A 72,089-nucleotide genomic window follows, 5' to 3' on the forward strand; every position below is an offset into this window, starting at 1 on the left:
GGTAGATGAGGTACACGAGTACTGGATGGAAGGGGTACACGAGGCCGTGGTAGAGATCAAGAAAGTGCTAGAGCTGGGTCTTCGACGTCAGGCCACATGCCTAATGTTGAGGCTAAGGAGGCACCAGCTTCACCGGTGACTGAGTCAGGATCATACGATCGAGCGACTGGGGATGATGCACTATCCCAAGCTATGCTTCGTTTCTGGAAAGGGTCGCAGGGACTAGTATAGGTGCTGTGGGCCATGGGTCAATTTCAGAATGACTTCGACCGAATGGAAAAAAAAATTTAGGTGTATTTCTGGAGTAGCCCCTAATGTGGCTGAATACTGGTTGGAAGCCACGGAAAGAATAATGGATGACCTTGACTGCACTTCTGAGCAAAAGTTAAAAGGTGCAGTGTCTTTACTGCGAGATGAAGCCTTTCAGTGGTGGCTTACTGTAAGAGAAGGTACTCAGGCAGATTGGTTAACATGGGATTTCTTTAAGTCGGCATTTCAAGGAAAGTATGTGGGGGCAACTTATGTGGACGCCCGAAGAAAGGAATTTTTGAGTTTGGTCCAGGGGAATAAAACTGTGGCTGAATATGGGGCAGAGTTTCTGTGATTGAGCCTTCTTTCTCATGGAATAGTGGCAAATAGGTATGAACGCTATGTGCGATTGAGGACGGCCTCCGAGATGAGTTGCGAGTACTGATAGCTTCGTAGAGGGAGCGAGATTTTGCTCCCCTAGTTGAAGTGGAAAAAATCACCAAGGATGTGAAGCGCTCTGAGCGCCAGAACCATGAGAAATGTAGGGGTAGGTTTAGGAAGGATCTAGAGCCCTTAAGTTCTTTTGGAAGGCCTAAAAAAAGGCCAGGTTTGATGGGCCAGTCTGAGCTGTGGTTTCTGTGGCAAGACCACAGTCTTGGGCTGATTGTCGGAGACATTGTAACACCCCGAATTTTGGGCCTAGAAGAAATATGTTTTGAACAAGGGAAGAGTTAGAAGACTGCACATAAATATTTAATTATGCAGGGAAGTGACATAAGTGAATGTCTGCTTCAATGGTTAAGTGATTTAGGAGTGTTTGGAAGTGTCCGAGAAGTGAGGGGTTCCAGCCTTGGCTTATGCAAAAATTTTATTTTAAGTGAATAAAATCCTTGGATCTAGATAGTAAGTTCTTAAATTATTGTGGTTAAAATATGATATAAAGAAGTTGTTGGTCTAGTGGTAAGGGGCGTGTGGAGTGTACATTGGGTCTAAGGTTTGAGTGGTGGCACATCAAAAAGGGATTATTTATTTTGCTGCCTAATTCGTGTGGGTGGTAGAGTTGGATTGAAATACTGCTAAATGGAGTTTGAATTGGTCATAGAGAGAATTGAGGAGGGATATTTGGAGAGATTTGAGGAGAGAATATTGGGATTTTGGAAGGTTGTTGTTGTCAAAAAGATATATATCATCTTATTTGTTCCTTGTTCTCGATGGGAGATCAGCGAGGTTTTCAAGGTTTTCGTTGCTTTCTCCAACCTGCATTGCTTCCATTCCTAACTGGTGGTGGTCGAGGTTGATTGGCACATTGCCTAGGAACCAAAGGTGTGATGATCATTGATTTCTGGAATAAGAGTGTAACCACCGCACTGTAACTGTAAAACAGAAAAAGCTGAAAAGCTAAAATATGGCGTTGAGAACACACGAGTGTGCGATCGCTCATGTGGAAACCCAAACTTGCGAATCATGGGTGATAAACTATTGAGGCTGCATGAGCATTTCCCTGGGCTTAGGCCGTAATGGGCCACGTTGGGCCGAAATGGGCCGTGTCGGCTCATTGGGCTTGTGGGCCCCACACAGATGAAATCCACGATTTGTGCAAAATACTGGATGGGGCTAAGTAGATATCATAGCCGTGGTAAAATTTGGACTGAACGGGCTGCACAAGCGTGTGGGTTTGTGCAACCCCACTTGGGCCGAGTACTAGGCCTTGGGCGCATTTACACTGTTATGACCATTTAGCTTACCTGAGTCTATCGAGGCGACTAGGGACCTTTTGAGAGGTTAATAAATGACTGAATTACCCCCATAGGGTATAATAACCGAATTACCCCCACAGGGTAAAATGACCGAATTACCCTTATAGGGTAAAATGACTGAATTACCCCTATAGGGTAAAATGACTCTTATACCCCTAGCAGATGAAATGACTATTATGACCTTATGTTATGACTGATTTGATCTATGATATGTATGACTCTGATTGAGGATGACATTTTGCATACACGTACGATATTATGTCACGACATATTGCATGAGGATGCGTTGTTATATTTGAAGGAAGTGTACCGTACTGATAAGGTTGCACGGGTCGCCCAAGATGACTATGGACCTACTGATGGCTATATGCTATTTATTTTACTGGCATCATTGCTGCGATATTGGTGTGTTGGCTGGGTAGGTCAATTTTATCCCCACATGGTGTGTTGGTGGTATGGAGTGGTGTGTTGGCTAGATTGGGATGGGTTGCATTATTGCACTGTACTGATACTATATTGGGCTTAGGCCCACATTGTTACTGTATTGGGCTAAGGCCCACATTGTTACTGTATTGGGCAAAGGCCCACATTATTACTGTATTGGGCTACTGTTACTGCTTGTTGCATACTGATCAACTGATAGGGGATTACACATTGAGTTTTGTAAACTCACCCCTCTATTTAACTGTATAGGTAATCCCCAGTTGTAGGCGAATTCGGTCTTTGCGAGGGACTCGAGGTGGCTCTGAGCAATGACGATGCTACACTTACTTTTATTAAAATTTAAAGTTTATATTGGGTTTTGTCTATGTAATAAGTCCTTTAATTTTGTTTAAATTTTTAATTGGGTTTTTACTTACTTATTTGAAACTGCTAGTTTAGGAGAGGATGAACTTTCAAAATAATTACTATTTCAAAGACACAAAATTTAATCATTAGAGTTTTCAAAAGATATCACCATTTTAGATCAACCTTTTATAACAATAGCAGATAACAAGGTAAACATTTTTGACTAGATGATTGTTAATTAGTAATAAAGGGGTTTTCAAACCTAGAAATGAATTTTTACCAACGAGTCCAATCTTTCGAAAGACACTTCAATGTGACACGCCAGATCCGACCGTAATGTCTAGGTCGGGTTTAGGGTGTTACAGACATCATCTGGGTGAGTGTTTGAAGAAGATTGGGGCATGTTTCAGATGTGGGTCAAAAGAGCATCAAGTTAAGGATTGTCCTCAGAGGCCTACTCAGATGCAAGTTGCAGGTCAGGGTTTTGTTCAACCAATGAGAGGTGGTTAGCCTCCACCAAGGGGCCGTGGGCCAGTTATAGGTGGAAATGGTGTGGGTTGAGGTCGTGGAACATATGGTAGAGGGGTTGGTAACAATGAGGCAAGACCGCCAGCACTAGTCTATGCTGCTCGTCGCCATGAGGATGGTGACACTCCATATGTTATAACTGGTACGTTCCTAATTCATAATGTACCTTACACTGCTTTAATTGATATAGGGTCTACACATTCATACATTTCATGCACTATGATTGGCACATTGGGTATCATGTGTGAGAGTACTGGTAATGAGATAACTGTGTTAAGTCCACTAGGACAATCAGTAATAGTAGACAAGTTTTTGAAATATGTGCCCCTAGAGGTTCAAAGAGTTATATTTTTAGCAGATTTGAGGGAGCTACCATTTCGTGAATTTGACCTAATCTTGAGGATGGATTGGTTGGTTAAACACCGTGCAAATCTGGTTGTGCTGCTAAGCGGATGGTATTAAAGACTAATGGGGATAAGGAGGTGGCTGTGATTGGGGAGCGAAGGGATTTTCTTTCTAATGTGATCTCTGCTTTAAGGGCCGAAAAACTGGTTCGCAAGGGTTGTGAGGCGTTTCTAGCCTATATTAGTGTATCTGATTCTTGGGGTCCTTCTATTGGAGATATCAAAACAGTTAGGGATTTTTCGGATGTATTTCCTGATGAGCTCCCTGGGTTGCCTCCGAGCCGCGAAGTTGAATTTGGAATTGAGCTTTTGCCAGGAACGGCTCCAGTGTCCATCGCCCCTTATAGGATGACATCGAATGAGTTGGTGGAGTTAAAAGCTCAAATCCACGAACTGTTGGATAGAGGATTCATTCAACCTAGTGTGTCTCCGTGGGGAGCACCAGTGTTGTTCATAAAGAAAAAGGATGGGACCATGCGCATGTGTATCGATTATCGACAATTGAATAAACTGGCTATCAAGAATAAGTATCCCTTACCGAGAATAGATGATTTATTTTATCAGTTGCAAGGAGCTTTGGTTTTCTCCAAAATAGATCTTCATTCTGAGTACCATCAGTTGAGAGTTAAGGAGGCTGATGTGTATAAGACTGCATTTAGGACTCGTTATGGTCATTATGAGTTCCTAGTGATGCCATTTGGGCTGACTCATGCACCAGCTGCCTTCATGAACTTAATGAACCGAGTATTCCAACCTTACTTGTATCGGTTCGTAGTGGTATTCATAGATGATATCTTGGTGTATTCGAGAACCGAAGACGAACATGATGCACATCTCTGAACTATTCTACAGATTTTAAGGGAGAAACAACTATATGCTAAGTTTAGCAAGTGTGAGTTATGGCTACGAGAAGTGACTTTTCTAGGTCACGTGGTGTTAGCCGAGGGGATTAGGGTTGATCCTCGAAAAATTGAAACTGTATTGGATTGGAAACCACCTAAGACCGTATTTGAGATTCGAAGCTTTCTGGGTCTGGTAGGGTATTACAGACGTTTTGTTGAGGGTTTTCCTTAATTGCTGCAGTTCTGACTAAGTTGTTGCGTAAAGGGGTAATGTTTAACTGGACTGATAGGAAGCAAGAAAGTTTTGAGAAACTGAAGAAAGTTTTAACTGAGGCCCCTATCTTAATACAGCGAGAGTCTGGAAAGGAATTCACTATATATAGCAATGCATCACACGTTATGTTTTGGGTTGTGTGCTGATGCAGGAAGATAAGGTGGTTGCTTATGTATCTCGTTAGCATAAGCCACACGAGGTGAATTATCCTATGCATGACTTGGAGTTAACGGCAGTGATATTCGCACTTAAAATTTGGAGGCACTATCTCTATGGTGAAAAGTGTACTATCTACATAGATCACAAGAGTCTTAGGTACCTCCTCACTTAGAAGAAGTTGAATCATAGGCAGCAAACATAGATAGAGTTGCTTAAGGATTATGATTGCTCGATTGAATACCGTCCTGGTAAGGCTAACGTGGTAGCTGACGCTTTGAACGGTAGGCCTGTATCTAAATTGAGAGTGATGTTTGCTCGTCTCAGCCTATTTGATGATGGTACCTTGTTGGCTGAGTTGCAAGTTAGACCGACGTGGACTGAACAGATTAAGGGTAAATAGTTGATGGATGAGTCACTGGTTTCTCATTTTCGATAGGTTGAGAATGGGGAAACCTCAGATTTTGGGTTGAATAATGAAGGAGTGTTGTGTTTCCGTGGAAGAATCTATGTTCCGATGGATAATGATTTGAGATAGTCTATACTGCGAGAGGCGCATAGTAGTCCTTATGCTATGCATCCAGGCGGCAATAAAATGTATCGAGATTTTCGTGAGTTATACTAGTGGCTAGGTTTGAAACGTGAAGTAACTGATTTTGTGGTTAAGTGTTTAACTTGTCAGCAGGTGAAGGTTGAACATTAGTTATCTTCAGGGTTACTATGGCCAGTTAAGATTCCACTTTGGAAGTGGGAGGGAGTGACCGTGGATTTTGTGAGTGGGCTGCCCTTAACGCCTACCAAGAAAGATTTGGCATGGGTTATTTTAGATCGACAGACTAAATCTGCCCATTTCATACCAGTCCGTACTGATTACTCTTTGCAGAAGTTGGCTAAGTTGTATGTGGCTGAGATCGTAAAACCGCATAGGGTACCGATTTCTAGAATATTGGATAGAGATCCTTGCTTTACGTCTCAATTTTGGAAGAAATTACACGAGGCTTTAGGTTCTAAACTAGACTTTAGTACTATATTTCATCCCCAGATAGATGGTTAGTCTGAGAGGGCAATTCAAATTTTAGAGGACATGTTGAGGTGTTCTGTAATGGTTTTTCGAGGCAGTTGGGAAGACTATTTGCCGTTAGCAGAGTCTAAGTATAATAATAGCTACCTGTCTAGTATCCAAATGGCACCGTACGAGGCATTATATGGTCGTAGCTGTCGTACTCCTACCTGTTGGACTGAGCTAGGCGAGCGGTGAGTTCTGGGGCTAGAGTTAGTATTTGTTACCGAAGAGAAGGTGAAATTGATTTGAGACTGGTTGAAGGAAGCATCTGATAGGCAAAAGTCCTATGCGAATCTTAAACACCGAGAGATTGAGTATTCTATAGGGGACTATGTATTTCTCAAAGTTTCTCCATGGAAAAAGATACTAAGGTTTGGATGGAAGGGTAAGCTTAGCCCTAGGTTCATTGGGCTTTACCGGATACTAAAGCGTGTGGGACCGACTGCATATCAGCTTGAGTTGCCTTCAGACCTGGATTGAATTCATGATGTATTCCATGTCTCCATGCTAAGACATTATCGCTCCGATCCTACTCACATAGGGTCAGTTGAGGAGATAGAGGCTAGGCTGGATTTGACCTTCGAGGAGGAGCCAGTACAAATTTTGGATCATGAGGTTAAAGTACTAAGGAAGAAGTCCATTCCTCTATTTAAAGTGCTTTGGTGTAATCACAGTTCAGAAGAAGCCACGTGGGAACCCGAGGAGGCAATGCGACAACAATACCCTCATCTTTTCTGACCAGGTAAATTTCGAGGCCAAAATTTTTTTTAGGGGGTAGAGTTGTAACCTCCCAAAAATTCAAGTTTTAATTTTTGCATGTTTTGTCGCAATTGCTTGTTTGCTTCAATGGTTACGTGATGTGGGTGTGTATGGGGGTGTTTGAGAAGCCTGGGTTCAAGTCTAGGCTTTTGCACAATTTTTAATTTTTTCTCTTAAATGAACCTGGATGCTAGTAGATAGGTTTTAAAAATAATAGTGTTTGTTTTATGACACAAAATGAGCCTTTGGTCTAGTGGTAGGTGGCGTGTGAAGTATTCTTGAGGTCTCAGGTTCTAGTCCTGGGGTACGCAATGAATTGTTATTTTGCTGCTTGAGTCATGTAAGTGGCAGAGTTGGAGTGGAATACTGTCGAAGGAAGTTTGAATTGGTCATGGAGGAAGTTGAGGAGAAAACAGTGGAGTGATAAGGGGAGAGAATTGTGGAGAAAATCGAGGGGTGGTTAAGAGGGAGAGTTGTCCCAATTTGGGGAACTTGTACTCAAGGTTTTGGCTAGGCTTGTGCCGAATTAGTCACTGGGCAGTAGAAGCTTTCGATTCAGTGAAACTTTTCGCCAACTTCGGGTTACTTTCTTTTCGCGTTAAGTGTACATTTCGGCAAGTATCGAACTTGTTTCTACTCATCTTTTTTTTCTTTGTTTTGGCTAAAACCCTCCTCTCTTTTCTCTTCTTCTGCTGCCAAAAGCTCCTCTCCTCCTCCCCATTTCATTTAGTTGTTCTTCTTCTCTCATCCTTTCTTCCTAACCTGATTCTTTCTTCCCTTTTTGGTAGAACCCTTCTCTCTCCTTGTGGCCAAATTTCACAACTATCCTCCCCCACCTTTCTTTTTCTTTTTCCTCCTCACCTGTTCGGTTTCTCCCCAATCAACTCCTCCCCCTCTTATTTCCTCTGATCGCCAAATTCCCCTTCCTTTTTGGGGCGAATCATCGAGCTACTTCTCGTCGTCGTATTCTCGTTCGCTGGGTAAGTATAGAAAATTAAGTGATTCCCCCTAAACAAATCAACTTAAGTGCTTGCCAATTACAGTTGGTGCCTAAGAATCTCGTGAAGGGACGAGGGTTGGCGAATACCTGAGCAAGCGAACTGTTCTTCTTCGCTCAATCGAAGTTGGGTAAGTCAGCGATCGTAACAACTTAAGTTTAATTAATTTTATAACTGTGTAATCGATTAACGAAGTTTGATTGCCAAATATAGGTTCGACATCCATGGATTTTACGCGTCTTCATAATTAGGAGTGTATCCACACCCCCTCTACCGCGAATTGTAAAAGTCAAAAATTCGAAGCACGATAATCGAGGTCACATAGGGTAAGATCGCTCGTACGGAAACTGAGCCCACGAAACTAGATGTTGGACTGTAGAGGCCTCCATGGGCTTGGGGTGAAAAATTACTAAAATACCCTCGAAGGGTAAAATTACTGAAATACCCTCGAAGGGTAAAATTACTGAAATACCCTCGAAGGGTAAAATTACTGAAATACCCCTGAAGGGTAAAATTATCGAAATACCCTCAAAGGATAAAATTACCAAAATACCCTTGAAAGGTAAAATGACCGAAATACCCCTATGGGTTGAAATGACCGTTATACCCTAGGAGATGAAGTGATTATTTTGGCCTTATGCTATGTATGATCGATTTGCTTTATGGTATATGTGACTATTATTAAGTATGACATACTGCATACACGTATGATTTATGACATGACATACTGCATGGGGTTGGGATTCCAATATAGGGGAAGTGTACTGAACTGATGGCTATGCCACATATACTGATACTGGCAACTATATTACGATACTGTTATTAGCAGCCTTGCTGCAGTTGCTATATGCTGGCAGCTTTGTTGCGATATTGGTGTGTTGGCTAGGTCGGTCGATTTTATCCCCACATGCTGTGTTGGTGGTACGGAGTGGTGTGTTGGCTGGATTGGGATGGGTTGCATTACTACATTTGTACTAATTAACATTTTGGGCTAAGGCCCACACTGTTATTGTATGGGACTATGGCCCACACTATACTGATGTTGTATAGGGCTCAAGCCCAAACTGATTTTGCATGTTGCATAGTGATTGTTTAGAAGGGGATTACACACTCAGATTCATAAACTCACCATCTCCTTTAACTGTGCAGGTAATCCTCAACCATAGATGATTCCGGGCTCCGAGGGACTCGGAGGTGGCCACACAACTATTACTGATGTTTACATTTCCCTTTATTTTAATTTTAATAATTTGTTGGGTTTTTTTTTGTAATAAAGCCTTTAATTGGGTTTTTAACTTTAATTGGGCTTTGCTTATGAAAACAAATTTTTAAAATAATTATGATTTTCAAAGACACGAACTTTAAATGTTAGAGTTTTCAAATGCTTCTGCATTTTAAATCAACTTAATATAATAATAGCAGTTAATACGATAAACAGTTGGTTAAGTGTTCCGTTAAACATTACTAAAGAGGTTTCCAAACTTAATAAACGAGTTTGATCAACAAGTCTAAGATTTGGGAGTTACTTCAATGTGACACACCAAATACGACCATAACGTCTAGGCCGCGTTTGGGTGTTACATGGAGCCCAAACTGGACTGGGGATCCGTTGCAGAGAGGCTCCAATCGAATGGGATAGAAATGTTCAAAGGTGTTGTTGTAAGAATCCAACGGTGGCTGAGTACTGGATGGAGTCGACAGAGAGAATTGTGAAGGATTTAGACTGTACTCCGGAGCAGAAGTTGAAGAGCACTATGTCCTCGCTAAGAGAGGAGGCATATCGTTGGTGGTAGTTTGTCGTAAGAGGTATACAAGTTGACTGCATAAATTGAGAACATTTACAAGAGGCCTTCCAGAAAAAAGTATGTGATGAAAGGGCAGAGAAAGACTGCCAAATTATATGTTTTGCAGGGTTTTACTATTCGAGCTTTGCTTGGTATTATGGCCATGCATGATTTGGATCTTGAGCAGTTAGATGTAAAAACTACATTTTTGCATGGAGAACTTGAGGAGGATATTTACATGCAACAACTAGAGGGTTTTACAGTCTCAAAAAAATAGGACTATGTTTGCTTGCTAAAATAGTCCCTTTACGGTTTGAAGCAGTCACCAAGACAATGGTACAAGAGGTTTGATTCTTTTATGACTTCTTATGATTTCAAATGAAGTAGCTTTGACAGTTGTGTGTACATTAAGAAAAACAGTGATGGTTCTTTTGTGTATCTACTCCTTTATGTTGATGACATGTTGATAGCAGCGAAAGATAAAGGAGAGATAAGAAAGGTAAAAGCCCAACTAAGTAAAGAATTTGAGATGAATGATTTGGGAGCTACAAAGAATATACTTTTTATGGAGATTCTCAAAGATAGAAAAACAAGTAAATTGTATCTAATTGAGAAGGGGTACATTGAGAAAGTTCTTTATAGGTTCAATATGCAGAGTGCTAAGCCTGTTAGTACTCCTTTAGCAGCCCATTTCAGACTTTCATCGACTTTGTCCCCACAAGCAGATGATGAGATTGAGTACAAGTCATATGCAGTCAGTTCAGTTAGCAGATACATGGCAAATCTTAGTAAAGAACATTGGAAAGCAGTTCAGTGGATTTTAGGATACTTACAGTTTGGAAGAACTAGAGATGGAGTCATTGGGTATGTTGATGCTGATTTTACTGGAGACCTTGATAGAAGAAGATCTCTTACAGGTTATGTCTTTACAATTGGAGGTTGTGTAATCAGTTGGAAAGCCACTTTGTAAACTACAATCGCTTTGTCTACCACTAAAGCTGAGTACATGGCAATTACTGAGGCTTGTAAAGAAGCTATTTGGTTGAAGGGGCTTTTTAATGAACTCAATGAAGGCCTTCAAATCAATATAGTATTTTGGGACAGTCAGAGTGCCATTTTCCTTACAAAAGATCAAATGTTTCATGAGAGAACAAAACACATTGATGTTCAGAATCAATTTGTTCATGATATTATTGCTCGTGGTGATATTGTTTGGAGTAATATTAGTACTCATGAAAATCTTACAGATATGATGACTAAGTCACTTCCTATAACCAAGTTTATGCATTGCTTATACTTGGTTTGTGTACATTGTTGAAGTTAAACCCTTAAGGGGTTTTTGGGAAGAGGTGGAGAACTTGTTCGTTGAGAGTTCGGGATGAAGAACTTGTTCATTGAGAATTCGTTTCAAGGTGAAGATTATTAGAATTAAGTGACCTGAATCCTTATTTAAATAAAATACAGTGGTAAAATAAAATAAAAGTAAAATCCCTATAGAACTACAGTTCTTTTATTTTATTTTAGAATAAGGTTTTTTAAACCTTATTAAACTCCATATATTTGATATTGATTAGAATTAGGTGTTTCAATCTTACTACACTCCTATTAGAATATGGTTTTAAAAACCTATAAATAGACATAGTCTACTCCTCTTGTAATCATTTAAATTGGGCATAGTGAATTTTCTTCTCCTCTGCTCGTGGTTTTTTCCCGAAAGGGTTTCTACGTAAAAATTTGTGTGTTCTTTATTTTTTATTTCTCTTTTTTTTGCGATATATTGTCATTACCGACATTTTTTTTCACAGCATGATTGTTCAAATATATATATAAAAATATCGAGCGTATCAATGTTGGACATATACCAAATATAGAGAAAAACATTATGAAGCCAGCAGTTATCTGATCAACTCGGTGACTTCCAACCTGGGTCAATCCTAGGAGTCTGACGTTTTCCCTGAAACATAACTATGATATTGGCAATGAGGAGTTGGTCCTTATTATAAGGCCAACGAGGCCTTAAGTTGGAGTTTCATAATATTTGAGTTTAATCTAGGGAGGATTTTCTTCGGTTATACAATGGTTTTTAGGTAACTTGTTCTCGATTTTTCCTTGAGAAGTGCTTGTTTGATTGACAGTTATGTTAAACTGTTGCACCTACCAGCCAATGCCACGGCTTAGTACGTAAGCCGAAGGAGGAGTCACTAATTCATTGTAATGATGGGTCATTTTTTATATAGGCTATTGGGATAAAATAAGCATAAGACCCTCCAATAACTACTGGCAACCTTGTTCAAAAAAGTGCTTGGAGAATCGTGGTGTCATTTAAAAATTTGGCTATTAGGTTTATTCTTTTATCCACTTCGTCACTTAAATCTGACAATTAAATTCTTTTTTGTCTTTGAATTTAGGGTATTATCATTTAAAATTTAAAAATTTTATATAAATTTTCAACCTATGATTACATTCAGTGTTAATAATGGAACAAGTGGTTCAACATGTTAAACCATCGATTTTTGATTCAACCAGTTTGATGGATTGCATCGCCAAACATTTTATAAAACTTTGACAGCTTTTAATATTGACATAATAGTAATTTTAGCTCTAATCGTTTATACATTATGTTAGTTTAATCTTGATTCTAAAAATTCAACCCCTAATATTTATATAGTGCAATTTTGTATTTTTTACAGTTTTGCTTTTATTTGTAACATTCAAGGTTAAATTCAAAAGCAGAAGAAAAGATAAAATTATTATATTAAATTTTAGATTTTCAATTTTAATATATTTTGGGTCAAATTTAATTAATAAATTTATTTTTAGCTTTTAAGGTGAAGGAGTCATAAAAAAAACCGAACTATAAAAATATCAAATTATACATGGTGTCAAAGTTAAAGGTTATTTTAGAATCAAAACTAAATTGATACAATGTATAAATATTGGTTATTAAAATTTTATTATGCTAATTTATAAATAAAAACAAAATAATTAAATAGTATACGGTTCAATAGTATTTTAAAATAATTATATCATAAGCCTAAATGCATAAAATGTTATCACATTGCAATATTTTTGTTGAAGTCTATTTTAAAAATAATTAAGTTTAAGAAAATATTCTTAATAACATAGAATGTAAAACAAAACAAAATTTATTTGCAAAATAAATATAATTATAAGAGTTACAACCTCATCAAAAAATTTATACCTATGCTATTGATTAAGCAGTCGGGGTAGGTTTTGCTGGGATAGGGGCGGACCATGGAGCTGGATTTTGTTTGCCACTAACTTTAGGCTTCACATTCGAACATTGTGATACTGCAGGTCCAGTCGGTCCACTGTGCGTAATTTCAATGTCGGCATGTTCCACATTTTCACACGGTAAAGTAGCGCTGCAAATAATCTTGACAGCTTCTGGAAGCGCAGAAGTGCCGTGAATGTTTTTGAAACTAATGTTTCTTAGTTTAACTTTTGATTCTTCCTGCATCAACAAAATAATGATTCAATGACCAATTAACTATTTTTGCTCTCCTACGGTTTTGGTAAATATGTACATACATTTATTTTGCATTTGTTCCATGGGCAATATTTCTGATCAATTATAATAGGAGAACTGACATTGGTCACGGTAATATCCTCAAAGTGAATGTTCGAACAAGTGCCGGGTTCAGCACCTGGCCAAGTTTTGATTCTAACACCGTTGGAAGTGTTAGTGAAGGTGCAGTTTTTTACTGTAACTCCATCAACGGGTTCTTCATTTTTAAATAATTCGAGACTTCCAATACTGATACCATGTCCTGGTCCACAAGTTACTCCATTGATAACCAAATTTTTGGAACCATCCCCAATTGAAACACAATCATCACCAGTTTTTATCTCTGAGTTAAGAACATTGACCCCATCTGATCTCCCGATGTGAATCCCATCTGTGTTTGGGCTTTCATCACGTGCAGATACGGTGAAATGTTCGAAAGTAATGTTTTTGCATCCTAGAACATTAACGTGGAACTGCTTGCTGTCTTTGGTAGTTATATCTTGTATCATTGCGTTGGTTAAAAAATCAAACCTTAGGTTCTGTTTAATTCCAGAATGAAACAAAAAATTATTATTACTTAATTCTATTTATAAAAACAAAAGTCATAACTTCTCAATAAGAAAATAACTTACAATAGGAAGTGAACCACAATAATCATGGTTTTTGCAGCCTTCCCTTTTATAAGCAGTGGTTCCCTGGCCGTCGAAAAGACCTCCGCCAGACAATTTGAAATTTTCAATTCTATTGAAGGTAATCCATTTAGGCTCCTTGAAAGAACCAGGGTCTGCCGGAGCCTTCACAGTGCCTTCAACTTGAATCTCAATAGGAGCCTTGCAAGGACCATCTAAGGTAGCTGTTCATAAAAAATATATCCCTTAAGGAATAACAATTTTTGCTGGAGATGTCGAGGCACATGCTTCTTTCCAAGCATCTAACAATGGCTAAAAAAAATAAAAAAATTAGAAAAGATACATATAAAGATAAGAGATTTGAAAAATAGTTATGCATACTTTTATCTGCTAACTATAAAATTATATGATATTTTGCTTACCTTACTCAAATCTGTTTTCTCGTTTGCCTTTGCACCAAACTTTGCAACAACATCAATAACACCACCACCTCCTCCTCCTTAACCTTCAACAGATGATATGGATAAAAGTACTAGTATTAACATGGATGAAACACAATTAAATTGAATAGCCATACTTTATTTTTATTTACTTCAAAGAGAGAATGATTTATGTCTTTTCTTTTGTTTCAAACCGTCTTATATAGAGATAGTAAGGCCGAATTACAACCAAATAAACATTTTCTATTTTAACTAGCGTGGATAAATAATATGACCAAGTTTTACTTACTATAATTAGCACTTCTTTTTCTTTTTGGAAGGGAATTTGCTCGTTCATTTGCCAACAAACTTGATATAGTAAAAATAATTAACTAACACGTGACTTAATATATATATTTAAGGTTTCTATATATAAATGAAAATGACAAATAAAGTTGTCGACTTAGCTCGATTGGCATCGACGTTGTTGCACATGCAGGAGACCGTGGGTTCGAGCATGTTGAAGGGCATTAATGCTCTCCTATATTAAGGGTTGGGGAGGAGTTATGAGTAGTTTTAGGCATTGTATAAAAAAACGATGAATAAAATTATCCATTATTAATTTATTTTCTATATTATATTAATAATTTATTACATGGTTAGAAATAGATAATTAAATATGTATGTTTAATAATATTGAAAATTATAATATTTTATTAATTTTAAAAAGAAAAATTTATTAATAATATAATAATATTAAGCTTGACTTAAGTTAATTTTTATATAAAAATAAAATCACTCGTAAAGGGTAGGTTACTCTAGAGGAAAAGAGGGCTTATTTTTCGTTGACTTCTAAGTTATTTTCAATTGACCAAACTGTTTTCCATGAAACAAACACAGGAAAATGTAGAAAATATTTTTCTGAAACCATTTTCAATGAAACGAAAGTGTCACAAGCCAAGAGGCACCAACTCTGTTGGATAGATTACTTGAATTCAAAGTCTCATTGCCATTTCATATAATTATTTCATGTACCCGCAATGGTCTACAAGTGTAGTTATAATGCTACTAAGTACCTTTGTTTTTCTTTTTTAAAGAATAAACATAATATGCAAGTATGCTTTTATTTTATTTCAATTCAATGGTAAGGTTTTTTTTTTTAAAAATCCATTCAACGAAATAAATTACAAGTGAGGATGAAATCTCGGATAAATGTACAAAATAAGATGTAAATAAAAAATGAATTACAAAAGAAAATCATACTCTGTTTGAATCGAGTTGAAAACTCTATCACATGTTGGTGTTTAGCCATTAGGGCTGAGAAGGTTAGACCTTGATGTGGAGAGTTTTGTCATGCCCTCATTGCTGTTACAATGGACACAACTCAAGCACCCAATAAATGTGAAAATCTTGAGCAAAAATAAGCAAACTAAAGATGCCCAAAAGCTCCAAAAAATGGGAAATCGAACCCTTAGCAGAGGAGCCAAGCAATGCATTATTATGTCAGAAAAGAGGATGCTCATTCGCGTCTCATTGGCATCCACAGGCTGGTACTATGTCGGCTAATATAAAATTTAATGAGAAGGAAGATAAATCAAGAAGAGAGGGTTGATTTTTAGCCATATAATTGTCAACAACCACACTGCCAGCCGAAAGGTTAAGGCCTTACTTTAATACCAATGTTGACAACTTTAAAAATTCATATTTAAATTACTCTTGCCACTAAGACAAAAATATTTATAAAAAGAAAATTTGAATAATATAAATTAATAAATAAATTATTTTGAAAAATTACACGAATTGTCGTCTACTGCTACCCATATTTATCAAAGGAAAAACTAGTAAAATATATGCATTTACCAAGCCTAATTTTGGAAAATTTAGGTTGGTGGAAAAAACCTATTAAGATTAAAAGGCAAAGTATAAAATTATTAAATCATATTATCTCCTCTAAATGATCTAAACTTAACCCACCATGGCATCCCTCTATCTTTCTTCGATTTCTCCACTTCTATTGTGTTGTCTAAGATCACCGCCACTATAAATCCCACCATTATCAGTGATGAGAACACGGTGTTCACGACTGCATTGAACTGTAAAAATCATTCACTTTGTTTTACCCTCTTTTATCATTGAAGATTATGGGATTGGAGTTTTCTTTAAATAAAAACACTTACTCAGGATGCATTGGTGTGAGCGAGGCCATGATGGGATAGTTTCCAATATTGGTTGAAGAATTGACGGATAGAAATCCCTAAGAAGAGTGATAATCCTGTTATGATAAGGTTTCTTATGCAATTTATGTTTCTGAATTGTAGACACGATAATCTAACGGAACCTGCAATCAACAAAGCAACAATATTTTCATTAAGTTTACTAAAATGGGATAAACCGATATTTCGTCCTAAATGAAATAAATTTTCTTCATCTTGGTCCAGATTTGTCTTTGACAAAATTGGGAAATTTTGTCAGGAACTTGGATTCGAATGATGTAACACTTTTAATCTATGATGCCATCACCTAAAATTTTAAAATCTTAAAAATACAATAAATATATTAAAATATTAATTAAAAAATTAGGTGATGGCATAGAAGAATTTAATAATATCATTTTAGTATACTTTAATGGAATCTAAATTTAAGGATTAGATTGAGAAAAGTTATTTCTTAAACTAATACGACCTTTTATGGTAAAAAAAAGTTAACTCGGGCTCGTATTTGGATTAGTTGAGTAAATGTCTGTATGACACCCTAAACACAGTCGAGGCGATCCGACCCAAGTTTCAAGCGACACATTAGCCACCAAGGTGACTCTCTGCAAACTACCACAAATCACACTAACCATCCATACTCACCATACATATACAAAATATTTCATACAGGCATTTACTCCTAAGAGCATGCTTTTCTAAACCAAACTATAAGTCATATAATAAGCGGAATAAAGTGTACCTGGATTTCGGCAAGCTCTACTAGCTGCAAAATGTCTCGTTAGTTCATATGGGCAGTGTCATATAATTCAAATAGCAAATTCAGCCAAACAAGCAAACACATAGATTAAAAAAATTCCAAGTTTTAAAATAGAGCAAAATATCCAATTACAACCCTCTAAAAAATTGTTTTTAAATTTTCTAAAATTATCTAAGTCCCATTTCAAGTAGGTTTTCTAAACTTGGACCGTAAAATTTTGAAATATCTTTGCATGCATGCATCAAAAAGGGAGTATTTTGGGAAAAACTATGCCACGAGATTTTTGAAAATTTTATTTTTCTGTAGGAAATTAAATTCGAGATTACTGTTAAAACTTTAGATAATTTGTTAAATTTATATTGTGAACATTTAGGAGGATAAATAATGCTTGAACTTTTGTTTGAAAACTACAGATATACTGTAGATTTCAAACTTTCGAAAGATTACTATGAACACTCAAGGCAGACGTGGTAGGGGTAGGCCACGTAGAGCTGCACCTAGAGAGTTACCCATTGTCCAGGGAGAAAACCCAATACCAGAGGAGGACTATGTTGAGAAAAAAATGGTGACGACACGATGACCCAGATGATGTTGAGGGTTTTATAAAGGGTTGCTGGAGTGTAACGCCCCAAAAATTCAAGTTTTAATTTTTTCATGTTCTGTTGCAATTGCTTGTTTGCTTCAATAGTTAAGTGATTTGGGTGTGTATGGGGGTGTTTGAGAAGCTTGGGTTCAAGTTGTGGCTTTTGCAGAATTTTAATTTTTTTCTCTTAAATGAACCTGGACGCTAGAAGATAGGTTTTAAAAATAATAGTGTTTGTTTTATGACACAAAATGAGCCTGTGGTCTAGTGTCACGGGGCTAGACCTTTCGTCTCGCAAACCGTGCGGCCTTAGGCGATCCGTTTGCTCCAAACTCGCCTAAGTCAGCCTTAACTCAAATGAGGATTCCTTAAGAACTCCTCCATGGCACCAATTGAAGAGCGGAAGCGATTTATGCCAAAAGAAGCTAAGCTAAAGAACAACAGAAAGCCACAGAAAAGAATGCACACAAGGTGTTTGAGTAAATGCTCTCAGAACTCTATTACTCTTAAGAATTCAGAATACAATGGAATGAGTACAAATAAGGGGGAGGCTCTCTATTTATAGTTGAGCTCCCCCAAAACCGACGGTCAAGATATATTTACATCGACGGACGAGATTAACCATATCCCTTAATTTTAGGGATTTACAAGATATGCCATATCAAATCTAATCTAATCTTTACAAGATATGATTCCCTCTATCTTCTAAGATTAGTTACCATATTAGCCTAAGTTGCCATGTCTTCATCATTGGGCCAACTAGGCTTCAATCTGATAGGCTTCTCCAATATTTCTCTGAATCAGGCCAGCTCTCGTGGGCTAACTGTTCCCCATCTTATCGATAGACCTCCATGGGGCGCATCTTGTACCATGGTCACGGGCTTTGCACTTTGGCCCGTGACACTAGTGGTAGGTGGCGTGTGAAGTATTCTTGAGGTCTCAGGTTCTAGTCCTGGGGTGCGCAATGAATTATTATTTTGCTACTTGAGCCGTGCAAGTGGCAAAGTTGGAGTGAAATACTGTCGAAGGAAGTTTGAATTGGTCATGGAGGAAGTTGAGGAGAAAACGGTGGAGTGATAAGCGAAGAGAATTGTGGAGAAAATCGAGGGGTGGTTGAGAGGGAGAGTTGTGCCGATTTAGGGCACTGGTACTCAAGGTTTCAGCTAGGCTTGTGCCAAATTTGTCACTGGCCAGTAGAATCTTTCGGTTTCGGGAGTGTTTGCCTTTTTCTGTGGAAGTTTTCGCAAACTTCGGGTTACTCTCTTTTCGTATTAAGTGTACATTTTCGCAAGTATCGAACTCGTTTCTGCTCATCTCCACTTTTTCTTTATTTTTGATAAAACTCTCCTCTCTCTTCTCTTCTTATGCAGTCGAAAGCTCCTCTTCTCCTCCCGTATTCATTTAATTGTTCTTCTTCTCTCATCCTTCCTTCCCAACCCGATTCTTTCTTCCCTTTTTGGCCGAACCTTTCTCTCTCATTGTGGCCGAATTTCACAACTATCCTCCCCCACCTTCCTTTTTCTTTTCCTCCTCACCTATTTGGTTTCTCCCTAATCAACTCCTCCCCCTCTTATTTCCTTTAATCGCCGAATTCCCCGTCCTTTGTGGGGCCAATTGTCAGGCTACTTCTCGTCGTCGTACTCTCGCTCGTTGGGTAAGTATAGCAAATTAAGTGATTCCCCCTTAACAAATCAACTTAATTGCTTACCAATTACAGTTGTTGCCTAAGAATCTCATGAAGGGACGAGGGCTGGCGAATACCTGAGTAAGCGAACTGTTCTTCTTCGCTCGATCGAAGTTGGGTAAGCGGGCGATCGTAACAACTTAAGTTTAAATAATTGTATAACTGTGTAATCGATTAACGAAGTTTGATTGCCAAATATAGGTTCGACATCTGTGGATTTTATGCATCTTCATAATCAGGTGTGTATCCACACCACCTCTACCGTGAATCGTAAAAGCCGGAAAGATGAAGCACGACAATCGAGGCCATATGAGTGCGATCGCTCGTGTAGAAAATCGAGCCCATGAAATTGGGTGTTGGACTGTAGAGGCTTCCATGGGCGTTTCCATGGGCTTGGGCCAAAAAATAATCGAAATAACGTCGAAGGGTAAAATTACCGAATTACCCTCGAAGGGTAAAATTATCGAAATACCCTCGAAGGGTAAAATTACTTAAATACCCTCGAAGGGTAAAATTAATGAAATAACCTTAAAGGGTAAAATTATCAAAATACCCCTGAAAGGTAAAATTATCGAAATACCCTAGAAGGATAAAATTATTGAAATACTCCGAAAGGGTAAAATGATCGAAATACCCCTATAGCATAAAATGACCGTTATACCCCTAGGAGATGAAATGGTTGTTATGGCCTTATATTATGTATGATCGATTTGCTTTATGGTATATATGACTATTACTGAGTATGACATACTGTATACACGTATGATTTATGACATGACATACTACATGGGGTTGGGATTCCGATATAGGGGAAGTGTACTGTTGGCTATGCCACATATGCTGATACTGGCAGCTATATTGCGATAATGTTACTAGTAGCCTTGCTGCGTTTGCTATTACTAGCAGCTTTGCTGCGATATTGGTGAGTTGGCTGGGTGGGTCGATTTTATCCCCACATAGTGTGTTGGTGGTACGGAGTGGTGTGTTGGCTAGATTGGGATGGGTTCCATTATTGGATTTGTACTGATTACTATTTTGGGCTAAGGCCCACACTGTTACTGTATTGGGCTATGGACCACACTATACTGATACTGTATAGGGCTCAGGCCCAGACTGATTTTGAATGTTGCTTAGTGATTGTTTAGAAAGGGATTACACACTGAGTTTCATAAACTCACCCTCTCCTTTAACTGTGCAAGTAATCCTCAACCATAGATGATTCGGGGCTGCGGGGGACTCAGAGGTGGCCACACAACTATTGTTGATATTTACATTTGCCTTTATTTTAATTTTAATAATTTTTTGGGTTTTTTTTTGTAATAAGGCCTTTAATTGGGTTTTTAACTTTAATTGGGATTTGCTTACATATTCCTTTACTGGTAGTTAGGTGAAAATGAATTTTCAAAATAATTATGATTTTCAAAGACACGAACTTTAAACATTAGAGTTTTCAAATGCTTCCGCGTTTTAAATCAACTTAATATAATAATAGCAGTTAATAAGGCAAATAGTTGGTTAAGTGTTCCGTTAAACATTACTAAAGAGGTTTCCAAACTTAAGAAACAAGTTTTATCAACAAGTCTAAGATTTGGGAGTCACTTTAATGTGACACACCAGATACGGCCATAATGTCTAGGCCGGGTTTGGGGTGTTACATAGAGCCCAAACTAGACTGGGGATCCGTTGCGGAGAGGCTCCAATCGAATGGGTTGGAAATGTTCAAAGGTGTTGTTGTAACGAATCCAATGGTGGCTAAGTACTGGATGGAAGGGGTACACGGGGCCGTGGTAGAGGCCGTGGTAGATGAGGTACACGAGTACTGGATGGAAGGGGTACTCGCAGAAGGGGTACATGAGGTCGTGGTAGAGGCCGAGAAAGTGCTAGAGCTGGGTCTTCGGCATCAGGCCACATGCCTAATGCTGAGGTTAGGGAGGCACCACCTTCACCAATGACTGAGTCAAGATCATACGATCGAGCGGCTGGGGATGATGCACTATCCCAAGCTATGCTCCGTATTTTGGAAAGGGTCGCAGGGACCAGTACAAGTGCTATAGGGTGTGGGTCAATTTTAGAACGACTCCGGTCGAATGGAACAAAAATTTTTAGGGGTATTTTTTGAGTAGCCCCTAATGTAATTGAATACTGGTTGGAAGCTAAGGAAAGAATAATAGATGACCTTGACTGCACTTCTGAGCAAAAGCTAAAAGGTATAGTGCCTTTACTGCGAGATGAAGCCTATCAGTGGTGGCTTACTGTAAGAGAATGTACTTAGGCCGATCGATTAACGTGGGATTTCATTAAGTCGGCATTTCAAGGAAAGTATGTGGGGGCAAGTTAGTGGACGCTCGAAGAAAGGAATTTTTAAGTTTGGCCCAGGAGAATAAAACTGTGGCTGAATATGAGGCAAAGTTTCAACGATTGAGTCATTATGCTCATGGAATAGTGGCAACTGAGTATGAATGCTATGTGCAGTTTGAGGACGGCCTCTGGGATGAGATGCGAGTACTAATAGCTCCGCAGAGGGAGCGAGATTTTGCTGCCCTAGTTGAAAAGGGGCAGGTTTAGGAGGGATCCAGAGCCCTCAAGTTCTTTAGGAAGGCCTATAAAGAAGGCCAGGTTTGATGGGCCAATCCGAGCTGTGGTTTCTGTGGTAAGACCACAGTCTTGTGCTGATTGTGGGAGACATTGTAACACCTCAAATTTTGGGCCTAGAAGAAATAGGTTTTTAACAAGGGAACAGTTAGGAGACTGCACATAAATATTTAGTTGTGCTAGGAAGTGACATAAGTGAATGTCTACTTCAGTGGTTAAGTAATTTAGGGGTGCTTGGAAGTGTTTGACAAGTGAGTGGTTCAAGCCTTGGCGTATGAATAGTTTTTATTTTAAATGAATAAAATCATTGGATCTAGATAGTAGGTTCTTAAATTATTGTGAATAAAAATATTATATAAAGGAGTTGTTGGACTAGTGGTAAGGAGCGTGTGGAGTGTACATGGGGTGTAAGGTTCGAGTGGTGGCGCATCAAAAAGGGAGTATTTATTTTGCTGCCTAATTCGTGTGGGTGGTAGAGTTGGATTGAAATACTGCTAAATGGAGTTTGAACTGATCATAGAGAGAATTGAGGAAGGATATTTGGAGAGATTTGAGGAGAGAATATTGGGATTTGGGGAGGTTGTTACTGTGGAGAGATATATATCATCTAGGAGATCGGCGAGCTTTCCAAGGTTTTCGTCGCTTTCTCCAACCTGCATTGCTTCCATTCCTAACTGGTGGTGGTCGAGTTTGATTGGCACATTGCCTTGGAACCAAATGTGATATGATCATTGATTTTCAGAATAAGAGTGTTCGGAACAAATGGAATCTACAAATCGCATCAAGTGTGTAACCACCCCACTGTAATTGTAGAACAGAAAAAGTCAAAAAACGGTATTGAGACCACACGAGTGTGCGATCGCTCATGTGGAAAGCCAAATCTACGAATCATGGGCGATAAGCTGTAGAGGCCTGCATGAGCATTTCCATGGGCTTAGGCCGTAATGGGCCACGTTGGGCCGAAATAGGCAGTGTGGGCTTATTGGGCTTGTGGGCCCCACACAGATGAAATCCACGATTTGTGGAGAATACAAGTGTGTGGGCCCACTTGGGCCGAGTACTAGGCCTTGGGCCCATTTACACTGTTCTGACCATTTAGGTTACCTGAGTCACTCGAGGTGACTGTGGACCTTTCGAGAGGTTAATAAATGATCGAATTAGCCCCACAGGGTAAAATGACTAAATTACCCCCATAGGGTAAAATGATCGAATTACCCCCACAGGGTAAAATGACTGAATTAACCCCCCACAGGGTAAAATGATGAAATTACCCCCACAGGGTAAAATGATCGAATTACCACCACAGGGTAAAATGATCGAATTACCCCCACAGGGTAAAATAATCGAATTACCCCCACAGGGTAAAATGACCGAATTACCCCAATAGGGTAAAATGACTGTTATACCCCTAGGAGATGAAATGACTGTTATGGCCTTATGTTATGATTGATTTGCTCTATGATATGTATGACTATGATTGAGCATGACATTTTGCATACACGTACGATATTATGTCACAACATATTGCATAGGGATGGGATATTATATTTGGAGGAAGTGTACCGTACTGATAAGGTTGCACGGGTCGCCCAAGACGACTGTGGACCTACTGATGGCTATATTTAACGGTACAGGTAATCTCCAGTTGTAAGCGGTACAGGTAATCTCCAGTTGTAAGCGGGTCGGTGCTGCAAGGGACTTAGAGGTGGCCACAGAATAGCAGCAGCGCTACCCTTACTTTTATTTAAATTTAAAGTTTATATTGGGTTTTGTCTATTTAATAAGGCCTTTAATTTTGTCTAAATTTTTAATTGGGTTTTTACTTACTTATTTTAAACTGCTAGTTTAGGAGAGGATGAACTTTCAAAATAAGTACTATTTTCAAAGACACAAAATTTAAACATTAGAGTTTTCAAAAGCTTTCGCCATTTTTGATCAACCTTTTATAACAATAGCAGATAACAAGGTAAACGTTTTTGGCTAGATGATTTGTTAAATAATAATATAGGGGTTTTTAAACCTAGAAACAAATTTTTACCAACGAGTCTAATCTTTTGAAAGACACTTCAATGTGACACGCCAGATCCGACCATAACGTCTAGGCCGAGTTTGAGGTGTTACAGACATCATCTGGGTGAGTGTTGGAAGAAGATTGGGGCATGTTTCAGATGTGGGTCAAAAGAGCATCAAGTTAAGGATTGTCCTCAGAGGCAAGCTACAGGTTAGGGTTTTGTTCAACCAGTGACAGGTGGTCAGCAGCCATCAAAGGGCCGTGGGCCAGTTAAAGGTGGAAATGGTGTGGGACGAGGTCGTGGAACATATGGTAGATTGGTTGGTAACAGTGAGGTAAGACAGCTAGCACTGGTCTATACTGCTCATCGCCGTGAAGATTGTGACGCTCCATATGTTATAACTGGTACATTCCTAATTTATAATGTACCTTACATTGCTTTAATTGATATAGGGTCTACACATTTATACATTGCATGCACTATGTCTGGCACCTTGGGTATCATGTGTGAGAGTACTGCTAATGAGATGATTGTGTTAAGTCCACTAGGACAATCAGTAAGAGTAGACAAGTTGTTTAGAGATGTGCCCCTAGAGGTTCAAGGAGTTATATTTTTAGCAGATTTGATGGAGCTACCGTTTGGTGAATTTGACCTAATCTTGGGGAAGAATTGGTTGGTTAAGCACCGTGCAAATTTAGATTGTGCTACTAAGCGGATGGTATTAAAGACTAATGAGGATGATAAGATTGCTATGATTGGGGAGCGAAGAGATTTTCTTTCTAATGTGATCTCGGCATTAAGGGCTAAAAAATTGGTTCGCAAGGGTTGTGAGGCGTTTCTAGCCTATGTTAGTGTATTTGATTCTTGGGGTCCTTCTGTTGGAGATATCAAAACGGTTAGGGATTTTTCGGATGTATTTCCTAATGAGCTCCTAGGGTTACCTCCGAGCCGTGAAATTGAATTTGGAATTGAGCTTTTGCTAGGAATGACTCTAGTGTCCGTCGACCCTTATAGGATGACACCGAAGGAGTTGGTGGAGTTAAAAGCTTAAATCCAAGAACTGTTGGATCAAGGATTCATTCAACCTAGTGTGTCTCCGTGGGGAGCACCAGTGTTGTTCGTAAAGAAAAAGGATGGGACTATGCGTATGTGTATCGATTATCGACAATTGAATAAATTGACTGTCAATAATAAGTATCCCTTACCGATAATAGATGATTTATTTGATCAGTGGCAAGGAGCTTCGATTTTCTCCAAAATAGATGTTCGTTCTGGGTACCATCAGTTGAGAGTTAAGGAGGCTGATGTGTATAAGATTGCATTTAAGACTCGTTATGGTCATTACGAGTTCCTAGTGATGCCATTTGGCTGACTAATGCACCAGCTGCCTTCATGGACCTAATGAATCGAGTATTCCAACCTTACTTGTATCGGTTCGTAGTGGTATTCATAGACGATATCTTAGTGTATTCGAGAACCGATGACCAACATGATGCACATCTCCGAACTATTCTACAGATTTTAAGGGAGAAACAACTGTATGCTAAGTTTAGCAAGTGTGAGTTCTGGCTGCGAGAAGTGACTTTTCAAGGTCACATGGTGTCTGTTGAGGGGATTAGGGTTGATCCTTGAAAAATTGAAACTGTACTGGATTGGAAACCACCTAAGACCATATTTGAGATTCGAAGCTTTCTGGGTCTAGCAGGGTATCACAGACATTTTGTTGAGGGGTTTTCCTTAATTACTGCACCTCTGACTAAGTTGTTGTGTGAAGGGGTACCGTTTAACTGGAGTGATAGGCAGCAAGAAAGTTTTGAGAAACTGAAGAAAGTTTTAACTGAGGCCCCTGTCTTAATACAACCAGAGTCTGGAAAGGAATTCACTGTCTATAGTGATGCATCACACGTCGATTTGGGTTGTGTGCTGATGCAGGAGGGTAAGGTGGTTGCTTATGCGCCTCGTTAGCTTAAGCCTCACGAGGCGAATTATTCTATACATGACTTGGAGTTAGCAATGGTGGTATTCGCACTTAAAATTTGGAGGGACTATCTCTACGGTGAAAAGTGTACTATCTACATAGATCACAAGAGTCTTATGTACCTCCTCACTCAGAAGGAGTTGAATCTTAGGCAGCGAAGATGGATAGAGCTACTTAAGGATTGTGATTGCTCGACTGAATACCATCCTTGTAAGGCTAATGTGGTAGCTGACGCTTTGAGCCGTAGGACTGTATCTGAATTGAAAGCGATGTTTGTTCGTCTCAACCTATTTGATGATGATAGCTTGTTGGCTGAGTTGGAAGTTAGACCGATGTAGACTGAGTAGATTAAGGGTAAACAGTTGATGGATGAGTCATTGGTTTCTCGTTTTCGACAGATTGAGAATGGGGAAACCTCAGATTTTGGGTTGAATAATGAAGGAGTGCTGTGTTTCTGTGGAAGAATCTGTGTACCGAGGGATAATGATTTGAGATAGTCTATACTGCGAGAGGTGCATAGTAGTCCTTATGCTATGCATCTAGGTGGGAATAAAATGTATCGAGATCTGCATGAGTTATACTGGTGGCCAAGTTTGAAACGTGAAGGAACTGATTTTGTGGGTAAGTACTTAACTTACCAGCAGGTGAAGGCTGAACATCAGTTACCTTCAGGGTTACCACAGCCAGTTAAGATTCCACTTTGGAAGTGGGAGAGAGTGACCATGGATTTTGTGAGTGGGCTGCCCTTAACGCCTACCAAGAAGGATTCGACATGGGTTATTTTAGACCAACTGACTAAATCTTCCCATTTCATACCAGTCCGTACTGATTACTCTTTGCAGAAGTTGGCTAAGCCGTATGTGGCTGAGATCGTAAGACTACATGGGGTACTGGTTTCCATAATATCGGATAGAGATCCTCACTTTACGTTTCGATTTTGGAAGAAATTACATGAGGCTTTGGGTTCTAGACTGGACTTTAGTACTGCATTTCATCCCCAGATAGATGGTCAGTCTGAGAGGGAGATTCAAATTTCAAAGGACATGTTGAGGTGTTGAGGAGGATATTTACATGCAACAACCAGAGGGTTTACAGTCTCAGAAAAAGAGGACTATGTCTACTTGCTAAACTAGTCCCTTTACGATTTGAAACAGTCACTAAGACAATGGTACAAGAGGTTTGATTCCTTTATGACTTCTCATGATTTCAAAAGAAGTAGCTTTGACAGTTGTGTGTACTTTAAGGAAAATAGCGATGGTTCTTTTGTATATCTACTCCTTTATGTTGATGACATGTTGATAGCAGCGAAAGATAAATGAGAGATAAGAAAGGTCAAAACCAACTAAGTAAAGAATTTGAAATGAATGATTTGGGACTTGCAAAGAATATACTTTGTATGGAGATTCTCAGAGATAGAAAAATAAGTAAATTTTACCTAATTAGAAGGGGTACATTGAGAAAGTTCATTATAGGTTCAATATGCAGAGTGCTAAGCTAGTTAGTACTCCTTCAGCAGCCCGTTTTAGACTTTAGTCTGCTTTGTCTCCACAAGCAGATGATGAGATTTAGTACAAGTCATATACAATCAGTGCAGTTAGCAGATACATGGCAAATCTTGGTAAAGAACATTGGAAAGCAGTTCAGTGGATTTTAAGATACTTACGAGGTACTACTGACTTTTGCTTACAGTTTGGAAGAACTAGAGTTGGAGTCATTGGGTATGTTGATGCTGATTTTGCTAGAGACCTTGATAGAAGAAGATCTCTTACAGGTTATGTCTTTACGATTGGAGGTTGTGCAATCAGTTGGAAAGCCACTTTGCAAACTACAATCGCTTTGTCTACCACTAAAGCTGAGTACATGGCAATTACTGAGGCTTGTAAAGAAGCTATTTGCTTGAAGGGACTCTTTAATGAACTCAATGAATACCATCAAATCAATACAGTATTTTGTGACAGTCAGAGTGTCATCTTCCTTACAAAAGATCAAATGTTTCATGAGAGAACAAGACACATTGATGTTCGGTATCATTTTGTTCGTGATATTATTGCTCGTGGTGATATTGTTTGGAGAAAAATTAGTACTCATGAAAATCCTGCAGATATGATGACTATGTCACTTCCTATAACCAAGTTTGAGCTTTTCTTAGACTTGGTTTGTGTTCATTGTTGAAGTTAAACCCTTAAAGGGTTTTATGGAAGAGGTGGAGAACTTGTTCGTTGAGAGTTCGGGATAAAGAACTTGTTCATTGAGAATTCGTGTCAAGGTGGAGATTGTTAGAATTAAGTGACCCGAATCCTTACTTAAATAAAAAATAGTGGTAAAATAAAATAAAAGTAAAATCCCAATAGAACTACACTTCTTTTATTTTACTTTAGAATAAGGTTTTTTAAACCTTATTAAACTTCATCTATTTGATATTGATTAGAATAAGGTGTTTCAATCTTACTACACTCATATTAGAATATGGTTTTACAAACCTATAAATAGACATAGTCTACACCTCTTGTAATCATTCAAATTTGACATAGTGAATTTTCTTCTCCTTTGCCCGTGGTTTTTTCCTGAAAGGGTTTCTACGTAAAAATCTGTATGTTCTTTATTTTTTATTTCTCTTTTCTTTGCAATATATTGTCATTACCAACATTTTTCTCACAGCATGATTGTTAAAATATATGTATAAAAAGATCGAGCGTGTCAATGTTGGACATATACTAAATATAGAGAAAAACATCATGAAGCCAGCAGTTATTTGATCAACTCTGTTGCTGTAACACCCCAAACCCAGCCTAGACGTTATTACCGAATTTGGCATGTCACATTGAAGTGTTTTTCGAAAACCATGGTTTTATTTGAAATTTCAAACTTCTTACCATTTAAAACTTGTACAAAACCTCAGTTTGCATTTATTTATTTTCAATCGAGGTTTATTAAAGAAACATTGTTACCTTCAAAAACCTTATTTGAAAATTGAGTTGCGAAAACGTAGCGTTTGAAAATAGTTATTGTTTTGGAAAATCGTGTTCTACTTCTAGTAGATATAAATCACAATCACATCAAATCTCAAATTTTAAAATCTAGAGATTATAAAGGCCTCATTACAACCCGAATCAAAATCAAATTTCTTGAATAAATGAGCAAAATAAAATAAAAAAATGCAGTTCTATAGCCTTCTTCGAGTCCCTCGTAGCTTTGAACCGTCTAACATTGGGGATTACCTAAAAGGTTAAATATGGGGTGAGTTTACGAAAACTCAGTGTGTAATCCCCTTATTAAAGAAACATAATCAGTTTAGGCCAAGGCCCTTTAACAGTAACAGTACAGTGCGGGCCTTAGTCCAATACAGAAACAGTGTGGGCTTAAGCTCGATACAGTATCAATGTCGTGCAAGTATGTAAAACCATCCCAATCCAGCCAACACACCACCCGTACCAACCCAACACACCATCTGGGGACAGATTCGACCCACCCAACCCTTACACCAATATCGCAGCATAGCTACCAGTAGTAATAATGCAGCAGAGCTGCCAGTAATTAGAATGGCTAAGAGCCATAAACAGGATAGTTATAAGCTATAAACAGAATGGCTACAAGCCATAAGTACAGTAATGTCATTGGCACAAAGCTATCAGTAGCAGTGATATGATCGGCACAAAGCCATCAATAACGGTAACATTACCGGCACACAGCCATCGGTAGTGGTAATATGATCGGGACAAATCCATCAATAATGGTACTATGATTAGCACAAAGCCATCAGTAGCATCGCAGCAAAGCTGCCAGTAATAGTATATATGGCCAAGCCACCAGTAACAGTGATTGTCACAGAGCCACCAGTAAAGTACTTCCTCCATAACAGTATCCCAACCCCATGCAGTCATTTACCCACCAATCATGTATGGAGAATGCCATGCTCAGAATTAGTCATTCAAATCACAGACAAATCAGTCATACCAAACACAGACAAATCAGTCATTTAACCACAGACAAAACAATCATTTAACCTCGAGGGGCAAAAATAGTCATTTACCCACCAGGGGCATTACGATCATTTTACCCTACAGGAGTGTTCCGATCATTTTACCCTATAGGGGCATTAGGATCATTTTACCCTATAGGGGCATTACGGTCATTTTACCCTACAAGGAACAAATGAGATGGATATTTAGCTCTCCACAACAACCTGCACAAATCCCCAATATTCTCTCCTCAAATCTCTCCAAGACCCATTCAAACTCTCACCCAACAGTGTTCGAAACCACCTCAAACTCCTGCCGCCTCATGCTGGCAAAATAAATATCTTTTTTGCTTGCAAAAAGATTCAAGCCCAAGCCCCCCTCAATATCTCAACACGCCACTTGCCTCCTTGCCACAAACTCTTTTGTGTAACATTTTGTCCTCAATTACCTAAAAGGTCTAAAGGCCAAAGTCTAGGTTCCTTTAAAAGAAAAACCAAAATAAATTGCAAGAGCCAAGACTTGAACCCAGGCTCCCTTGCAACCTTAATGATGCCACAACCACTAGACCACATGCATCCTTATGATATTTTTTTAACACAATAATTTAAAAGGCCTACATGCAAGCATCCAGGTTTTTATCCACTTAAAACCAAAATTTTTACTAAAGCCCAGGTATGAACCTAGGACTATTCCAACTCCTCTCAAGACCCTTTACCACTAAAGCTGACATACTTTGGTACACAGTTTCCAAACCATTCCCTTGCTCAAGGCCCAATAATTTTTGGCCCAAATTTTGGGGCGTTATAGTGACTTCCAATCCGGGCCAATCCTAGGAGTCTGACGTTTTCCCTGAAACATAACTATGATATTGCCAATGAGGGATTGGTCCTTATTGTAAGGCCAACGAGGCCTTAAGTTGGAGTTTCATAATATTTGAGTTTAATCTAGGGAGGATTTTCTTCGGTTAAACGATGGTTTTTGGGTAACTTATTCTCGGTTTTTCCTCGAGAAGGGCTTGTTTGATTGATAGTTATGTTAAACTGTTGTACCTACCAGCCAATGCCACGGCTTAGTACGTAAGCCAGAGGAGGAGTCACTAATTCGTTGAAATGATGGGTCGTTTTTTATATAGTCTATTGGGATAAAATAAGCATAAGACCCTCCAATAATTGCTGGCAACCTTGTTCCAAAAAGTGCTTGGAGAATCGTGGTATCATTTAAAAATTTGGCTATTAGGTTTATTTTTTTATCCACTTCGTCACTTGAATCTAACAATTAAATTCCTTTTTGTCTTTGAATTTAGGGTATTATCATTTAAAGTTTAAAAGTTTTATATAAATTTTCAAACGATGATTACATTCAGTGTCAATAATTGAACAAGTGGTTGAACATGTTAAACCATCGATTTTTGATTCAACCAGTTTGATGGATTGCATCACCAAACATTTTATAAAACTTTGACAGCTTTTAATATTGACATAATAGTAATTTTAGCTCTCATCGTTTATACATTATGTCAGTTTAATCTTCATTCTAAAAAATTCAACCCCCTAACATTTATATAGTGCAATTTTGTATTTTTTACGTTTTGTTTTTATTTGTAACATTCATGGTTAAATTTAAAACAAGAAGAAAAGATAAAATTATCATATTAAATTTTAGATTTTATTTTTAATATATTTTGGATCAAATTTAATTGATAAATTTATTTTTTAGCTTTTAAGGTGAAAGAGTCATAAAAGAAGCAGAACTATAAAAAATCAAATTATACAAGGTGTCAAAGTCAAAGGTTATTTTAGAATCAAAACTAAATTGATACAATGTATAAATATTGGTTATTAACATTTTATTATGCTAATTTATAAAGAAAAAAACAAATTTATATGAGTAAGAAACAAAATAATTAAATAGTATCGGTTCAATAGTATTTTAAAATAATTATATCATAAGCCTAAATGCATAAAATGTTATCAAATTGCAATATTTTTTTTGTTGAAATCTATTTTTAAAAATAATTAGGTTTTAGAAAAATATTCCTAATAACATAGAATGTAAAACAAAACAAAATTTATTTGCAAAATAAATATAATTATAGGAGTTACAACCTCATCAAAAAAATTTATAACTATGCTATTGATTAAGCGGTTGGGATAGGTTTTGCTGGGATAGGGGCGGAACATGGAGCTGGATCTTGTTTGCCACTAACTTTAGGCTTCACATTCGAACATTGTGATCCTGCAGGTCCAGTTGGTCCACTGTGCGTAATTTCAATGTCGGCAAGTTTCACATTTTCACAAGGCAAAGTAGTAGCGCAAATAATCTTGATGACTTCCGAAGCGCTTGAAGTGCGTGAATGTTTTTGAAACTAATGTTTCTTAGTTTAACTTTTGATTCTTCCTGCATCAACAAAATAATGATTCAATGACCGATTAACTGTTTTTGCTCTCTTACGATTTTGGTAAATATGTACATACATTTACTTTACTGTAACTCCATCAACGCGTTTTTTATTGTAACTCCATCAACGGGTTCTTCATTTTTAAACAATCTGAGACTGCCAATACTGATACCATGTCCTGGTCCACAAGTTACTCCATTGATAACCAAATTTTTGGAACCATCCCTAATTGAAACAAAATCATCACCAGTTTTTATCTCCGAGTTAAGAACATTGACCCCATCTGATCTCCCGATGTAAATCCCATCTGTGTTTGGGCTTTCATCAGGTGCAGATACGGTAAAATGTTCAAAAGTAATGCTTTTACATCCTAGAACATTAACATGGAACTGCTTGCTGTCTTTGGTAGTTATATCTTGTATCATTGCGTTGGTTAAAAAATCAAACCTTAGGTTCTGTTTAATTCCAGAATGAAACAAAAAATTATTATTACTTAATTCTATTTATAAAAAACAAAAGTCATAACTTCTTAATAAGAAAATTACTTAAAATTGGAAGTGAACCACAATAATCATGGTTTTTGCAGCCTTCCCTTTTGTAAGTAGTGGTTCCCTGGCCGTCGAAAAGTCCTCCACCAGACAATTTGAAATTTTCAATTCTATTGAAGGCAACCCAGTTAGGCTCCTTGAAAGCACCAGGGTCTGCTGGAGCCTTCACAATGCCTTCAACTTGAAGCTCAATAGGAGCCTTGCAAGGACAATCTAAGGTAGCTGTACTTAAAAAATATATCCCTTTAGGAATCATAATTTTTGCCGGAGATGTCGAGGCACATGCTTCTTTCCAAGCATCCAAGAATGGCTAAAACAAAATAAAAAAAATAAAAAAAGATACATATAAATATAAGAGATTTGAAAAATAGTTATGCATACTTTTATCCGCTGACTATAAAATTATATGATATTTTGCTTACCTTACTCAAATATGTTTTCTCGTCTGCCTTTGCACCAAACTTTGCAACAACATCAATAACACCACCACCTCCTCCTCTTTGACCTTCAACGGATGATATGGATAAAAGTACTAGTATTAACATGGATGAAACACAATTAAATTGAACAGCCATACTTTATTTTTATTTACTTCACAGAGAGAATGATTTCTGTCTTTTATTTTGTTTCAAACCATCTTATATAAAGATAGTAAGGTCGAATTACAACCAAAGAAACATTTTCTATTTTAACTAGCATGGGTAAGTAATATGACCAAGTTTTAGTTACTATAATTAGCACTTCTTTTTCTTTTTGGAAGGGAATTTGCTCGTTCATTTGCCAACAAACTTGATATGGTAAAAATAATTAACTAACACGTGACTTAATATATCTATTTAAGGTTTCTATATATAAATGAAAATGACAAATAAAATTTTCGAGTTAGCACAATTGGCATTGACATTGTTGCACATGCAGGAGACCGTGGGTTTGAGCATGTTGAAGGGCATTAATGCTCTCCTATATTAAGGGTTGGGGCAGAGTTATGAGTAGTTCTAGGCATTGTATACAAAAACGATGAATAAAATTATCCATTATTAATTTATTTTCTTTATTGTATTAATAATTTATTATATGGTTACAAATAGATAATTAAATATGTATGTTTAATAATATTGAAAATTATAATATTTTATTATTTTTAAAAATAAAAAATTATTAATAATGTAATAATATTAAGCTTGACTTAAGTTAATTTTTATATAAAAATAAAATCAACTGTAAAGGGTAAGTTATTCTAGAGGAAAAAGTGGGCTTATTTGTCGTTGACTTCTAAGTTATTTTCCAACTCTTTTTTAATGTCGTGAGGAAAGGGATGCACCTGATGTCATCACTAGTATTTTTACCATTAATTCAATCTCATAATTTGCCTTAATTGAAATAGGATCCACCCATTCGTATATCACTTGTAATATGTTTGATAAATTAGGTGTTGTGGTAGAGGAAACCACTATTGATGTAACCATAGCAAGCCCCTTAAGATAGTCAATTATTGTAAATAAAATTTGCAGGAGGTGTCTATTGGAGGTTTAAGGGGTAGTGTTTTCAAGATACCTTATGGAGTTACCTTTTAGGGAGTTTAATTTAATTGTAGCTATGGATTGGTTATCAGAACACCAGTTCCCTTCTGGGTTGTTACAACCTATCAAAATACCTTAGTGGAAGTAAGAGCGAATAACGATGGACTTTATTAGTTGGTTACCCTTAACACCTACTTAGAAAGATTCAATTTGGATAATAGTAGACCGATTAACTAAGTCAACACTTTTCTTACCTATCCGTAAAGATTACTTATTGAATAACCTGGTTAAGTTCTATATTTTTGAGATAGTGAGGCTTCATGGGGTGCCCATATCGATTATCTCCGATCGAGATCCTTATTTTACATCTCAATTCTTGAATAAGCTACAAGAGTTACTAGGTACTCATTTGGATTTTAGTACTGCTTTCCACCGACAAACTGACAGGTAATTTGAATTTGTTATACAAATATTCGAAGATATGTTAAGAGGCTACATTATCGAATTTCGAAGCAGTTAGGAAGAGAATTTGAATTTAGCCAAATTTTCCTACAATAATAGTTTCCAATCGAGTATCCAACTGGCACCTTATAAGGCCTTATATGGTCGTAAATGCCAAACACCTTTGTGTTGGACCGAATTGGGTGAAAGGAAAGTTTTGGGTCCTGAGTTAGTGCAAAAGTCTGAGGGGAAAATCAAACTGATTCAGGATAGACTAAAAGTGGTTTAAGATAGACAGAAATCATATGCGGATTTAAAAGGAAAGACATTGAGTACAGTGTCGGTAATTAAGTTTTCCAAAAAGTGGTCACATTGCGAAAGGTGCTAAGATTATAAAGAAATGGCAAGTTAAGTCCTAGGTTCATAGGACTTTATTAAATCCTTAAAAGAGTCGGTTCAGTTGCTTATCATTTAGAATCACCACTGGAGCTAGATCGAGTACATGACGTCTTCCATGTCTCTATGTTGAGACAATACAGATCCGACCCTTCCCACATTGTTCCAATCGAAGAGAATGAGGTACCACCAGATTTTCCATTTGACGGGAACCTGTGCAAATTCTAGATCATGCTATAAAGAATCTAGGAAGGAAATGAATCCCTCTAGTGAAAGTACTGTGGCGAAACCATAGCACAGAGGACACCACATGAGAATCAAAAGACGTATTTCGTCAATAATATCCTCACCTATTTGAACCAGGTAAAATTTGAGGACTGTAACACCTTAAAATATATAGTGTTGGATGAAATAAATATGCAAGAAATGACTTAGCCTTGGTGGTTATGTAGTTAATGCACTCCCTAAAGGTCTTCGGTTCTATCCACTCCTTTCTCATTTCTTTTCTTTTTATTTTTAGCAAACTAGGATGAAATTCACTCTAAAATAAATATTAATTAGAGCAAAAACTTAACAAGTATGGGTAGAAGCGCAATGGTTAAGCCTTTTCATTTCCCTCTTAAATTCCTAAGTTCAAGTCATGTCAATCTTCATTTTTCTTTTAATTTCGGTAGCATGGGTAAATTACCAAGGACCTATTTAAAGTTTGTAAAACATAGCTATTTAGTTCAGTCTTTCTTAATTAGACATAGTTTTTTTATTTCTTTCCAAACCTTAATTGGAATTCTTTTTCCCTTCCCCATGTTTCTATCCCCTTTCTTTTCCATTCTCTTCTTTGCAAATAATTTTTCCCCATTGTTGAAATTTACTTTTGCTCTCGAATCAAGGTCAGTCCCTGATTTTAACTTGTTTTCAACCAAAATCGTAATCGTTTTTAGAAACCCCCCAATCTTTGCCAAGAAGCGGTAAGTATGCTTTAAATCCTGAAGTTGATCTACAAAATTTGTAGATTTTCTATCTGGTGATAATCTTACGATCTATTAAACAATCTTTCTCAGTTTTCCTCAAAACTCTTGATAATATTGAAGAATATTCAAATTCATTATTAATTACTGTCTAAATTTTGTTTGAAAGACCCATTTAGGTATCTTGGATTAGATTTGAATGTGAGGAACATTGCTCGAGATCTTGGTGACAAGTGTGTGTTATTTTACAAGTGAATCGGGGTATAACCATGCCTAAGATAGGGCACACAAATTACCACACTACCGTGTGAGCCATATGTGTGGACCACACGGCCATGTCCCCTTTGTTATTTCGATTCTCACACGGCCTAGGACCTTTCACACAACCTTTCACACAGCCTTCCACACGGTTGTGTCTCCCTTGTAGGTTGATTTTGCAAATACGACACGACCACAGTTTGTCACAAGGCCTAGCCACATGGTCGTGTGTCCCTTGTTTCTCATATTCTATAGTTTTGCCTAGATATTTTAAGATTTGATCAATTTAGTCCCTAAATTATTTTCGAACTATTTTTAGTAATTTAATTTATTCAATTGATCCCCTAATAGTATGAATTATGTTAGAATCTATAATTTGATTGACTGATTTAATATGATAGCTATATATATTTGCTTGAATTGTGAATAATACATATGTTTATTGCTTCAGAGTTTGTGATTGTATGTAAAGTATGACGTATGTCACCGTTAAATCGAACAAATAAATATCATGATTTGTGCTACCGAATTGATCTATCACAAGCATATTAATTACTACTAAATCGAACCATTATGAGCATATTGTTTGCTACTGTATTGTTCTACTAAAAGCATATTAAATGGTACTGTATTGATTTGTTGAGCATGCCATATTGCATTGTATAGGGTGAGACGTTATGAACAGAGGATATATTGACAGTTTATCTGCATTTATTTTGTTTTGTACCCACAGCCATAGACAGATTCCACCTGCGATGTTTTTCTTGTGAATCCAAAACCCTTTGGTAACTATTACCTGCAAACATGTTGTACGTCCATGGCCATTGGTAGATTTTACTTGTATCATTTTGCTGTCTACCCACAGCTATATGTGTCCACAACCATTGGCAGTTATTCTGCAAACCATCGATGGTTAATCCACAATCCATCGTGTTGGTGGTTGGAGTTTTGGGGAACTCCCATTGTGCTGTATAGCAGTGGGGTAGGATCTTTTATGTTAAAACAGGAAATGTTTGACATTTATGAAAGCATGTGTATACTCAACCGGAATGTCTAAGATGACTTAAATACATATATATATGGATGAGTAAACTCTGATATTGATATTTTGAAATTGCTAGTGTGAAATATGTTGTCCTATTGATAGTTAATTTGAAAACCTGATACTTGGAATTGTTAGATGAATGCGATTATTCTATGTGTTATTATTTAATATGTCTTAACAATTGTTTGCACTAATTTTCTTATGAAGTGACTCACACTAAGTGTCATAGCTCAATCCCCTATTTATTTCTATCCTTACAGATAACCCACCAAGTTAGAACGTGGACGCGACATCTGGAGGGTCTCGGCTCGATTTTTATTTATTGAATTATTTAGGCTTATTATTCAATTTATTTAATTATTCAAACTTTGAATATATTTTATTTTGAACTATGGCATGGAATTTAGGTTTTGGGTTTTGTTTTTTATATTGCATGAAAATTAAATTGAATTTAAGGATGTCACTATATAGTCAATTATAAACCCTTGGTTTTTATTAAAAATACATACTATTATCACTTTTCCGCTGCTAAAAGAGAATGAGCTTGGGAAAGCTCAGTGAATACACATGTACAGAACACAAGAAAACAGATTAATAATTCACAAACTAAACAACTCACTTACAGACAAATTGCATATAACAGTTCGCACATAAACAATTCTACAAGTAGGTGGTTTGCATATAATCGGTTTGCATGTCATTAATTCACATATAATCAACCCTGTTTAGTTTAGTGATATACAGGCAATTCATGAAAATGAAACATAATTCAATAATATACTCATTGGATAAACGGTTCACCTAAAACACACCATAAGAATCATAGAGTCACTCAAATCGCCATATAAGTGTAGCATGAATGCTCACACTCTCCAAAAAACACACCCTTACAATCCCCGGTGAATGGAGCATTGCTTGACATTCCTTTATTTCTCCATCAAATCATCAGCCCACAATGCCCTATTACATTACATAGGTGAGCACTCACAATGGTTCCAAAAATTCACAATGCCTACATATCATAGTAACACACATTTACAGATCACGTCATTTTAGGCTCACAATTTTTAATAGAGCTCACAATACCACAACACGTCATAGAATAGCTTGCAAACCATTAAGCTCGCATATATAGAACATTATGCATAAAACAACATCATAGTAGACTTAGGGTTCGCACACCACATATATACACATTTATATATAATTGATAGAACAAAAAATTTTAATGCAAAGGTATGTATATATATATTATATTAAAACCCATGCATGCATACATATAATAGAAAACCCTTTTAATGCAAAGATATGTACATATATTATTTATAATAACCTTTGCGCATGCATTTATTGTCTATAACAATTCCCTTTTACATCAATGTATATATATTACATAAATTAAAAGCCACAAACCTATATATAATATATAACAATACACACAAATTATATTGTATAACAAACTTTAGACGCTTATATATATTATATATTTAACCTAACCCTGGACGCTTGTATACATTTTACTCAAAGTTTGCATAGCATGTAAAAACACACACACATAGATTCATGCTAAGAGTTCACACATTGCATAAATTAGGTTTGCACAATGCATGAAAGAGGTCTGCACATGCACATGTTCAATTCACAACATGAAGATGGGGTTCGCACACCTTACTTGCTTTTAGTAAAGCGCGACCCCGTTTTCATGCACAGTATATAGTGTACTCATCTTGTTCACCACAATGTCGATTCTGTGACCTTTTCCTTGCCTTTGTCTCTGCTAGTCAATGCTCGTCTAGTATTTTTAGCTTCTCATGAACAAATACACATCACATATTGTCTAAAACAATTTAATTCATTCTCTACTCAACAACCCACTACTTACGTTATCTCTTGCAGATTTTTATTGTTCTAATACTTACCCTATTTCCTAACTTTTAACCCTCCTAACTTACATTTCTTTGTAGATCTAGACTGTTAATTAAATGTTAATCTCACCTAATTTTTTCCTTTAAGAATCAGTCACTGTTTATCCTCTTCCTCAATAACAAAACCATTTTAAACAACATTTCTTAGCTTTGCCAACTTCAATCCACCATTTTCATGAAGCCAAATCATAAAAAAAAACAAAGATTATTTATATTCCATAACTAAACTGTAGATACTTTAATGAAAAGCATTTCATGCAGATTTGATATGAAAATAGATTGTTTACCTTCGATCTTGCTATCCTTCGTGACTCTTGAGTATTTTGCCCAATAACTGAACCAAAGTTTAAGAAGAAAAAGTTGGTGTTTTACTTGAGAATTTAAAGAAGAAAATGGTGCTTGGTTGCTTAGAAAATGTAATGCACAAAAAAATTTTTGAAGGAAAATTAACTACCAGATGCAATAGCTTTTGAAATGAAGAAAGTGTAAAAAGAAAAAATAATAATAAAATAAATTAAAACATAAGAAGCAAATGAGCAATGATGGCTTATATAGCTAAATTCATTTATAAAGTTTGCTTATTTATCCTATAGATCCTACCTAATTCTACCCTTCTTTTAATAAATCCACCACTAACCATTAGTCCTAATTTACCTATTTAATTTCTCTACTTTCGTTATTATTCCTATTTAGTCCTAATTCGTAACGTGATTTCTATTTACTCTTTTTTAATCTATAATTTAATGTTAATACTATCGGCCCGATTTCCAGGAAGTGACAGTCTAAGGTTGGGATAAAAATGGGTAGCTATGGTTAAAATTAATACATACCTACAAGGCCGAAAAGTATACAATAAAGTGCTGCAAAGATGGGGAAAGGTATGGATGCAAACACTACTCCAAATTTCTTGCACTAAGTATCATATATGTTAAGATTAAATCACTATTTGGATCTAATATAATAACTTTTTTACATTGGAGTCTGAACTTTTTTTTGGCCAAAGTTAGGTTTTGAGCTTAGTAAATTGTTCTCGGATTGAGACTTGAATTAGGTAATCATTCCCACTTTGGGGCTTGAACTTTTTTTTGTCCAAGTTAGTCCTTGAACTTGACAATTGTTCTCACATTGGAGCTTAAACTCTAGGGTTTTTAAGGACTAACTTGAACAAAAAAAAGTTTAAACCTCATTGTGAGAACAACTGCAAAATTCAAGGTTTAATTCATATAAAAAATCCAAGCGCTAAAGTAGAATCAATTGTCAAATTTAAGGCTTAAGGTTCCACAAGATGGGAAAATTTGTCAAGTTTAGATCTCAAAAAGTAATTTAACCCTTTATATCACCTGAATTTTTATTTCGTTTCAACATATATTCAGATATTAATATAAGGATGATTGTTCAAATATATATATATAAAAAAGATCGAGCATATCAATTTTGGACATATACCAAATGTAAAAATAGAACTTCGGTAATGACAATATATCGCAAAGAAAAGAGAAATAAAAATAAAGAACACACAGATTTTTACGTGGAAACCCTTTAGAGAAAAAACCACGAGCAGAGGAGAAGAAAATTCACTATATCGAATTTGAATAATTACAAGAGGAGTAGACTATGTCTGTAACACCCCCAAACCCGGCCTAGACGTTATGGTCAGATCTGGCGTGTCACATTGAAGTGTCTTTCGAAAATTGGACTCGTTGTAAAAATTTGTTTCTAAGTTTAAAATAAACCCTTTTATTATTAATTATCAAATCAACTAGTCAAAACGTTTGTCTTGTTATCTGATACTGTTTTAGTAGGTTGATCTAAAATCGTGGAAGCTTTTGAATACTCTAAATTTTAAATTTCATGTATTGGAAAACAGTAGTTATTTTGAAAATACGTCTTCTCCTAAGCTAGCAGTTTAAAATAAGTAAGCAAACGCCCTATTAAAATTTTAACAAACATAAATGGCCTTTTTACATAAACCATACGTAACAGAAACTTTAAATAAAATTGAAGGCAAGTGTAAAAAACAACAGTTGTGTGGCCACCTCCGAGTCCCTCACAGCACTGAATCGCCTATGGCTGAGGATTACCTGTACAGTTAAACAGAGAGGTGAGTTTACAATAACTCAGTTTGTAATCCCTTAATAAGCAAACAGTCAATTAAACAATAGATAAACGCAGTTTGGGCCTGAGCCCGTTACAGTAATAGTCTAGTTCAATGTGGGCCTAAGCCCTTTCCCATAACAGTAAACAGTTGCGCTCGAACCCATCACAATGCCAGTAATCAATAGGGCCTTTGCCCAATTTTAGTAATATTATCAGTGGGGCCTTAGCCCATAATTGTAACGGATATCAGTCATGCAATGAACAGTATGTAATATCATTAATCGATGCAATAACAGCACAAAATCATTAATAAGTGTAGATATGCAGTTAGAAATCCTACCCAATCCATCCTCTACACACCACTCCGTCCCGCCAAACACACCATGTGGGGATAAAATCGACCCACCCAGCCAGACACACCAAGATTAGCACCGGTTGCGACACTAAACAGTATTGCAGCAAAATTGCCAGTAAAATAAACAGCATATAGCCATCAGTAGGTCCACAGTCGTCTTAGGCGACCCGTGCAACCTTATTAGTAAGATACGCTTCCTCCAAATATAACAACCCATCCCTATTCAATATATCGTGACATAATATCATATGTGTATGCAAAATGTCATGCTCAATCATAGTCATACATATCATAGAGCAAATAAGTCATACATAACATAAAGCCATAACAGTCATTTCATCTCCTAGGGGTATAACAATCATTTTACCCTATGGGGGCATCTTGGTCATTTTACCCTATGGGGGCATTTTGGTCATTTTACCCTATGGGGGCATTTTGGTCATTTTACCCTATGGGGGTAATTCGATCATTTTTCCCTATGGGGGCATCTTGGTCATTTCACCCTATGAGGGTACTTCGATCATTCTACCCTATGGGGGTAATTTGGTCATTTTATCCTATAGGGGTATTTCAATCATTTTACCCTATAGGGGTATTTCGGTCATTTTACCCTATGGGGGTATTTCGATCATTTTACCCAATGGGGTATTTCAGTCGTTCTACCCTATGGGGGTATTTCAGTTATTTTACCCTATGGGGGTATTTCGATCATTTTATCCTATAAGTGTATTTCAGTCATTTTACCTTATAAGGGTATTTCGGTCATTTTACCCTATAGGGGTATTTTGGTCATTCTACCCTATAGGGGTATTTCGATCATTTTACCCTATGGGGTATTTCAGTCGTTCTACCCTATGGGGGTATTTCGATCATTTTACCTTATGGGGGTATTTCAGCCATTTTATCCTATAAGGGTATTTCAGTCATTTTACCCTATGGGGGTATTTCGGTCATTTTACCCTATAGGGGTATTTTGGTCATTTTATCCTATGAGGGTATTTCGGTCATTCTACCCTATGGGGGTATTTCGATCATTTTACCCTATGGGGGTATTTCGATCATTTTACCCTATGAGGGTATTTCGATCATTCTACCCTATGGGGTTATTTCGGTCATTCTACCCTATGGGGGTATTTCGGTGATTTTACCCTATGGGGGTATTTTGGTCATTACACTATGAGGGTATTTCGACCATTCTACCCTATGGGGCTATTTCAGTTATTTTACCCTATGGGGGTATTTTGGTTAGTTTACCCTATAAGGGTATTTCAGTCATTTTATCCTATGGGGGTATTTCGATCATTTTACCCTATGGGGGTATTTCGGTCATTCTATCTTATAGGGATATTTTGGTCATTTTACCCTATTGGGGTATTTTGGTCATTTTACCTATTTTGGAGTCTCGGTGCAGATATCGACCTCTTGAAAGGTCCGCAGTCACCTCGAGCGACTCAGGTAACCTAAATGGTCATAACAGTGAAAATAAGCCCAAGGCCTATTACTCGGCCCAAGTGGGCCCACACGCTTGTGCGGCCTGTTCAGTCCAAATTTTGCCACGGCTATGAGATCTACTAAGGCCCGTCCAGTATTTGCCACAAATCATGGGTTTCATCCGTGTGGGGCCCATAAGCCCAGTGAGCCCACACAACCCATTTCAGCCCAACGTGGCCCATTACGACCTAAGCCAATGGAAATGCTCATGGAGGCCTCTACAGTTTATTACCCATGATTCACAGGTTTGACTTTCCACACGAACTTTCTCAATGTATCCCTTCTGACTTTGGTACAATTTACTTGCTTTTCTATCCCTGAGAATCTCCATACCAAGTATCTTCTTTGCTGGTAAGAGATCTTTCATCTCAAATTCTTTACTTAGTTGGGGTTTGACCTTTCTTATCTATCCTTTATCTTTCGCAGCTATCAACATGTCATCAGCATAAAGGAGTAGATACATAAAAGAAACATCACTATTTTTCTTAAAGTAAACACAACTGTCAAAGCTACTTCTTTTAAAATCATGAGAAGTCATAAAGGAATCAAACCTCTTGTACCACTGTCTTGGTGACTGTTTCAAACCGTAAAGGGACTTTTTCAGCAAGCAAACATAGTCCTCTTGTTCTGAGACTGTAAAACCCTCTGGTTGTTGCATGTAAATATCCTTCTCAAGTTCTTCATGCAAAAATGAAGTTTTTACATCTAACTACTCAAGCTCCAAATCATGCATGGCCACAATACCAAGCAAAGGTCGAATTGAACTATGCTTCACAACTGGAGAGAACACATCTGTGAAGTCCACTCCTGGAATTTGACTGTAACCTTTTGCAACAAGCCTTTCTTTATATCCAGGTTCTTCAACTCCTGGAGTCCCCTATTTCTTTTTAAACACCCATTTACAACGAAAAACCTTTTTACCTTTAGGAAGTTTCACAATATCCCATGTTTTGTTTTGTGGAGTGATTCCATCTCTTCTTGCATAGCAAACATCAACTTTTCTGAGTCTTCACAGCTATCCGTATTAGAATAATTAGATGGCTCTTGGTTTGCATCTATATCTTCAGCCACATTTAAAGCATAAGCAACTAGATCAGCCTCGGCAAACTTCTTTAGAGGTTTAATTTCTCTTCTAGTTTTGTTTTTGGCGATAGAGTATTGTGGTGAAAAAGCAACTTTATTTTGAATTTTTGTACTGGCTTGAGGAGTTGACTCTGTTATAGATTCTGGATTAATTTGATGCTCCACCTGCTTTTGATTTTCTTTATTGGAAGAGTCTTTAAGAGATAAGTTAGGTAGCATAGCAGTTTCATCAAAAACAACATCTCTGCTAATCACAACTTTTCTATTTTCAGGACACCATAACTTTACCCTTTTACACTAGGCTTCTAACCAAGAAAAACACATTTAATGGATCTCAATTCCAATTTTCCATAATCAACATGAGCATATGTAGGACACCCAAAAATCTTTAAATCATAATAGTCAGCAGGATTACCAGACCATACCTCTTGTGGAGTCTTTTTCTTAATGGCAACAGATAGAGATCGGTTGATCAAAAAACATGCAGTTGAGGCTGCTTCGGCCTAAAATGACTTTGGTAAGTTGGCATTTGACAAAATACATCGAACCTTCTCCATGATCGTTCTGTTCATTCGTTCTACAATGTCGTTTTGCTGTGGAGTATGATGAACTATCAAGTGTCTCACTATCCCTTCTGACTTGCACAGTTTATTAAACTCATCAAAAGAGAACTCTAAGCCATTTTCTGTGCGGAGGTATTTTATTTCTTTTCCTATCTGTTTTTCAATCATAGTTTTCCAAGACTTAAATGTGGAAAACACATCGCTTTTCTGTTCAAGAAGAACGCCCACACATTTCTGGAAAAATCATCAATAAAAGTTAGCATATAATTAGCTCTACCTCTCGAAGGTACTCTAGATGGCCCCCACAGTTCAAAATGAATATACTCCAACGTTCCCTTTGTGTTATGGATTCCTCTAGTGAATCAAACTCTCTTTTGCTTCCTAAAAGTGCAGTGCTCACAGAACCTCAGTTTGCAAATTCTTTGCCCATCAAGAAGTTCTCTTTTGCTCAATTCTACCATGCCATTCTCACTCATATGCCCTAGGCGCATATGCCAAAGTTTATTAATATCATCATCTGACAAGGAAGAGGATGAGACAGCTGCATCACCAGTAACAGTAGAACCCTGCAAAAAATATAACTTGGTAGTCTTTTTCCGCCATTTCATCACAACGAGGGAACCTTTGGAAATCTTCAAACCCCCACTTTCAGCTGTGTATTTGTACCTTTTTGAATCAAGAGTACTCAATGAAATTAAATTTCTCTTAAATTTTGGAACATGTCGTACGTCACTAAGTGTTCTGAAACCTCCATCAAACATCTTAACTTTAATTGTTCCAACACCTGCAATTCTACACTTCTATTGCGCTATCTAAGATCACCGGTAGTGAGAACATGGTGTTCACGAATGCATTGAACTGCAAAAATCATTCACTTTTTTTTACCCTCTTTTATCAATGAAGAATATGGGATTCGAGTTTTTTTTTAAATAAAAACACTTACCCAGGCTGCACCGGTGTGAGCGAGGCCATGATGGATGGGTTCCAATATTGGTTGAAGAATTGAGGGATGGAAATCCCTAAGAAGAGTGATAATCTTGTTATGATAAGGTTTCTCATGTAATTATGTTTCTGAATTGTACACATGATAATCTGATGGAACCTGCAATCAACAAAGCAACAATATTTTCATTAAGGTTACTAAGATGGGATAAACCAGTATTTAGTCCTAAATGAAAATTTTTTTTTATCTTGTTCCACATTTGTCTTTGACTAAATTGGGAAATTTTGTCATGAACTTGGATTTGGATGATGTAACACTTTTAATCTACGATGCCATCACCTAAAATTTTAAAATCTAGAAAATAAAATAAATATATTAAAATATTAATTAAAAAATCAGGTTATGGCATAACAAAATTTAATAATATCATTTTTGTATACTTTAATGGAATCTAAATTTAAGGATTAAATTGAGAAAAGTTATCAAGTTCCTAAACTAATATGACCTTTTATGGTAAAAATTTAAATCGAGCTCGAATTTGGGTTAGTCGAGTAAAGATCTTTCTGAAACCCCAAACTCGACAGTGACGATCCGACCCAAATTTTGAGTGACATATTAGCCACCGAGGTGACCCTCTGAAAAATTACCGCATATCACACCAACCATCCATACTCACAATACATATACAAAATATTTCATACAAGCATTTACTCTTAAGAGCATGCTTTTTTAAATCAAACTATAAGTCATATAATAAGCAGAATAAGGCGTACCTAGATTTCGACAGGCTTTACTAGCTGCAAAATGTCTTGTTAGTTCATATGGGCAATATCATATAATTCAAACAACAAATTCAGCCAAACAAACAAACACGGAGATTAAAAAATCCCAAAATTTAAAATAGACAAAAAAAATCCAATTACAACCCTCTAAAAAAGTTGTTTTTAAATTGTCTAAAATTATCTAAGTCCCATTCAAAGTCTCTAGCCTGAAAATGTCCCACGTTGCCTTCTTAGGGTTTTATAAGCTTGGCACACATACTGTAGAAAGAAATTTTATCTGATGGATCACTAAACTGCTGACCTCCTCGTTATCCCACGCACTACTTATCGTGAAGCGAGAAGAAAGTAGAGAGATGAGCTTGGGAAAGCTCAGTGAATACGCATGTACACAACACAAGAAAACACATCAATAATTTACATACTAAACAATACTAAAATTTTGAGTAATAAATAAATCAATAATAAAATAAATTTTCTTCTAAAGCTAAACAAATGTTTAAAAATATTTGTTTTCAAAACTTCGATAGCTTACTAGGCCATTTTGGTGGCTAATGTAATCTTTCGATTTCAAGTCTAACATCTAGGCCGGGTTGGGGAGGTTACATTTGATGACATCAGAGCCTAGGTTTTCTAAACATGGACCGTGAAATTTTCAAATATGTTTTCATGCATGTATCAAAAAGGGGTATTTGGGGAAAAAACCATGCCATAAGATTTTTGAAAATTTTATTTTTCTGTAGGAAATTAAATCTGAGATTACTGCTAAAAATTTAGATTGTGAACATTATAGGAGGATAAATAATGCTTGAACTTTTGTTTGAAAACAGTAGATATACTTCAGATTTAAAACTTTCAAAAGATCGTTACAAACACCCAAGGCAGACGTGGTAGGGGTAGGCCACGTAGGGCTGCACGTATAGAGCTACCCATTATCTAAGGAGAAAACCCAAAACCTGAGTAGGACTATTTTGACAACAAAAACAATGACGACACGATGACCCAGGCGATATTGAGGGTTTTACAAAGGGTTGATGGAGCCCAAATTAGATCGAGGAGCCGAGGATCCGTTACAGAGAGGCTCTGATTGAATGGGCTAGAAATGTTCAAAGGCGTTGCTAGAACGAATCCAATGGTGACTGAGTATTGGATGGAGTCGACATAGAGAATTGTGAAAGATTTAGACTGTACTCTGGAGCAGAAGTTGAAGAGCACTATGTCCTCGCTAAGAGAGGAGGCATATCGTTGGTCATAGTTTGTCGTAAGAGGTATGGAAGTTGACTGCATAAATTAAGAATACTTTCAAGAGGCCTTCCAGAAAATGTAGGTGGGCACTAGGTATGCAGAGGCTCGTAGGCTCAAATTTATCGAGCTAAAATAAGGAGACAAGTCTGTGGCAGAATATAAGGTTGAATTCTTGAGGCTTAGCCAATATGCTCAAGGTATGGTCACCACAGAGCAGGATAAATGCTTGAGGATCGAAAATGGGATGCTTTTTGACCTCAAGATTGAAGTTTCTCCACACCAAGAACAAGTGTTTTAGACCCTAGTGGAGAAAGCCAAAATAGTGGAAGAGATTAAACTAATGAATCACGAACAACGGGAGAAAAGTAAGGTCCCAGTTAAAAGAGATTTAGGTTTCACTAGTTCAAACTCTTATCCTGTAAAACGAGCTATAAAGGGTAGACCGCAGACAAGGTGTGCGATAACTAACTCTAGGGGTAAGGTTTACCACTGTACTTATTGTGGAAAGTGCCACTCGGGAGACTATTGAAAGAAAATTGGTGCTTGTTTGAAAAGTGGATTAATAGTGATAAAGGATGAGAAGGATGAACACGAAAGTGGATCGTAAATTTTGTCAAAGTCACAGATTTGACTTAGGGCTCTAGACGTTCGCAAAGAATCTTAGATTTTGACACAACCCGAAACGAAATTGAATCCTAGTCAGATAAAACAACTAAAATAAATAACTAAAAAAATAATAAATCAAAGATTAAAGAAACGAATAAAGAAGATAAATGAAAAGATAGAACGTGGCACGTAGAAGTCCTAAAAAGCCTTGGAAACACGAAGAATCCATAACCCCTTCAAGGGGCTCTAATTTCCCCTCCAAGATAGAAACCTTGGCAAGAAAGAGTTTGAAGATGATCCCCACAATCTAAAAAGATTGTTGAAACTCTTCTAAAAGAAACTCAAGAGAAATTCTTGAAAAGAAAAACTCAAAGAGAATTTATTAAGTCAAAAGAGAAATAGAATAATAATAAATTATTTGAATTCGGTACAATGCAAAGGCCTATATACAAGCTAGCTAAATAAATTTAAATAAAACTCTTAAGTATACTAAAACTCTAATTTAATCTAAACAAGAAGTAGTTTTAAACTAAACTTTCTTGTTAACATAAAACTCCTAAATAACTTAAAATACTTAATAATTATAAAAAATTTGATATAAAATAATAATAAAATAATAAAAGATAATAAATACAATATTGGGCTCATATATAATAAAAATTAAGCCTAAAACCCAAACCCAATATGATTTAAACTCAAATTAAAAGCCCGCAACTCGTAATTCCTATCATAATCCCGTTCAGAAATTCTGCTCGCTCAGTCTTCACAAAAACGGTCATAACTTGAGCTCCAGAACTCAAAATCGAGTGATTCAAAATGTGTTTCAAAGCTAAGAGATAGATATTCAAATGTCATGAAGACATCTCAACCCAGAAATGTAACACCCCAAACCCGGCCTAGACATTACGGCCGAATCTGACGTGCCATATAGAAGTGTTTTATGAAATGAAAGTCTAATGGGGAAATTTGTTTAGTAAAAATCCAATTAGTTCTACTTCTTAGCACCATTTAGTAAGTTATAAAAAAAACACCACACAATAAAACGATTTGTTATTGCAGGTTTAAAATTCGCGGAAGCTAATTAAAAGAGTTTGTTCGTGTTTGCTTTGAAAAATAGTTTTTGTTGTGAAAGCTTATTTGAATCCGTTAAGCAGTTCAAAATAAGCAATTAGAAACCCAATTAAAAGAAAATTAAAATACCAAAGGCCTTATTACATAAAAATCACCCAAAGTAAAATTTAAGGAACTGGTCTAGAAGAAAATATTAGCGAACATGTGGCCACCTCCAAGTCCGACGCGGCTCCAAATCATCTAAGGTTGGGGATTACCTGCACGGTCAAAAGAAAAGGGTGAGTTACGCGAACTCAGTGTGTAATCTACTATCACACAAAAACAGTCTGGTCCCGAGCCCTATTCAGTATCAGTGCAGTGTGGCCTTAGCCCAATATAGAATCAGTATGGGCCTAAGCCCGATACAGTATCAGTATGGTCCAAGTATGCAAACCCACCCCAAATCCAGTCAGCTCACCAACCGTACCAACCCAACACACCATGTGGGGACTAAGTTGACCCACCCAACCCACACACAAATATTGCAGCATAGCTGCCAGTAATAATAACGCAGCAGAGCTGCCAGTATAGTATATGTGGCAAAGCCACCAGTAACAGTAATTGTGGCATAGCCACCAGTATCAGTATGTGTGTGGCAGAGCCACCAGAAACAATACTTCCTCCATAACAAAATCCCAACCCCATGCAGTATGTCATGACATAAATTATACGTATATGCAGTATGTCCTACTCAGTCAGTCATATAAATATATCATAGAACCCTAGCACTCAATTTAACCCATCAAGGGTATTTCAATAATTTTACCCATCAAGCGTATTTCAGTAATTTTACCCTTCAAGGGTATTTTGGTAATTTTACCCATCAAGGGTATTTCGATAATTTTACCCATCAGGGGTATTACGATAATTTTAACCATTGAGGGTATTTTAGAAATTTTACCATTCGAGGGTATTTTAGTAATTTTACCTATTGCGGGTATTCCGGTAATTTTACCCATCGAGGTTATTTCGTTAATTTTACCCATTGAGGGTATTTCAGTAATTTTACCCATCGAGTGTATTTCAGTAATTTTACCCATCCCGATTTTAGGCCTAGTCGGAATAGTGGTTTCGGGATCACAAATTCGATGAGAAAAAAATTACTTTTTTATTGTATCTTTATTGTCTAAAATTTCACAGAATGATTTCGTAAAAATTTCGTTCAAAAATTTCGACGTTTGGGCACTCAATTTAGCTAAAAGGACTAAATTGTAAAAAGTGAAAAAGTTAAGTTCTACATGTTAAAAGTGTCCAATTGTTATGAAATTTTAAATTGGAGGTCCTTAAATGGTAATTAGACCATTGGTTAACTTGTTGGACAAAAGTGGACAAGAGATAAGTAAAATAAGATATTTTTAAGTTGGGGGCATTTTGGTCATTTAGTAATTAAAAGAATTAAAAAGGCCAAAATAGCCAAAAATTTGTCCATCTTCTCCATGATGAATGAAAATAGCAAGGGGGAAGCCATGGTTAGGGTTTTCAAGCTTCCAATCTACATAGTAAGTGATTCCAAGCCCCGTTTTTAATGTTCTTTACGTTTTTGAAGTCCCGGTAGCTTAATTTAGCTTATTCTAATAATAATTTAACCTAGGGTTTATATTTGGAAAAATACCCATAGGTGAAATGTGTTTATTTTGATGTTTTATGGTAGAATATGAAGCTTGAAATTGTGTTAAACAATTTTTGCTAAGCGATTTTCAGTGAAAATAAGTGAAACGGCACAATCGGTAAAAATTATTATTGATTATAAGTGCATGTTAGAGCAAGAATTTGATGTTGCTATAGAAGGGAAAAGTATTCAGCATGTTATAAAACATAAGAAAAAGGAATAAATTATAATTTCTGAACCTAGGGGCAAAATTGTAATTTTGTGAAACTTTAGGGGCAAAAAATATAATTTTGCCAAAATGTGATTTTTGGACTGGATTGAACAATGTGAATGTTATATAAGCTAAATATGTTATTTTAAATCGAGAAAGACGAGAAATTGACATTGATTGGTAAAAAAAGGTGAGAAAAAGTGAAAATTCCCGGTTGAAACTGTGGAATGAAAGAGATACGAGTGAAGTTGCGAGGCCACATGTGTAGTACTATGTGCAGGCTACTACGTGTACCGGAATCATAGGTCGCATGTGTAGTACTATGTGCAGGCTACTATGCGTACCGAATAGCTTCGATCACGTGTGTAGTACTATGTGCAGGCTACTACGTGTATCGGATGAGAAAGGTCACATGTGTAGTACTATGTGCAGGCTACTATGTGAATTGGGTATCATTTATTATAAGGTTGTTGCTATGTGTTGATTCTACCATGTATCTGTTATTATTCCAAAATGTTCATCGGGAAATTGACTAAGTGTAATTGAGTGATGAATATATGTGGAATTCAATTGAAGATTGAATTGAAATTGGAAATGAGAAATTGGATTGCTTTGTATATAGTGATAAATTGAATGAATTGTATATGAATTAAAATGAACTATCGGAATGAGATGTGAAAATATTCAATGGAATTGAGATAGTGAAAAAGTGAAATTATGAAAGAATACATCTTAGAACAAAATAGTTTAGACAGCAACAGTTGTGTGACTTTGAAAAATCACCAAAAATGGTGAAAATTGAATTAGAGAGTGAATAAGATATGAAATGAAAGCTTAATGAGTCTATTTTTTACATAAAAATGATGAAAATTGAATTAGAGAGTGAATAAGATAATTGTACAAAAATAATTATGAGTTATACTTTTTATGCTTAGAATCCTTAATGAGTCTATTTTCAAAGGAAACAAATGGAAATACCATCTGAATTCTTTACGATGAGATAATTCATTTTTAGTGAAGAGAGGTCAGAGATGTTGAGCAGTGAAATAGGGGTGACTTTAAAGAATAAACTGTACTAATTGGCCAAGTCAAAAATTCTGAAAATTTTATGGTAAGAAAATATGTGAGTCTAGTTTTGAGGAAAATTAACTAATCTTAATTTGGATCTATGTAGCTCCGGATAAAAATGATTTAGTGACTCTGACTCAAATAGACAACTTTGAATTTAAATATAAGTGAATAGTGAAATTATGTATAATGCTATTTGAGCATGTTATATACAAAAAGGATGTGGGATGGAGAGGAGGAGGACGACAATAAAGTATATGAATGAATTGTGTATAATTGGTTATATGCCTGATTATAATCGATAAACATTGAAATAGAAGTGATGTTTATATTGGTGCATTACTGGTCATGGTAAGCTCATGAGAGAAAATAAAGTTTCATAGCATATGTGTGTGGTATATTTGGCATGAAGTGCTGTCATGAGTGACTCATGAATTAACTGATGTTGGTAAGTTGATGCATAATTATAGTATTCAAATATATATGTATATTTGTAATAATTTGCTATGTGATTCAGAAAAGGAGTAATAAATAGCATAATGAAAATTCGGCCACAGTGCTAGTTTATGTTAACGGAGTGTTTTATGGCATATCTTAAGTAACGGAATGTTATAAATTTTGAGGTTAATTTGCTAGTCAAATAAATGACAAAAGAATTGATTGCGTATTCGTAATTTTGACATATGCTTGGTATATGAAACGTAATAATATATGCTTGAATAAACTTTAAGTATTCGAATGACATGGATTTGATGGTGATAAGAATCGAATATTGAATTCATGAAGCACAGGTGATGTATTATTGTTGTGTGATAGTTTGGTTCGAGAAATTAATTAGGTAAATGGTAAGTGGAAGCATTTATAAATTTAGAAGAAAATTTGGAATGAACATGAAATTTAGCTCAATTAAACATTGTGTATACCAGAATGTGTTAGTGAATTACATATTTGTAAATTAACATTCGAAGTTCGGTAAGTGATATATGAAATTAACATGAAAAATTTATGATTGTTATTAATATTGATTCGACATAAAGTGGATTCTTCAATATTGGATTGATTTAACGAATATGTTGAGCATATGAATGGGTATGTATTAGGCCTCGTATACCCTAATTAGCGACTCGAATATAATAATTTGTAAGTTTTTAATTTGGATGAAATTTTATAACTCGGTTTAATATGTCTATAAGTGTATTTATTCTGGTAATGCCTCGTACCCTATTCCAACAATGAATACGAGTAAAAGGTGTTACAATGTGACATCACCAGATTCGGCCCTAATGTTTAGGCCCTAAGGTAAGAACATCAAGATTTCAATATATTTTTAAGTTTGTTATTGTTGAAAAAGTATGGAAATGATGTTATAGTAGAGTTTTCTAAAATAAAGTCTTATGATCTTGATATATTAGTGAAGGAAATAAGTGAAAATGATGGGAAATATTATAGAGAAAGGGAATAAGGGAGTTATAAATTTAGTAATCAACATCTTGCACTAAAACAGTTTTGGACAAAGACCAGTATGCTAAATTTTAAAAATCATCATAAATTATGGAAATCGAATTAGAGAATGAAAAGCTATTGAATTAAATCTTATTAAGTCTAGTTTCTCATAGAAGAAACTGTGTAAGTAATGGAATTTTAAAAATGAGATATAATAAATTTTGTGAGACAATGTCGAATGAATTCGGGTTCCCCTACTATGAATTTGGAAAATTATCAAAATTGATTGAAAATAATTAGAGGATTAAATTTATATTTTTAAGATCCTGAATGAGTCTATTTTCAATAGAAACAAACGAAAATATTATCCAAATTTTGTACAAAGGGATAATTAATTTTTAGTGAAGAGGGGTCTAAACTGTCAAACAGTGAAAGAGGAGAAACTTTAAAGAATAAACTGTACTTATTGGCTAAACTAAAAATTTTGAAAATTTTATGGTAAGAAGATATATGAGTCTAGTTTCATAGGAATTGAGCGGATCTTAATACGGAGTTTCGTAGCTCAAGATATAAATGATTTAGTGACTATGACGCAAGTGGACAAATTTTAATTAATATATAAATAAATGATGGAATTATAGATAATGTTACATATAAGCATATTATACATTAAGGATGTGGAATGGAGAGGAGGAGGAGGAAAATAAATGATTATTCAACTAGCATGAGTTTTCATTAAAAATGGCCGATTTGCATGTTTTAGGTTCAAGGACTAAATTGAATAAAAGTAATATTTTAAGGGTAAATTGGTAAAAATGTCAAAAGTGACCAAATTGCATGAAATGAATTATTTTATTATTTAAATTAGTAGATTGAATGAAATATTAATTTAGATCATGATTGGGTGGAAATTCGAGGAAAATAGAAAATTACCAAAATGTCCCTGAATTTTTGGTATTTCTGCAATTTAGTCTGGTAACTTCGTGTAACTTGAATTATATTCTTAAATGCTTGAAATGTATTTTATTGATGTGAATATGATTTCAATGTTCATTGTATGAAAATTGATCAAACATTTATATATTTGATAAAAGGGAATAATGCATTGAATAGATGTATGAATGTTTATCGCACTATCCATTAATTCTATCGGTAATTTTGAATGTTTTGATTCTGGTTATAATGACTTGTATGAGTTAAATTGGCCAACGTTAGCTCATTAATGTTTTGATTTTGATTAATTTTAAATATGAATGCTTGATGAAATGAAATGTCTGTAAATTAATTTTTAAACTTCGGTAATGCTCTATAACCCTATTCTGGAGATGGATACGGGTTAGGGGTGTTACACTTCCCTAGCTTATCTGCAAAATAAACACTTCATTGCTTATCCCAAGATTCGAACCTCAGATCTCATAGGTACACCACACGCCAGTTGCCACTAGACCACAAGCTCTTTTTGTGCCTTAAACCAAACGTTAATTTTAATAAAGCCTAAGAGCTAATGTCCAAGTTCATTTAAGGGAAAAATTTAAAATTTTAGCAAGAGCCAAGACTTTAACCCAGGCTTTTCAAACATTCCCAAATATACCCAAATCACTTAGCCGTTAAAGCAAACAAGCAATCAGTGCCAAAACATTCAAAAATTAAATACTATAATTTTGGGCCATTACAAGAAATGCCAAAATATCATCCAAAAAGTCATCGTAAGTCTGCTGATTTCCCAAGCCTAAAAGTTGGCAGTTTTGGTAATAGGAATCTAATAAATTTCACACCATTCGTACATGTATCATTCTCCCTTTTCTTAAAAAGATTCATCCTCGAATCTTGTCTTTGATCAAATCCTGATTTGATTTGCTTAGCTTTTGACATTTTTTTTGGGCCTTGAGGTAGTGTGAACCCATCACATCCATGGGTCTGAAACAATGCCTTGAGACTCGTATCATTCCCCCTTCCTCAAGAAGATTCGCCCCTGAATCTTTAGCTACACAAAAAGAAAAGGGATTAGAATAAATAACAATAAAATGAATAGAATACATTTTACAACAAAACAGTTTAGACAGCAACAGTTGTGTGACTTTGAAAAATCACCAAAAATGGTGAAAATTTAATTAGGGAGTGAATAAGATATGAAAATAAATCTTAATGAGTCTATTTTTACATAAAAGAAACAAATCAAACATATTTTGAGATATATGAATTTTAGTGAGGCAGGGTCGGATTGATTTTGGAATCCCCTATTCTGGCTTTGGAAAATAATTAAAAATTGTACAAAAATAATTATGAGTTATAATTTATATTATTAGAATCCTTAATGAGTCTATTTTCAAAGGAAACAAATGGAAATAACATCCGAATTCTGTACGATGAGATAATTCATTTTTAGTGAAGAGAGGTCAGAGATGTTGAGCAGTGAAACAGGGGTGACTTTAAAGAATAAACTGTACTAATTGGCCAAGTCAAAAATTCTGAAAATTTTATGGTAAGAAAATATGTGAGTCTAGTTTTAGGGAAAATTAATTGATCTTAATTTGGATCTATGTAGCTCCAAATAAAAATGATTTAGTGACTCTGACTCAAATAGACAACTTTGAATTTAAACATAAGTGAATAGTGAAATTATGTATAATGCTATTTGAGCATGTTATATACAGAAAGGATGTGGGATGGAGAGGAGGAGGACGACAATAAAGTATATGAATGAATTGTGTATAATTGGTTATATGCCTGATTATAATCGATAAACATTGAAATAGAAGTGATGTTTATATTGGTGCATTACTGGTCATGGTAAGCTCATGAGAGAAAATAAAGTTTCATAGCATATGTGTGTGGTATATTTGGCATGAAGTGCTGTCATGAGTGACTCATGAATTAACTGATGTTGGTAAGTTGATGCATAATTATAGTATTCAAATATATACATATTTGAAATATTTTACTATGTGATTCAGAAAACGAGTAATAAATAGCATAATGAAAATTCGGCCATGGTGCTAGTTTATGTTAAATGAGTGTTTTATGGCATATCTTAAGTAACAGAATGTTATAAATTTTGAGGTTAATTTGCTAGTCAAATAAATGACAAAAGAATTGATTGTGTATTCGTAATTTTGACATATGCTTGGTATATGAAACGTAATAATATATGCTTGAATAAACTTTAAGTATTCGAATGACATGGATTTGATGGTGATAAGAATCGAATATTGAATTCATGAAGCACAGGTGATGTATTATTGTTGTGTGATAGCTTGGTTCGAGAAATTAATTAGGTAAATGGTAAGTGGAAGCATTTATGAATTTAGAAGAAAATTTGGAATGAACATGAAATTTAGCTCAATTAAATGATTTCATCAATTAAATATTGTGTATACCAGAATGTGTTAGTGAATTACATATTTGTAAATTAACATTCGAAGTTCGGTAAGTGATATATGAAATTAACATGAAAAGATTTATGATTGTTATTAATATTGATTCTGACATAAAGTGGATTCTTCAATATTGGATTGATTTAACGAATATGTTGAGCATATGAATGGGTATGTATTGGGCCTCGTATACCCTAATTAGCGTCTCGAAGATAATAATTTGAAAGTTTTTAATTTGGATGAAATTTTATAACTCGGTTTAATATGTCTATAAGTGTATTTATTCTGGTAATGCCTCGTACCCTATTCCAGTGATGAATACGGGTAAGAGGTGTTACAATGTGACATCACCAGATTCGGCCTTAATGTTTAGGCCCTTAGGTAAGAACATCAAGATTTCAATATATTTTTAAGTTTGTTATTGTTGAAAAAGTATGTAAATGATGTTATAGTAGAGTTTTTTTAAATAAAGTCTTATGTTCTTGGTATATTAGTGAAGGGAAATAAGTGAAAATGATGGGAAATATTATAGAGAAAGAGAATAAGAGAGTTATAAATTTAGTAATCAACATCTTGTACTAAAACAGTTTTGGACAGAAGAAGTATGTTAAATTTGAAAAATCACCATAAATTGTGGAAATCAAATTAGAGAATGAAAAAGCAATTGAATTAAAGCTTATTAATATGAAAAAGCAATTGAATTAAAGCTTATTAATTCTAGTTTCTCATAGAAGAAACGTGTAAGTAATGGAATTGTAAATCATGAGCTATAATAATTTTTGTTAGACAAGAGCAGAATGAATTCGAGTTCCCCTATTATGAATTTGGAAAATCATAAACAATTGAATAAAAATAATTAGAAGCTTAAATTTATATTTTTAAAATCCTGAATGAGTCTATTTTCAATAGAAACAAACAGAAATATTATCAAAATTGTGTACGAAGAGATAATTATTTTTTAGTGAAGAGAGGTCGGAACTGTCAGACAGTGAAATCGGAGAAACTTTAAAGGATAAACTGTACTTATTGGCTAAAAAAAATTTTTTGAAACTTTTATGGTAAGAAGATATGTGAGTCTAGTTTTATAGGAATTTGGTGGATCTTAATTCGGAGTTTTGTAACTCAAGATATAAATAATTTAGTGACTATGACTCAAGTGGACAACTTTGAATTAATATATAAATAAATGATGGAATTATAGATAATGTTACATATAAGTATATTATAAATTAAGGTTGTGGAATGGAGAGGAGGAGGAGAAAAATAAATGATTATTCAACTAGCATGAGTTTTCATTAAAAATGGCCAATTTGCATGTTTTAGGTTCAAGGACTAAATTGAATAAAAGTAATATTTTAAGGGTAAATTGGTAAAATGTCAAAAAGTGACCAAATTGCATGAAATGAATTGTTTTATTATTTAAATTAATAAGTTGAATGAAATATTAATTTTGATCACGATTGGGTGAAAATTCGAGGAAAATAGAAAATTACCAAAAAGTCCCTGAATTTTTGGTATTTCTGCAATTTAGTCTGGTAACTTTGTGTAACTTGAATTATATTCTTAAATGCTTGAAATGTATGTTATTGATGCGAATATGATTTGAATGTTCATTGTATGAAAATTGATTAAACATTGATATATTTGATAAAAAGGGGAATAATGCATTGAATGGATGTATGAATGTTTATCACACTATTCATTAATTCTATCGGTAATTTTGGATGTTTTGATTCTGGTTATAACGACATGTATGAGTTAAATTAGCCAACGTTAATGACATGTCTGTAAATTAATTTGTAAACTCTGGTAATGCTCTATAACCCTATTCTGGAGATGGATACGGGTTAGGGGTGTTACACTTTTCTAGCTCATCTGCAAAATAAACACTTCATTACTTATCCCAAGATTCGAACCTCAAATCTCATAGGAACACCACATGCCAGTTACCACTAGACTATAAGATCTTTTTGTGTCTTAAACCAAACGTTAATTTTAATAAAGCCTAAGTGCTAGTGTCCAAGTTCATTTAAGGGAAAAATTTAAAATTTTAGCAAGAGCCAAGACTTTAACCCAGGCTTCTCAAACACTCCCAAACATACCCAAATCACTTAGCCATTAAAGCAAACAAGCAATCAGTGCCAAAACATTCAAAAATTAAATACTAGAATTTTGGGGCATTACAAGAAATGCCAAAATCTCATCCAAAAAGTCATCGTAAGTCTACTGATTTCCCAAGCGTAAAAGTTGGCAGTTTTGGTTATAGGAATCTAATAAATTTCACACCATTCGTACATGTATCATTCTCCCTTTTCTCAAAAAAATTCATCCTCGAATCTTGTCTTTGATTGAATCCTGATTTGATTTGCTTAGCTTTTGACATTTTTTTGGGCCTTGAGGTAGTGTGAACCCATCACATACATGGGTCTGAAACTGTGCCTTGAGACTCGCATCATTCCCCCTTCCTTAAGAAGATTCGTCCCTGAATCTTTAGTTGCACAAAAAGAAAAGGGATTAGAATAAATAACAATAAAATGAATAAAATACTTACCTATTCTTTCTTGTGCACCAAAACTATCTCTAGGATCAAAGATATGATTTTGATATCCCAAATCAGTATGGATCAAGTATTCTTCTGCGCCAAAAGTATCTCCAGGATCAAATATATTATTTTGATATCCCAAATCAGTATGGACCAAGTATCTCTCCTTGAAAAACAAACCATCAACACTAGATAAAGATATATTGGGCACCTGAGTGTTCAAGTAAAAAATAACCTATAACTTTTATTTGAATATGCATGGTTATCTATAAGAATTTCTAACGATAAGTCAAGAATTTCACATAATTATAAAAGGTAAAAATAATTAATATTATTATGTAAAAATTCATCGTTCAAGGTCAAGATAGAAAATTTTATTGCAGGAGGAAATATATAAAATGCTTTAAAAAACTATTTGATGCAACAGATTTACCATTTTTAACCTTTACAAAGGTAGATAAACCCATCAAATCAGTTAAACTTTTAGACCAAGGTTTAATGAAATTTGACCAACGAAAAAACATGTTGTAAGGAAAAATTTGACAAACAAAATCAGTAGCATACTTATCAAAAACATTCAAGGTATGCCTTCTTAAATTAATTTCTATTGTTTCCTTACATTCTTTACCTTGTAGCACTTGTAGGGAATTATGAATATTTAACTTCCCTTTTTCCTACAACTAAAATCTTCTATCGATGGTAGAGTAATATAATTGAAAGTCCGTCAATGGATCCTTGAAGCCCTGTAATGAAGAAACACCACTAAACAAATTTAAGTTAGAGTTAGTTAAAACATAATCATTCCTCACTTTTGTATGGGTATTTTCTTGCTTTTCATTTTCTTTTTCCACTTGAGAACTCTCCAATTTTACCTCATATAGATTTTCACTCACCAAATTTGGACCATTAAGTAGACTTTTATCACTAATGGTCTCTTTTCTCTCTGTCTTTTCACATAATTTTTCCTCACTTCCCATATCCCCTTCACAAGTATTATGAATTTTCAATTCAGTACAATATATCTCTGTAGGAGAACATGATGACATTTCTATTTCATCTAACTCTATAGATTCAAGGAAAGAATTCTCATTATCATTTTTTTTTCGGTTCACAAAGGTCGCCATCTTCTTTGATCAACAAAAGTCTTGTGTTGGCACAATCACTACTATAGTGTCCACACCCTTTACATGTAAAACATTCAATGTCACAAGCTCTTTGTTGTTTCAGTGAAAAATTAGTAGAAATGAGCTACTTGAAAGATGTAGAAGAATGTTTTGTAGGAGCCCCACTTTTCCACTCAAAAGGTTTAATCTCAACATGTTTTGGCAGCAACTTATTAGTAGCATAAGGAGGTTTCGAATTCTTAAAAGTAGAATTAGAACTTGTACCTCGATAACAGTGTGATGAGCCAAATGGATAAGATTGATGTTGCTAAAATTGTTGCTCAATCTCAATTACCATGTGTACCATCTTCTCAAGATCAATATAGGTGTGAAGATTAGGAGCACTAGCTATCGAAACGTTCAAGCCATCTACAAATCGCACCATGGTCGTTTCTTTATCCTCTTGTATATTTGTTCTTTGCATACGCATCTCTATCTCCTTAAAGTATTCATCAACAAATCGATTACCTTGAGCAAGGCATTGAAGTCTCGTTGAGACCTTTCTATAGTAATGAGAAGGAATGTAACGCTTTCGCATTACTTGCTTCAACTCATCCCATGTTTCAATTACCCTTTCGCGGTTTCTTTGACGATCAATTCCAAGTTGAATCCACCAACTCAACGCATAGCCTAAAAATCCAAGGGACGCCAATTGGATTTTTTCCTCTTCTCGGCATTGATAATAATGAAACATAAGGTCAATTTTTAATTCCCACTCACAATATGCTTCGGGATCATACTTCCCTCGAAATGGTGGAATGTTGAACTTTGGTTTAGCTAAAAAATGTTGCCTACGGTCATTATTAACCAAAGTCTCATCATTTACACGAGAGACACATCGAGCATTATTTGCACAAAGATGAGGTTGATCAATCTTATCTCTCCAATTACGATTCCAGCGCTCAATTTTTGTACTTAGACGTTTTAAATTTTTGTTGATCATGTATAGAATAGTGTCACATTGTTGATCTTAAGCATTTCGAACCTCTTGATCTCTTCTCAACTTCCCAATCATAGTATTATGAATCATTATGAAAGCCTGAAAAGAACACAACACTCAAGAAAAGAAAAGTTAAGCAAACCTCATTGTACTACACTCAGAAATAAAAATCAAATTCTCAATGAGGTAAGAATTAATCTTATGAGTCTTTTAAAAAGGGTCGATATCAATCAATCAGAATGTACTAGAATCAAACTAACAAAGCAAACCTGAGAGCATTATGAGTCCATAATCGGCTAGACGTCACAGGATTATGTTGCATGGAGGAAGGAATGTGCAACGTGCTTTAACCTACTAACACAAGAAACAATAAAGTGTTAGAATGCATAAAGGAACAATAAAAAGCAAAAAACTAATGAAAACCTAAGGCTAAGAGTTAATGAAAATTGCTGAAACCCGAAAACCTGAAAAATTGCGAAGCAACTTGACAAACTTCATTTGAGGTGTTCCCGATTTCCAAAACTCACAAAATTTAAACTGCAACCTCCTCAAATAATGTAGATCTGATATGTAAAGTTTCGGTACAAAATTCAACCCAAATTTTTTTTATTTTTTAGTTTTTTTTGTATTTTATTTTTTGTACGTTTTTATCACTTTTTTTGGAAAAAATTTTTACCTTCTAAAATAGTGTTAAGAAATAGTATGTAAAATTTTAGATCGTTTGAAAATCGTTTACCCACTGAAAAATATTTTTTTCAAAAACTATTGGGGTAAAAAAAATTATTTTGAGGCTGTTTGTTAGAAATTAGTTTATAAAACAAAAAGAACACCTAAAACACCCAAATCTGATACCAAATGATGAAGGATGAGAAGGATGAACACAAAAGTGGATCGCAAAGTTTGACAAAGTCATGGATTTGACTTAGGGCTCTAGAAGTTGGGAAAGAAACTTGGATTTTGATACAACCCGAAACGAAATTGAATCCAAGTCAAATAAAACAATTAAAATAAATAACTAAAATAAAATAATAAATCAAAGATTAAGGAAGCGAATAAAGAGGATAAGCGGAAAGATAGAACATGGGCTGTAGAAGTCCTAAGAAGCCTTGGAAACACGAAGAATTGACAACCCCCTTCAAGCGGCTCTAATTTCCCCTCCAAGATAGAAACCTTGGCAAGAAAAAGCTTGAAAATGATCCACACAATCTAAAAAGATTGTTAAAATTCTGCTAAAAGAAACTCAAGAGAAATTCTTGAAAAGACAAACTCAGAGAAAATTTATTAACTCAAAAGAGAAATAGAATAATAATGAATTGTCTGAATTGTGTACAATGCAAAGGCCTATATATAGGCTAGCTAAATAAATCTAAATAAAACTCTTTAGTATACTAGAACTCTAATTTAATCTAAACAAGAAGTAGTTTTAAACTAAACTTTCTTTTTAACATAAAACTCCTAAATAACTTAAAATACTTAATAATTATAAAAAAATCAAAATAAAATAGTAAAATAATAACAGATGATAAATACAATATTGGGCTCATATATAATAAAAATTAAGCCTAAAACCCAAACCCAATATGATTTAAACTCGAATTAAAAGCTCGAAACTTGTAATTCCTGTCATAATCTCGTTCAGAAATTCTGCTCGCCAGTCTTCACTAAAATGGTCATAACATGAGCTCTTGAACTCAAAATCGAGTGATTCAAAATTCACTTCGAAGCTAAAAGATAGATTTTCATATGTCTTGCAGACATTTCAAACCAGAAATGTCAGGATCCCATCCAAAAAGTCTTCAAAAGTTTGCCAATTTCCCAAGCCTGAAAATTGGTAGTTTTGGTGATTGAAATCTAATAAATTTCACCCCATCCATGCATATATCATGGAGAAATTGATGAAAGATTGTTCTATTTCAAATAATTGGGCAAAAACTTCGACCCAAAATCAGGGAGTGGACTAGCTACCTCTGAGAGGCCATTGACAAAATAGGGCTGCAAATACTATAGCAGTAGGCACGAATAGAAACGAGGCTAGGCAACCAACCCTTGTTTAATGCCATTAGGGTCATGAGGAATGGGATGCGTCTGATGTCATCACAAATAATTTTACCATTAATTCAATCTCATACTTTTCCTTAATAGAAATAAGATGCACCCATTCATATGTTGCATGTAATATGTCTAATAAATTAGGTGTTGTGGTAGAGAAAACCACTATTGATGTAACCATAGTAAGGGGTAGTGTTTCCAACAGACCTTATAGAGTTACCTTTTGGGGAGTTTGATTTAATTATAAGTATGGACTGGTTATTAGAACACCAGTTCCCTTCTAGGTTGTTACAACCTATCAAAATACTTTAGTGGAAGTGGGAGCGAATAACGATGGATTTTGTTAGTAGGTTACCTTTAACACCCACTAAGAAAGCTTCAATTTGGGTAATAGTAGACTGATTGACTAAGTCAACACACTTCTTACCTGACCGTAAAGATTACTCATTGAAAAACCTGATTAAGTTCTATATTTCTAAGATAGAGAGGTTGTATTGGGTACCCATATCGATTATCTCCAATTGAGATCCTTATTTTACATCTTGATTCTTGAATAAGCTACAAGAGTCACTAGGTACTCATTTAGATTTTAGTACTGCTTTCCACCCACAAACTAACAGGCAATCCGAATGGGCTATAAAAATATTATAAGATATGTTAAGAGGCTACATTATCAAATTTTTAGGCAGTTGGGAAGAGAATTTAACTTTAGCCGAATTTTCATACAATAATAGCTTCTAATCGAGTATCCAAATGGCACCTTATGAGGTCTTGTATGGTCGTAAATAACGAACACCTTTGTATTGGACTAAACTAGGTGAAAGGAAAGTTTTGGGTCCTAAGTTAGTGCAATAGTCTGAGGGGAAAATCAAACTGATTTAGGATAGACTAAAAGTGGTTTAAGATAGGCAGAAGTCATACACGGATTTAAAAGGAAAGACATTGAGTATAGTGTCGGGGACCAAGTCTTCGTGAAAGTGGCCCTATGGTGAAAGGTGCTAAGATTCTAAAGAAAGGGCAAGTTAAGTCCTAGGTTCATAAGACCTTATAAAATACTTAAAATAGTCGGTTTAGTTGCGTATCATTTAAAATTACCTCCAGAGCTGGACCAAATTCATGACGTCTTCCATGCCCCCATGTTGAGACAATACAAATCTAACCCTTCCCACATTGTTTCAATCGAAGAGAATGAGGTACGACTAGATTTTTCATTTGAGGAGGAACCTGTGCAAATTCTCGATCGTGATGTAAAGATTCTAGGAAGGAAATGAATCCCTCTTGTGAAAGTACTGTGGTGGAACCATAGCGCGAAGGACACCACATGAAAATCGGAAGACATATTTCGTCAATAATATCCTCACCTATTTGAACTAGGTAAAATTTAAGGACTGTGACACCCCAAAATATATAGGGTTGGATGAAATAAATAAGCAAGAAATGACTTAGTCTTGGTGGTTATGTAGTTAATGCACTCCCTAGAGATCTTCGGTTCTATCCACTCCTCTATCATTTCTTTTCTTTTTGCTTTTAGCAAACTAGGATGAAAACGACTCTAAAATAAATATTAATTGGAGCAAAAACTTAACAAGTATGGGCAGAAGCCCAATGGTTAAGCCTTTGCATTTCCCCTTTATGTTCTTAAGTTCAAGTCACGCCAATCTTCATTTTTCTTTTAATTTCGGTAGCATGGGTAAATTACCATGCGGTCTCTTTAAAGTTTGTAAAACCTAACTATTTAGTTCAACCTTTCCTAATTAGACATAGTTTTTTAATTTCTTTTCAAACCCTAATTAGAATTCTTTTTCCCTTCCCCCTGTTTCTATCCCCTTTCTTTTCTTTCCAAATATTTTTCCCCATTGTTCCAATTTACTTTTGCTCTTGAATCAAGATCAGTCCCTGATTTCAACTTGTTTTCAACCGAAATCCTAACCCTTGTTCGAAACCCCTAATCTTTGCCAAGAAGCGGTAAGTATGCTTCAAATCCCGAACTTGATCTGTAAACTTTATAGACTTTCTATCTAACGATAATCTTGCGATCTATTAAACAATCATTCTTAGTTTTCCTCAAAACTCTCGGTAATATTGAAAAATCATGAAATTCATTATTAATTACTGTGAAAATTTTGTTTGAAGGACCCATTTAGGTACCTCGGATCAGATTCAAATGTGAGGAATGTCGCTCGAGATCTTTGTGACAGGCGTGTGTTATTTTACAAGTGAATCGGAGTAAATCTGTGCCTAGGATAGGGCACACGGATTTCTACACGGGCATGTGGGCCATATGTGTGGACCACATGGCCATGTCCCCTTTGTTATTTTGATTCTCACAAGGCCTTCCACACAGTTGTGTCTCCCCTATAGGTTGATTTTGAAAATATCACACGACCACAGTCTGTCACATGGCCTAGCCACATGGTCCAGGGCTTTCCACATGGCCGTGTGTCCCTTGTTTCTTAGATTCAACAATTTTTCCCAGAAATTTTAAGATTTGATCAATTTAGCCCCTGAATTATTTTTGAACTATTTTTGGTACTTTAATTTATTCAATTGAGCTCCTAATAGTATGAATTATGTTAGAATCTATGATTTGATGGACTGATTTAATATGATATCTATATATATTTCCTTAAATTGTAAACAATACATATGTTTATTGTTTCGAAGTTTGTGATTGTCTGTTTAGTATGACGTATGTCACCGTTAAATCGAACACATAAATATCATAATTTTTGCTATTGAATTGATCTGTCACAAGCATATTAATTGCTACTAAATCGAACCATTATGAGCATATTTTTTGCTACTGTATTGTTCTGCTAAAAGCATATTAAATGATACTGTATTGATTTACTGAACATGCCATATTGCATTGCATGGTGTAGGACGTTATGAACAGAGGAAGTATTGACAGTTTATCTACATTTATTTTGTTGTGTACCCACAGACATAAGTAGATTCCACTTATGACATTTTTGTTGTGCATTCACAACCCTTTGGCAACTATTACTTGCAAATATGTTGTGCGTCCATGGCCATTGGCAAATTTTACCTTTATCATTTTGCTGTCTACCCACAGCCATAGGTAGATTCCATCTGCAGTGTTTTTGTTGTGTGTCCATAGCCATTGACAGTTATTCTGCAAACCATTGGTGGTTAATCCACAATCCAGTGTGTTGGTGGTTGGAGTTTTGGGGAACTCCCATTGTGCTGTGCAGCGGTGGGGTATGATCTTTTGGTTAAAATCGAAAATGTATGACATTTATGAAAGCATGTGCATACTCAATTGGAATGTCTGAGATGACTGAAATACATATATATATATGGATGAGTAAAATGTAATATTGATATTTTGAAATTGCTAATGTGAAATCTGTGGTACTATTGATGGTTAATTTGAAAAATCAATACTTGGAATTATTAGTTGAATGCGATTATTCTATGTGTTATTATTTAATATGTCTTAACGACTGCTTGCACTAATTTCCTTGTGAAGTGACTCACACTAAGCGTCATACCTCAATCCCCCGTTTAATTCCATCCTTACAGATAACCCACCAAGTTAGAATGCAGACGCAACATCTAAAGGGTCTCGGCTCAGTTTTTATTTATTGAATTATTTAGGTTTATTATTCAATTTATTTAATTATTCAAAGTTTGAATATACTTTATTTTGAACTATGGCATGGAATTTAAGGTTTAGTGTTTTACTTTTTATATTGCATGACACTTAAATTGAATTTAAAGATGTCACTATATAGTTAACTATAAACCCCCGATTTTATTAAAAATAAATACTATTATCACTTTTTCACTGCTAAAAGAGATGAGCTTGGGAAAGCTCAGTGGATACACATGTACATAACACAAGAAAACACATCAATAATTCATATACTAAATTACTCGCTTACAGACAGATCGAATATAACAGTTCGTACAAAAACAGTTCTACATGTAGGTGGTTTGCATACAATCGGTTCCCATGTCATCAATTCACATATAATCAACCTTGTTTAGTTTAGTAACATATTGGAAATTCATGAAAATGAAACATAATTAAATAATATACTCATTGGATAAACGGTTCTCCTAAAACACACCCTAAGACTTATAGAGTCACTCAAATCATCATATAAATGTAGCACGAATGCTCACACTCTCCGAAAAACACACCCTTACAATCCCTGATTAATGGAGCATTGCTCAAAATTCCCTTATTTCTCCATCAAATCATCGGGCCACAATGCCCTACAATTACATAGGTAAGCACTCACAATCCTATGGCATGCCAACTATATCTAATGGTTCCCAAAAATTCACAGTGCCAACATATCATAGTAATACACATTTACATATCACGTCATTTTAGGCTCAAAATTTTTAATAGAGCTCAAAGTACCACAGCTCGTCATAGAATAGCTTGTAAAGCATTAAGCTTGCATATACAGAACATTAAGCATAAAACAACAACATAGTAGACTTAGGGTTCGCATACCGCATATATATACATTTCTATATAATAGGTAGAACAAAAAATTCTAATGCAAAGGTATGTATATATATAGTATATTAAAAACCACGCATGCATACATATAATACAAAACCCTTTTAATGCAAAGATATGTACATATATTATTTATAATAACCTTTGCCCATGCATTCATTGTATATAGAAATTCCCTTTTACATCATGTATATATATTACACAAATTAAAACTTGCAAACCTATATATAATATATAACAGTACACACAAATTATACCATATAACAAACTTTAGACGCCTATATATATTATATATTTAACCTAACCCTGGACGCGTGTATACATTTTACTCAAGGTTTGCATAGCATCTAAAAACGCACGCACATAGATTCATGCTAAGAGTTCATACAACGCATAGATGAGGTTTGCCCAATGCATGGAAAAGGTTCGAACAAGCACATGTTCAATTCACAACATGAACACAGGGTTCGCACGTCTCACTTGCTTTCAGTAGAGTGCAAACCCGTTTTCAAGTGCAGTATATAATGTACTCACCTTGTTCACCACAATGTCGATTATGTGACCTTTTCCTTGCCTTTTGTCTCTGCTAGTCGATGCTCCTCCAGTATTTTCAGCTTCGCATGAACAAATACACATCACATATTGTTTAAAAAAATTTAATTCATTCTCTACTCAACAACAGCACTACTTACGTTATCTCTTGCACATTTTTATTGTTCTAATACTTACCCCATTTCCTAACTTTTAACCCTCCTAACATATATTTGTAGATCTAGACTATTAATTAAATGTTAATCTCACCTAACTCTTTCCTTTAAGAATCAGTCACTGTTCATCAACTTCCAAAAGAATAAAACCATTTTAAACAACATTTCTTAGCTTCGCCAACTTCAATCACCCATTTTCATGAAGCCAAATCATAAAAACAAAACAAAGATTATTTATATTTCCTAACCCAACCGTAGATACTTTAGTCAAAAGCATTTCATGCAGATTTGATCTAAAAGTAGATTGTTTACCTTTGGTCTTGCTATCCTTTGTGACTCTCGAGTGGTCTGCCCAATAACTGAACCAAAGTTTAAGAATTAAAAGTTGGTGTTTTACTTGAGAATTTAAAGAAGAAAATGGAGCTTGGTTGCTTAGAAAATGTAATGCGCAAGAAAATTTTGAAGGAAAATTAACTACTAGATGCAACAGCTTTTGAAATGAATAAAGTGTAAAAAAAAAGAAATTAAAACAAAAAAAAGCAAATGAGCAGTGATGGCTTATATAGCCAAATTCATTTCTAAAGTTGGTTTATTTATCCTATAGATCCCTCCTAATTGTACCCTTGTTTTAATAAATCCCCCACTAACAATTAGTCCTAATTTACCTATTTAAGTTCTCTACTTTCGTTATTATTCCTATTTAGTCCTAATTACTAACGTGATTTCTATTTACTCTATTTTTATACTATAATTTAATGTCAATACTATCGGCCCAGTTTCCAAGATGTGACAATCTAAGGTTGGGATAAAAATGGGTAGGTATGGTTAAAATTAATACATACCTACAAGGCCGAAAAGTATACAATAAAGTGTTGCAAAGATGGGGAAAGGTATGGATGCAAACACTGCTCCAAATTTTCCTGCACAAAATATCATATATGTTAAGATTAAATCAACATTTGGATCTAATTTAATAACTTTTTTACATTGGGGTCTGAACTTTTGTTTGCCAAAGCTTGGTTCTGAGCTTAGTAAATTGTTCTCGCATTGAGACTTAAATTAGGTAATCGTTCCCACTTTGGGCTTGAACTGTAACGCCCCAAAAATCCAAGTTTTTATTTTTGCATGTTCGTAACACAACTACTTGTTTGCTTCAGTGGTTAAGTGATTTGGGTCTGTTTGGGAGTGTCAAGAAGTCTTGGGTTTTTAAACCTTTGCCTAAACTTAGTAGGTTTTTAAATTATTGTGGCTAAAGCATGACATAAAAAGCCTATTGGTCTATAGGGTAAGTGGCGTGTTACCTATGTCAGTGGTCTAAGGTTCGAATCTTGCTGGAGGCAAGGGAGTGTTTATTTTGCTGCTTTGCCGTGGAGGGTGTTGGAGTTTGATTGAAACACTGAAGTGGTTAAGGAGAATTCAAATTGAGTGGTTGATGGAAGGTGTGATCAGGTGGAGAGATTTGAGAAGGGATTTTAGGAGAAAATCAAGGGAAGTGAGGGGAGAGGGAGTGTTGTGCCGAAATGAGGCTCTGAGGCACTCAAGAATTCAGCTAGAGGGGTGTTTCTCATTTTGATTCTGCTTTGTTTTTTTCTCTCTGCTGAAACCTCTTCTCCCTTAAACTATTACTCTGTTTCTTCTCCCTCAAGTTTTGTGTTGCCGATTCCCAATTGATCACTGCCGAAACCATTCCTCTCATTGCCTCTTCTTTGTTTCTTTTCCCAAATATTTCTGACGATTGATGTTGTTTCTCCCTTGCCGATTCTCTTTTCTTTTTACCCTTATTGTGTCGATTCTATTCTTACTGCTTCCTGCCAATCAGTGTTCCTGTGTTCCCTCTCTTTGGACTTCCCAGGAATATTACTGTACTGAAAAGGCCAACTGCTTTTCCCGTCTCTACTATTCTGATTATCATTCTCTATTTGCTGATAAGTCTTACACTTCGTAGTGGGTACTCTTCTCGCGTTACTGGTAAGTGAAGATAGTAAATTGTTATTTTTTTACTGATTGATTGACTGCTTACCCATTTTCAGTTTGTGCCTAGGAACCATTCAAAGAGTTGAAGGTTTGTAATCAACACTTGGGTAGGCGAAACTCCCCTATATACTCGATCGAAAGTATTGTGGTGTGAGTTCAACGGTTGGGATCTTGAGTGTATTCGATTAAGTATATGTTTAATTGATTAATTGGGAATTGTTGGTCAAGTGTAGGTTTCAAAGGTGGGGGCGGTTTTCTCAACAAATAGGAACCAGGTGCGTAAACATTGCCCAAATCATAAACCAACAAAAGCCGAAAAATATGACAATTGACGCTACATGAGCCTACGTTCGCTCGTGTGGTAATCTAAATGCAGAAAACGTGGGCGTTACACTATTGAGGCCACCATGAGCGAATCATGGTCCTTGGCCGTTTTGGGCCATGTTGGGCCGAAATAGGCCGTATGGCCCAATGGGCTTGTGGGCCCCACTTGGGTAAAACACACGAACATAAGGAGATTATTAGGCCAAACTGTGTGATTTTCATGACCGAGACCAATTCTGGGCTTTGTGGGCCACACGAGTGTGTGGGCCCATATGGGCTCGCATTATGGGCCTTGGGCCCAATTTCACTGTTTGACTGTTAAGGTTGCACGGGTCGTCCGAGACGACTGTTGACCTACTGATGGGTCGGTAAGTAGACCTAGACTCCCAAGTAGATATAAAATGATTGTTATGCCCCCACGTGGTAAAATGACTGTTATGCCCCTATGTTATAAAATG

The 72,089-nt window shown here is 35.7% G+C and overlaps 1 protein-coding gene and 2 pseudogenes across 1 annotated transcript; 1 reads left to right on the plus strand and 2 right to left on the minus strand.

Moving 5' to 3' along the window:
• The first annotated feature begins 3,775 nt into the window (after positions 1–3,775).
• LOC105786689 (uncharacterized) lies at positions 3,776–6,800 on the plus strand. Its single transcript, XM_012613190.1, has 7 exons — positions 3,776–4,148; positions 4,811–4,890; positions 4,995–5,015; positions 5,256–5,394; positions 5,713–5,896; positions 6,119–6,253; positions 6,575–6,800. Exons 1-7 carry the CDS (start codon positions 3,776–3,778, stop codon positions 6,798–6,800), a joined length of 1,158 nt encoding a protein of 385 aa, XP_012468644.1.
• Positions 6,801–12,733: 5,933 nt separating this feature from the next.
• LOC105777565 (polygalacturonase-like) lies at positions 12,734–14,341 on the minus strand (annotated as a pseudogene).
• Positions 14,342–32,095: 17,754 nt separating this feature from the next.
• On the minus strand, positions 32,096–33,479 carry LOC105777555 (polygalacturonase-like; annotated as a pseudogene).
• Between the last annotated feature and the right edge of the window lie 38,610 nt (positions 33,480–72,089).

The sequence above is a fragment of the Gossypium raimondii genome, chromosome 2, assembly GCF_025698545.1.
Source record: "Gossypium raimondii isolate GPD5lz chromosome 2, ASM2569854v1, whole genome shotgun sequence".
Classification (NCBI taxonomy): Eukaryota; Viridiplantae; Streptophyta; class Magnoliopsida; order Malvales; family Malvaceae; genus Gossypium; species Gossypium raimondii.

What these genes read in the sequence shown, in the direction of transcription:
- LOC105786689 (XM_012613190.1), top strand. Translation starts at nt 3,776, where the DNA reads ATGGTATTAAAGACTAATGGGGATAAGGAGGTGGCTGTGATTGGGGAG. An exon ending in TAGAGGATTCATTCAACCTA is followed by an intron (nt 4,149 to 4,810) that starts GTGTGTCTCCGT and finishes TAATTGCTGCAG; the next exon opens with TTCTGACTAAGTTGTTGCGT. An exon ending in TTGCAGAAGTTGGCTAAGTT is followed by an intron (nt 5,897 to 6,118) that starts GTATGTGGCTGA and finishes TTTTCGAGGCAG; the next exon opens with TTGGGAAGACTATTTGCCGT.